Source organism: Benincasa hispida, chromosome 8 (genome assembly GCF_027475165.1).
Source record: "Benincasa hispida cultivar pf3 chromosome 8, pf3_genome.v1.1, whole genome shotgun sequence".
Classification (NCBI taxonomy): Eukaryota; Viridiplantae; Streptophyta; class Magnoliopsida; order Cucurbitales; family Cucurbitaceae; genus Benincasa; species Benincasa hispida.
The window spans coordinates 54,141,985-54,214,073 of NC_143485.1; the positions used below are offsets into that span (position 1 = coordinate 54,141,985).

Below are 72,089 nucleotides of genomic sequence, written 5' to 3' on the forward strand. Positions count from 1 at the left end.
ATTGAGTAGAGTCTATGCGTTGCTTATGGATTAGGCGTTGAGAAACCAAGAGTTGGACGCATACAAGGATGAAATCATTAGGATAACATCATCAAAACCATGTGTCTTCTTGGGAGGAAAGCCTTAAGCCTTAAGAATTTAAGGTGGTGGCATCAGATTGGAGGCCTATGCATTGGCAACGTGGGAAGAAGACACTTAGCTTGCGATGACCACAACATTGCATTGATGGGATGGGAAGGAGACATTTGGCCATGCAGCCAAGTAGGTGGTGTCAACTCCGGACAAGGTTTGGACACCTATAAATAGAGCTAAGAGACTTCATTTTGTTAGATCACAACTCAGAAATACCGTAAAAGAGTAGGAGCGTGGAGCAAACCTTGCGTTGGAGCCAAATCCATGCGTTAGACATAGAGGACGCATTGGACAGTGAGGTTTGAGGAGGATGTGTCAACTTAGGACGAGGATTTCTCCCAATTTACTCGTGCGTTTGGAGCGATTTTAAAGCCACCTGAAAGCTCTAAAAGTCTAGTTTTCAGATTAGGGCTGCTGGAAGAAAATCTTGAAGGGATCGGTCTGGAAACTGAAAAGAAGACAGAAGAGTCAGACTGTCAGATCAATTTGCCCGGTTTTGAAGATTCTGTGATTCCGGCCAAACCACGAAGATTTCTGAGCTCAAAGTTTAGGCTAAGATTCCTGAGACATTTTAGAACATGTTTGTAGAAGGAAGTATCTCAAAATAAGGTCTAAAACTATGAGTAATCTAAGCTGTATTTTGAATTTGGATTCTAGGGGTGAAAAGGGAGCCCGAGGTAGAAAAGGGAGCTACTAGAATGAAAAGCTCCTAAGCAATCAAGGTGAGTGGCTAAAACGTTTTGACTAAAACATTTGCTTAAAATGTTTGATTACAACGTATTATAGAAAGCATGTTTTAAAGAAGATTATTCTCATGCTAGCTAGTTTTACAAAGTGATTTCTAAGCAAACCATGAGTTATGTTTTTAAACGCATGCATGTGTGAGAAATTGTTGAAAAGCAATTTATATGTGTCAAATATACTCAGCATGCGTTAGTACCTTTAAAGCCATTTTTTTATATGTGTTATACTTTAAATGCTTTAAAGAGAAAGTCATTTATGACTAGTTTTACTTAAAACACGATACCAAAGGACATTTGAGAAGGTATCCGCCCAACTAGATACTGAAAGACATTTGAGAAGGTATCTATTGGTACTAAAGAACATTTAAGAAGGTATCAAACCAACCAGATACTAAAGGACGTTTGAGACGGTATCTAAGCAAAAGTACCCATGGTATGACGGTACTTAGTATGGCCACGTGCACGTAGGTAGAGTCAGAGATGAGCAAAAGGGTTCTCTCTTAACTAGTAGTTAGTGTTAGGATTGTTTTTACCCACAATAGGGTTATCCTCAATTGAGAAATAGTTTTACTATTTTATGATTAAAACAACTTTATATGTTCTATACTTGGAAAATGTTTATATTGCAGTACAAGTACTGTAGAAGCTTATATTTCAGTCAAACTCTTTATTGAGATTTTTCATGAGAATCAATTTTGTTTCTTAAGTCACTCACTGGTCGCAAGCTCACCCCGTTTTCAAATATTTTCTTTCCCCCCCCCCCCTCCAGGTAACGGTCAAATCCTCTGAAGATAGCTCTGCATCTGCTCTGCCACTAAAGGATAACGAGATTTGTAAACCGTTTGTTAGGTGGTTACTATTAATATAGTACACATGTTACTGTTGTTCATATAGGGACTAGGGTTTGTGGGTTTTGGGACTTGTGAATCTAGTGTTGTAATGACTCTAAATGTGTTATGCTTCTAACTTAATAAATGTTGGCCTAAAGATATTATGCTGTATATGAGTTATATATTGGTATAAGAGTTATTTCGCAACAGTTAGTAGGCAGTAAGTGTCAACCACAGGGTTGATAACTACTGCAGTCACACCCTTTCCTAGGCTAAGAGGGTGGTCTGGGGCGGGGTGTGACAAAAAACAACTCCAATGTCTGGCAAAGGTTAAACTTTGCTAAGATAAGAGTTGAGTTGAACTTGGCATACAACCGTAGTTGGATGTTCGCATGACACCCATGGGGGCAAGTCAAAACGAAGGGCATAATCAAGTTCAATGCTCTGCTTACAAATTTGAATAAGTAACCACAAGTTTTTAAAACTTTCTTAAACAAATGCATTACAGAAAAGGGAAACAAAAAAATGTTTCAAATGCGTAAAAGGTTTTGAGTTGATGCTTGTCGGATTTAAACTTAGAAAATATTTCTTAGAATAAGTGACTAAGCTTAAGAAAGTAGTATTGCTTGAGAAAGGAGCCAAATGTGCAATATTATGAGAAGCTAGTCAGCACAACTTAGATGTGTAGAATAAGTTTGAATTTCCTTAGTAAAAATTATGCTTTAGGGTAAGCATTATTCTAAATTTGGGGGTGTGATAACTTGTATAAATACAGATTATTGTAGCCTTTTACTTAGAATAAGGAGGTTAGATAGGCTGAATATGTGTTGATAATACTAAGAATTCATGCTTAAAACTATATTTGCACTGAAGTACATTTGAAATCTTTGCTGACCGCATATCATGAGTTAACCTACATCGAAGTGTTATATTTTGTAGCTAATTGTAAGATATGTCCGCATGTGCCGAGTTCTTATCTGATGAAGGAACATTTGACCACATTCGTCGGTATCTCTGATACAATCCCAATGGATCTTCTGCCACAGCTTTAGAATGTTGACCATGATAGCAGTGCTGAAGTTCTCACTAACCAAGTTAGAGATGGTGACTAATCAGAGCGAAAGACCCAAAGCTATCAGCGCACGACTCTATAAATAGAGCCTTGACACCCATATGGAGGAGTTCAGCTTAGTCCAGTTGGGCAAAGAGAGAGATGAATCCTTAGCCAAAAATCTTTGGTCCACGAGTAAGAGCACATTTGAGAACATCCTAGAGTATTCTCCCACTTCCAAATGACCCTGACCCTCCGATTTACCACAAGAAAAACTCGTCGAAGCAAGTGCTTAAGAGAGTCTTCTTCATATCACTGTCATCAACCTCACCAGCTGTTAGGTCTTTAAAGGACGTATATTTTTTGTGTTAATTCCCCTAAAATCGTGCTGATTATTCACTCTTAATGCTAATTTTGTAGGTCAAACGATCCCGGAGACGATTAAAAGACATTTTGAGAAAGTTGGGCCAAAATGATAAAAGAAAATGACCAAGAAAGTCAACAAAGTTGAAGAGAATAAACAAAATTACCCTAATTCAATCAAGCTCAACCGTCACGACCCTAAGAGAAGCACCAAGCAACACTTGAAGACAGAAAGTTCACTTTTGTTGCAAAACAGGGCAAAGTTGCAACGCTCCAGATTTGGACGCGATTCATCCCTCGTGCGCCCTATGCAACGCAATGTTAAGCACCCGCGTCATGTTTCAGGCACAACGCTTCTTGGCCTTTTTTGCGATTTAGCATTACAACGCTAGCCTCAGCGTCGCGACTCTACCTTGCAAGTATAAATAATTTTTCTTTCACTTTTGCTCAGAAAAGGAAGCACGATTTCGATGGAGGATGAAATTTCTCTCTGTATCAATTAGTCTCTATGGTAATTTTGTTTCCTACTTAGTTTAGATTTTGATTTCTTTTTGGATTGTATAAATAACTTGTAATTCTTCATGAATTTGTCTATGGATTTGTGACATAATTGAATCTTGTTTCTATTTCAAGAGTTCTTGCAAATTCTTTTGAGTTTTCTACTTGTCTTTATCATTAGCAATTTGATTTGAGCATTCTTGAATCCGTTTTTAATTCTTGAAGCATGTTGAATGATCTATATCTTGAACATGTTTAGCCTAGATGCTTGCTTTTGTCACACTTATGATTGAATGTGTTGCTTTTAATGTGTTCGATAGAATGTCTAGCCAAGATCTATAAGAGGCAATAGTAATGATGTGTTTAATGCCTATCCTAGGATGCACTAATTACTAGATTTGAAGAAAAATCAGTTAATTGAGTAAGCTATCTTAATAGTTAATCGATGCAACTGAATCATAGAACTTAATGCACGTGTTTTCTCTTCTATATGGCTGCTATTAAACCCAATAGAGGTAGAAGCATGTAGATTGATTAGGGTTAGGGCTATCCTACCTTAATTGTTGATTAGGACACTTTGTTGACTAGGTTAATGCTAAGGTTAGAGCAATTTATTATATGTTTTAGTTTGTTCTTATTTATTTGCTAAAATTTGATAGAATTAAATTATCACATTTTGTCATCTTATTTGTTGCATAAATTGAATTTTTATTATTATTTATAAAAAGTGTATTAATTAGTTTAATTGGTTTAATTTAGAAAAAAAAAAAAGATTAATTAAACCCTATTTACCCCCTGTAGGGTTGCCATATCGATCCAACAATTGGTATCAGAGCGAGTTGCTCTTCTTGAAATATTTATTTCTTGATAAACTTAATTGTTTTTTAGCTATGGCAACTTTAGGTTTTATCCCTTTTACCGATAGTCAATCTATTACAAAGCCTCCTTTCTTTAATGGTACTAATTATAGTTATTGGAAAAATAGAATGAGATTTTTCTTGCTTTCTATTGATTATGATTTATGGGATATTGTTGAGAAATGTTTTAAAATTCCAACAAAAGATGTTGATGGTGTTAGCACTATAAAACCTAAGGAAGAATGGTCAATAAATGAAAAGAAAACATGCTCTTTAAATGCCAAAGCTATTAATTGCTTATTTTGTGCTTTGAATGAAGTTGAGTATAATAGAGTGTCTATTTGCAAAACCGCTAAAGAGATATAGGATAAATTAGAAATTCTCATGAAGGAACTAGTCAAGTAAAAGAAACAAATATTGACATGTTAGTTTATCAAAATGAAATGTTTAAAATTGATGAAAATGAAGCTATTTCTGATATATTTATTAAATTTACTAGCATTGTCAATACTTTAGAAGGACTTGGGAAAAAGTACTCAAATCTTGAGAAGATAAAGAAGCTATTGCGGTCTTTGCCTAAACAATGGAAGCCTAAAGTCACCGCCATTCAAAAGGCAAAGGATCTCAAATCTCTTTCCATTGATGAACTCATGGGCTCATTGTTGACGCATGAGATAAAGATCAAGAAAAACATAGAGGATGAGAAGAAAAAGAAAGAAAAGAATATAGCTTTAAAGACCATCTCTTTAGAAGTTGACTCCCAAGATGAAGATGACCTTGATGAAGATGATGTTGCCTATCTTTCACGTAAGTATAAGAACTTCATCAAGAGAAAGAAGCAATTCAAGAAGCATCTCTCCAACCAAAAAGAGTCAAAATGTGAAAAGAGCAAAAAGATGAGGTAATATGCTATGAATGCAAGAAGCCGGGTCATATTAGAACCGATTCTCTTTTTCTCAAATAATCCAAGAAATCCAAGAAGAAAGCAATGAAACCTACTTGGGATGATAGCGATGAAAGCAAAAGTGGGAGTGATAATGAAGAAGTGGCCAATTTTTGCTTCATGGCTCATAGTGACAAAGAAGATAAACAAAATGATGAGGTAACTCTAGAACCTCTTTCTTATAATGAATTGTTCGAAGCTTTTGAAAATATGCAAAATGATTTAGAAAAAAACTTAGTTCTAAGTATGTTGTGCTTAAAAAGAAATACAATGTTTTATCTAGTAAAAGTAAGTCGTTACTTGAAGAAATTGTTTGCTTAAAAGAGAATGAGCATGATGTTATGCATATTGATGAAATGAATATCTCTTGTGACAAGCATGCTTTTGATTGTGATGAGAAAAATGCCTTGCTTGAAAAAGTTAAATTTCTTGAGCATGATAGTTGTGAAAAAGATAATTTGATTAAATTACTCAAAGAAAAGGAATTTAGTGCTTTGAAAGAACTTGATAAGGCTAAAGAATCTATTAAAAAGTTGACAATAGGTGCTCAAAGATTAGACAAGATAATTGAAGTAGGCAAGCCTTTTGGTGATAAAAGAGGTTTAGGCTATATTGATGAATGTTCTACTCCTTCAAGTTCTAAAACTATCTTTGTTAAAGCATCTCATAATATGCCTAAAGTTGTGTCTAAGCATTTTAAATCTAACTTTGTGCCTATATGTCATTATTGTGGTGTTGAAGGCCATATTATACCTAAGTGTTTTAAATTGAAATATGCTCATACTACTTCTCCAAGAAGAAATTTTTCTCAAAGGGAAAAGTTTCACAATGCTCCAAGGAATAATTTTTCCAAGAAAAGTAGAGTGCATAAATTTGTTGTAAGAGATAAATCTTTGCATAATGTTGTTTGTTTCTCATGTGGCAAGTTTGGACATACAACTTATTCTTGTTACTTGTCTAAATCCAATGCCTTAAATGTCTATACAAAAATGAAATGGATTCCCAAGTTTGTCGATACTAACCATCTAGGACCCAAACAAGTGTGGGTACCAAAGAATCAATCTTGAACATTTGTGTTTGTAGGTTTGTTTGAAAGCCTCTAAGAAAAATAAGTGGTACTTGGATAGTGGTTGCTCGAGGCACATGACGGGAGACCCATCAAAGTTTGTCTCTCTCTTCAAAAAGGATGGAGGTCTTGTAACCTTTGGTGACAACAAGAAAGGTAAAATAATTGGTAAAGGTAGTATAGGTAATGAATCTTCTATTTTAATTGAAAATGTACTTTTGATTGATGGTTTGAAGCATGATTTACTTAGTATTAGTCAATTGTGTGATAAAGGCTTTAGAGTTGTGTTTGATAAAAAGAATTGCATCATTGAAAATGCTAGTGATAGAAAAGTTATATTTGTTGGAAATAGAGATGAAAATGTTTATACTATTGATTTGAATGATTGTCCTATTAATGATAAATGTTTATCAACTTTGTATAATGATTCTTGGTTATGGCATAGAAGACTAGGACATGCTAGCATGCACTTAATTTCAAATATTTCCAAGAATTCTTTGGTTAGAGGTCTTCCCAAATTTAAATTTGAAAAAGACAAAGTTTGTGATGCGTGTCAAATGGGTAAGCAAACTAAGTCCTCTTTCAAATCTAAAAATGTAATCTCTACAACTAGACCCCTTCAACTATTACACATGGACTTATTTGGCCCTTGTAGAATTGCTAGTTTTGGAGGGAACTATTATGTCTTTGTGATAGTTGATGATTTTTCAAGATTTACTTGGGTTTTGATGCTAAAACATAAGGATGATGCTTTGAAAAGATTTTCTAGTTTTGCAAAAAGAGTTCAAAATGAAAAAGGTTTTTTGATTTCTAAAATTAGGAGTGATCATGGAGGAGAATTTGATAGCAATGCTTTTGAAACTTCTCATAATTTCTCCACTCCAAGAACTCCTCAACAAAACGGTGTAGTTGAAAGAAAAAATCGTACTTTGTAAGAATTTGCTAGATCAATGTTGCATGAGTATGGTTTACCTACATACTTTTAGGCGGAAGCCGTTCACACCGCTTGTTATGTTTTAATAGAGTTTTAATTAGACCTTCTTTGGATAAAAATCCTTATGAACTTTGGCATAACAAAATTCCAAATATTGGGTATTTCAAAGTTTTTGGTTGCAAATGTTTTATTTTGAATAACAAAGAAAAACTTGGAAAATTTGATTCTAAGACAGATGTTGGTATTTTCATTGGCTATTCCTCTACTAGTAAAGCTTATAGAGTTTTCAATAATAGAACTTTAGTAATTGAGGAATCTATGCATGTAGTATTTGATGAATCTTGCAATGTTATTTCTAATGAGCCTATTTATAGTGATGTTTTAGAAGGAAATTTTGGAGATTGACTTGTTAGTGACAAAGACAAGGAAATTGTTTCAAGTAAGTAAGAGGTGAGCTTAATCGAAAAGAACGAAGTTGGTTCTTTATCCATGCCTAAAGAGTGGAGGTATGCTCCTTCCCATCCCAAAGAATTAATTCTTGGTGATCCCGAACAAGGTGTGAAAACTCGTTGCTCTCTTAATATGTTTAATAATCTTGCTTTTGTTTCTCAAATTGAATCAAAAAGTTTTAAAGATGCCGAAAATGATGAATTTTGGATTTTAGCTATGCAAGAAGAATTAAATCAATTTGAAAGGAATAAAGTTTGGGAGTTAGTCCTTAGGCACTCTCATACTTCTATAATTGGAACTAAATGGATCTTTAGAAATAAAATGGATGAAAATGGAAATATCAATATAAATAAAGCTAGACTTGTAGCTCAAGGTTATTGTCAAGGGGAAGGAATAGATTATGAAGAAACTTTTGCACCCATTGCTAGATTAGAAGCTATTAGAATGTTGCTTGCTTTTGCTTCTTATAATAATTTCATTTTGTATCAAATGGATGTGAAAAGTGCATTTTTAAATGGTTATATCATGGAGGAAGTTTATGTAGAACAACCTCCGGGGTTTGAAAGTTTTGATTTTACTAATCATGTCTATAAGTTGAAAAAGGCTCTTTATGGCTTAAAAAAAACTCCAAGAGCTTGGTATGATAGACTTAGTATTTTATTGCTTGAGAATGGATTTAAAATGGGTAAAATTGATACTATTCTTTTTATTAAGACTAAAGAAAATGATATGCTTTTAGTACAAATATATGTGGATGATATTATTTTTGGTTCTACTAATCCATCTTTATGTGAAGAATTTTCTAAGTGTATGCATAGTGAATTTGAGATGAGTATGATGCGAGAACTTAGCTTCTTCCTTGGACTCCAAATCAAACAACTCAAGGATGGTATTTTCATAAGTCAAGAAAAATACACAAGGGATTTGCTCAAAAGGTTCAAATTCAATGACGGTAAAATTGCAAAAACCCCTATGAGCACATCCACTAAGCTTGACAAGGATGAAAAAGATAAGTCTGTGGATATAAAAACTTATAGAGGTATGATTGGATCTTTACTTTATTTAACCGCTAGTAGACTCGATATTATGTTTAGTGTATGTCTTTATGCTAGATTTCAATCTTGTCCTAAGGAATCACATTTATATGCCGTTAAAAGAATTTTTAAATATTTGCTTGGTACTATTGATTTAGGCTTATGGTATCCTAGAAATGTTGAATTTAATTTGCTAGGATATTCCAATGTGGATTTTGCGGGTAGTTTACTTGACCGTAAGAGTACTAGTAGGACTTGTCAATTTCTTGGTAGTTTCTTAGTTTCTTGGTTTAGTAAAAAGCAAAATTTGGTTGCCTTATCCACTATCGAAGCGGAATATATTGCAGTTGCTAGTTGTTTTGCTCAAATTCTTCGGATGAAACAAACTCTTTGTGATTTTGGATTAAAGTTTGATAATGTGCCTATATTTTGTGATAATACTAGTGCTATTAATTTGACTAAAAATCCTATATATCATTCTAAGATTAAGCATATTGATATTAGGCATCACTTTATTAGAGAGCATGTGCAAAATGATAATATTACTCTTGAATTTGTAGGCTCTAATAATCAATTAGCGGATATTTTTACCAAGCCTTTGAATGAAGAAAACTTTTGCAAAAATAGGCTTGAGCTCGGTATTATTCGTTGTGATGCCTCTTGATTTTATAATTTTACTTGTTAAATCTTTTAGAAGGCATTTTGATAGGGGGAGATATGGAAAGCATGTGTTAATATTCTTAGGAGGAGTTGTGCTAAATTTGTGTTCATGTTTTTAAGGGAAACATGTATGTAGTTCTAAATTTTTCTTGATTATTCTTTTTTATGATTCCAAAGGGGGAGAAATTTAAGAAAAATATGCTATAAATTTGTTATGATTTTGATTATATTAATTAGGGGGAGAATTTATTTTTTTGAGTGAATTTCAAGAATGATCTTTATGGTGATATGTTGAATTTTATTATGTGCTACATATGGTTTACATGTATTTCAAGCTATTTTTCTTAAATGGTTTGTCATTATCAAAAAGGGGGAGATTGTTGGCTTTTTGGCCCTTAATCTCAAATTAATTAATTAATCAATATTTTGATAATAACAAACTCAATTTTTAATTACTGAAAATCTTAGTGTTTTAACATGTCCATAGCGTAGAGACAACGATTCGAACAACTCTTGAATCACTCAAATCGAAGCTAAAACGAAGACGATATGACAAAAACAAGTCAATAGAGAAAATACCGTGGTGGATGACGTGGCATAACCAAACCATTTGTATGTAGACATGTGGCAGCATATTGGTTGAATGGTGGATCATTAAGAGATTAACATATGATGGACTTTTGATTTTTGGATTGATTTAAAATTTAAAAAAAAATTAAAATTAAAAAAAAATTAAAAGAAAAAAAAAATTAATATTATTTTATGTTTGTATCTAACGGCTAGTTTTTTACATATGGTATGTTTTTTTTTTTATTTTTGAATTGACTTTAAAGAGAACGAATTTAAAAAGAAAATGAATTAAAAGGAAAATGAATTTAATATTAGTTTATGTTTGTGTCTAACGGCTAGTTTTTTTACACATGGTATGTTTTTTTTATTTTTTGGATTAATTTAAAAAAAATGAATTTCAAAAGAAAAGGAATTTAATATTATATTTTGTTTGTATCTATCGACTACTTTAGTTTAAAATCTCCACCATTGATTTTCTTTTCCAAAATCCAATGGTCCAAATTAATTGTGGTTTCTAAAAATTTTTCCATCTCTATATAAACCATCTCCCTCTCCAATTTTTAAACCAACAAATTTTACATTTCATAATCCTCCAAAACTCAGAAGTTCCATTGTTTCTCTCTCTAAGTTCCCAATTTTTTTTTCTTTTCATCTTATTCTTGAGAGAGTGTTATTGTATTGTGAGGATAAACTTGTTGAGTTCTTAAACTTGTAAATCCACTCTAGTGAGAGTTGTATTGTGTTCTTCAAAAATTCCAACATTTGTAACTGTTTGATCCTAAACCGTGGAAAGGATCAGGTTTGCTCTTGAACCCGTAAAAGGAGCGGTGGTGTAACGATTGGGCTCTAATCCATGGAAAGAGTCAAAAAGATTTTATTCAAATTCCCAAGAGGCGTTTGGGGAGTGGAGTAGGTCGAGTTTGACCGAATCACTATAAAAATTACGGTGTCTTCTTCTCTAACTCTTTCCTTTTTATTTTTGCAATTAATTTAAGCAATTTATTGTATGTTTTAGTTTGTTCTTATTTATTTGCTAAAATTTGATAGAATTAAATTATCACATTTTTGTCATCTTATTTGTTGCATAAATTGAATTTTTCTTATTATTTATAAAAAGTGTATTAATTAGTTTAATTGAGTTAATTTAGAAAAAATGTTTAATTAAACCCTATTCCTCCCCCCCTCCCCCCCCCCCCCCCCCCCCCCAAGGTTTCCATATCGATCCAACACTATGTAAATATTTGTCTATGATCACTCATAAAGTCGAGTAGCTATAAATAACTGCCCGAGAGGGTAAATAGTTGTGGAACTCACTAAGTAAAATAAGAAGTGTTTCTAGAAATAGAAATAACCTTAGGCTCAATGCAACATCATTCATGCGTCATAGAGATATGACAAATGTAGCTAGTCGTTGAGAAGTATGCGATGAACGGATGTTAGAGAGCCTGGATTACGCTTGATGTTAGATTTAGGAACTTGGAATTAACTTCCCCCAACCCTACTTTCTCCATTTATTTTCCGCTACAAGCTAAAGCTGCTGCTTTCTTAGAATTCTCATGATCATTCTTAAGTTGCTCATCACTTGCTTAGTTAATTTCATAGCATAGGTTCATGTTTGCATGTCTTTAATTTATTTTCCTCCGTTTTAATTTAATTAGCTCTCGTTGCAAACACATTAACTACACAAACATTTCAGTAAATGAGTCCCTGTGTTCAACCTCGATTCTACCCGTGAAACTTATATCCTATTTATAGTTGAACTTCATATAAGAAAACTTTGACAAATGCATAGCTGAATGCATTACATAGCTACAAGTCGGAGCATAATTTTTCTCATCACAGCATTATTCCTAACACAATCCAAGGACTCAATAATGCGCATGAAGGAAGGTCAATTAGTTGAAGAACATGTTCTCAATCTGATGGCCTACTTCAATGTCACCGAGATGAACGATGCAGTCATCGACAAGTAGAATCATGTGTCTTTTATTTTAGGATCTCTTTCGAAGAATTTTCTCCAATTCCACAGCAATGCGACAATGAATAAAATAAAGTACACCATGACTACCCTCCTAAATGAGTTATAGACTTATCAGACTCTTATGAAATGTAAGGGACTGATAGAAGGAGAGTCAAATGTTGCCCACTCCAAGAAGTTCCACAAGGGTTCATTCTCTTGAACTAAGTTTGTTCCCTCATCTTCTGGTTCTAAGAAGATCCAGAAAAAAAAAAAAAAAAAAAAAAAAAAAAAAAAAAAGGAAGGAAGGGAAAGGCTCCCGCTGTTGGGAAAGGCAAGGCCAAGGAAAAGGTGCCCAACAAGGATAAGTGCTTCCATTACAACGTGGATGGCAACTGAAAACACAATTTCCCCAAGTACCTCGTCGAGAAGAAGAAAGAAAAGGAAGGTAAATATGATTTACTGGTTTTAAAAACTTATTTAGTGAAAAATGACCATAATGCCTGAATACTTGATTCAGGAGCCACTAATCACGTTTGTTCTTCTTTACAGAAATTTCCAACAGCTCGAAGAGGGTGAAATGATGCTCAATGTTGGAATGGGAGATGCCATTTCATCTCATGTAGTGGGAGCTACTAAGTTGCTTTTTAGGAATGGATACTTAATTTTGGACAATTTGTATATAGTTCCCAAAAGTAAAAGGAATCTTATATCTATTTCTTGTCTAATTGAACAATCATATTCCATTTCTTTTTCATTTAATGAAGTGTTCATTATGAAAAATGGTGTGACTATTTGTTCAGCTAAACTAGAAAACAACTTATATATGTTAAGACCATTTGAATCAAAAGAGTTTTTAAATCATGAGATGTTTAAAACTACAAATACTCAAACTAAAAGGCAAAGAATTTCTCCAAGTAATAATAATATGTATCTTTAGCATTTGAGATTAGGTCACATAAATCTCGATAGGATCGGGATACTGGTAAAGAATGGACTTCTAAGTGAGTTAGAAGATGATTCATTACCGCCATGTGAATCCAAACTTGAAGGAAAAATAACTAAATGACCTTTTAGTGGAAAATGTCATAGAGCCAAAGAGTCCTTAGAACTCATATATTCAGATCTTTGTGGTCCAATGAATGTAAAAGCTAGAGGAGAGAACGAATACTTCATCTCTTCATAGATGATTATTCGAGGTATGGTTACTTATACCTAATGGAACGTAAGTCTGAAGCTCTTGAAAAGTTCAAAGAGTATTAGGCTGAAGTTGAAAACCTGTTAGGTAAAACGATTAAAACACTTCGATCAGATCGGGATGAAGAGTACACGGATTTAGCATTCCAAGACTATATGATAGAACATGGAATCCAATCCCAACTTTCAACACTTGGTACACCTCAACAAAATGGTGTATCAGAAAGGAGAATAAAACCTTATTAGATATGGTTCATTCTATGATGAGCTATGCTCAATTGCCTAGCTCATTGTGGGGCTATGCAATAGAGACTTCAGTTTACATCTTGAATAATGTTCCCTCGAAGAGTGTTTCTGAATCACCATTCAAGTTATGAAGAGGGCGTAGTTTACATTACTTCAGAATCTAGGGTTGTTCTGCATATGTGCTAGGGACAAATCCTAAGAAGTTGGAAACTCGTTCAAGGTTATGCCAATTTATTGGTTACCTTAAGGAAATGAGAGGTGGTTTATTCTACAACCCTCAAGGAAAAAAACATGTTTGTATCGACAAAAACTACATTCTTGGAGGAAGATTACATCAGAGATCATAAACCACGGAGCAAATCAGTATTAAATGAAGCTATTGAAGAATCAAGAAGGGGGGTTAATGCAACTGGTTCTTCATCAAGAGTTAATGAAGAAGCTAACACTTTTGGTCAATCTCGTTCTTCTCAATTGTTAAGGTGCCTCAATGTAGTGAGGGGGTTATATCACAACCTGGCCATTACTTGGGTTTAACTGAAACTCAGTTTGCCATATCAAATGATTGCATTGAGGATTCATTGTTCTATAAACAGACAATGAATGACGTAGACAAGGACCAATAGGTCAAAGCCATGGACCTTGAAATGGAGTCTATGTACTTCAATTCAATATGGGAAGTTGTAGATCTACCTGAAGAAGTTAAACCCATACGGTGTAGATGGATCTATAAAAGAAAAAGAGATATAGCTGGGAAGGTACAAACCTTCAAAGCTAGACTTATAGCAAAGGGTTATACCCAGAGGGAAGGGATTAACTATGAGGAAACTTTTTCCTCTGTTTCTATGCTTAAGTCTATATGAATTCTCTTATCCATAGCCACATATTATGACTATGAGATATGGCAAATGGATGTCAAGACTGTCTTTCTGAATGACAATCTTGAAGAGAACATCTTTATGTCTCAGCTTGAAGGGTTGGTAGACCAAGGTCAGGAGCAAAAAGTTTGCAAGTTGAACTGATCCATTTATAGGTTGAAGTATGTGTCTAGATCTTGGAACATTAGATTTGATACTACGATCAAATATTTTTATTTTGATTAAAACGTTGATGAACCTTATGTCTACAAGAAAATTATCAACAGTAAAGTAACTTTCTTGGTACTTTATGTGGACGATATCCTACTCATTGGGAATGATGTAGGGTACCTTACTGATATAAAAAAAAGTGGTTGGTAGCCCAATTCGAAATGAAATATTTAGGAGAGGCGTAGTATGTATTTGGGATCTAAATTATTAGGGATCACAAGAATAGAACACTGGCTCTATCTCAAGCAACTTATATCGACAAAATGTTGACTCTATATTTGATGTAGAACTCTAAGAAGGGTTTATAACCTTTCAGCACGAGGTTCACTTTTCTAAGGAACAGTGTCCTAAGACACCTTAATAAGTTGAGGATATGAGACATATTCCCTATGCCTCAGTTGTGCGCAATTTAATGTATGCTATGCTCTACACTAGGCTAGAAATTTGTTATGCAGTGGGAATAGTCAGTATATACCAGAACAATCTAGGGTTAGACCACTGGACTGCGGTTAAGAATATCTTCAAGTATCTTAAGAGAATAAGAGACAATAAGTTGGTGTATAGGTCTAAGAATTTGATTCTTATAGGATACATGACTCTAATTTTCAAACTGATAAGGATTCTAGGAAATCCTCGTCACGATCAATGTTTATCCTGAATGGGGGAGTTGTAGTATAGTGTAGCATCAAGCAAGGATGCATTGCAAACTTCACTATGGAGGCTGAATATGTAGCTACTTGTGAAGCAACAAAGGAAACAGTTTAGCTCAGGAAGTTCCTAAGTGATTTGGAAGTGGTTTCAAACATGGACTTACCTATCACCTTATACTGTGACAACAATGGGGCAGTAGCCAACTTTAAAAAGCCTCGTAGCCACAAACAAGGAAAACATATTGAAAGGAAGTATCACTTGATACGGGAGATTGTGCAACGAGGAGATGTGATCATCACAAAGATCACTTCGAAGCAGAAGATTGTTGATCCTTTTACGAAGGCTTTCTCGACTAAAGTGCTCGAGAGTCATCTAGAGAATCTAGGTCTGTAAGATGTGTAATGGGTATATGGATGCTCTATATTGTATTTATTTACCATTCCCGTTTTCTTGGATAGTGATATTATGTACATCCCACCGACTAGAGTTTTAGTTCAAGTGGGATTTTATTGGGTTTTATGCCCTAAAACTCATAGATAATAAATGTTATTAATTGACCATTTTCAATAAAGAGTTATTGATGTTATTTCGATAAATGTTATTGATTGTGTTATATTCTATTTTGTCTTAATAACCCTAAATCCAATAAATTAATATCTTAGGTTGTCTGATGAGTCTTGAATTGTATGTGGAGACATAAAGAGATCAATGTTCAAGATACAACATAAAGGATCTATAGTATAAGGATAAGGTTGGGTACCTTATCTTAGTGACATTAAGGATACGATCCACTTTGTATTTGATACAAATGCAATGATCCAACGTGTTCGTGTAGGTGACATGCAAGTCAGGTATCCTATGTAATAAGTTTGCATAAGATCGAACTGTGAAATAGTGACTACTAGATATAACATTGTTGACTAGTTAGGTTTCTATTTCAATAGGATGACCTAGGAAACTTAGTCTTAATCCTGAGTGTATTATGAATTCCTATTGATGAGAGATTGTCCTTTTATTTGTATGGGTGAGAGTGGCTAGTTCGTCGACTTAAAAAGCCTACCATTTTGAGGACAAGACCGAGTGGGGAGCTGGGAACATAATAATACAAGATGAATTTTACTCCTTCCCAACTTTAGGGTAAATAGATGAGTGTTCTCTCAAGTGGTGTCTCCGAGACTTAAACAAAAGGCCCTACCCTCTCACTGGCTGGAGAGGGGTTTCTATTTAATGGTTGGACCATAAACAGGTTGTTCATAAGTGGAGATCGTTGTGTTCGTGGTTGCTGTTGATCATTCAGTGTTGCAGTCATTGTGTTCTAGAATTCGTGTGTTGCAGTCTTGAAGATTGAACTAGTGTTCATGATCGAGGGAGTTTGAAGATGAGTCTTCAAAGGTATGATGTTTTATCCCTTGATCTTATTGAAAAGCATGCTGTAATTTTGTATGTTGCATGACCAATTAGTTTCCGTTTGTTGACTGTAATTGTGTGTGTTCAAATACGAATGTTATTTGGAACGATCATTCCATTGCTCATCAAAATCCTCATGTCAAATTTCCTTCAGTTTAGAGAAACTAGAGAAAACAAAATATGAATTGAGGTTATCTTAGTCATAGAGGAGAAGGTGTCAAAGAAATCTATGTTTTCTTTTTATTTGAAACCCTTAGCTACAAGTCTGGTTTTAAACTAGTCAAAGGTTTGAGTTTCTTCCTTAGGATCAATTTGCATCCTATTGCTTTATAACCAGGGGGTCGGTCTACCAAATGCCAAGTCCCATTTGACTCAAGAGAGTCTATTTCATCATTTATAACTTCTTGTCATAAATTGGCATCAACTGAGGATAGTGAATCTTTTAGGTTCTTAGGATCTACTTCTATGTTGAAGGTTTGGAAGCCATCCCTAAAGTCCTTGACAGTGCGAGTTCTTTTGCTTCTCTTCTAGGGGTAAAACGATGATTTGACCCAACTGGTGTTACAAACACTTGTGAAGAACTAACTTGTTGTCATTGGTCTATATCCATGGATACAGAAATACATCTACAGTGAGAAGAGTGCAATTGCGGGTCTTTAGTGGAGTGTACCCACAATTAATGAATATTGATTAATTTAGTTAATGAGTTTAACTAATCAATTTCATATCATTGGGCTTTTGATCTGTAGGTCCATGAGGTCCCATTCCTAGCTCGTAAAGGTAATTGAGATAACTATGTCTTGAATTAAATTTGAAATGTTCACATTCACTTACGGAAATAATATAATGTATAATGATACATTATAATATAAAGTTTATATTTCATTTCAACTTTATAATATAAATTTAATTTTGGATATGATTCAAAATTAACTTATTGGAGAATTAAATATTTGAAGACCTTCAAATACTAATTATATGTGAATTGGATTCATATTAAAACTATAGGTTAAAAATTGATGTGTATTTGATGCACATTAAAACTATAAGTTATGAGAGAAATACAATTGAATAAGATTCAAGTATGGACTAAATTAAATATTTGATATTTAATTTGGTAATTAATTCATTAGAGAATTAATTAATTAGTTTAATTTTATTAATTAAATTAATTGAATTAAAACTATAGGTTATGTGAGAGATGTTACATTTAATATGATTTAAATGAAATCATTTATTAAATTAGATTTAATTAATGATTAATTTAATTATCTTAATTAATTAAATTTATTAATCAGATAACTCCCACATTAGGGAGTTATCTAAAACGTGGTTGAACCCATGTTTTTCACTCTCTCTGATGATAAAAAAAAAAAAAAAAATACTATTTTTTTTAGTTGATTACAAAAGAATTCTTGTCTTTTTTTCTCAATTTTTCCCTCCCCCTCCAATCCCAATTCAATTGGTTCCCACAAACCAAAGTCCTCAAATCTCAAACAATAGCATTGTAACCTCTTGGTGTTGTTCGTGAAATCAATTGGGGAATTGATTCCTGTTTGATTCTACAAAGGTAAATTCTTTTTTTTAGGTAGTTTTATTTTCTATGCATGTTTAACCTTTTTTTTTTTTTACAGTAGGCAATTCTGATTAGTCTCTGTCATTTTCTAGAATTGCCAGTGTATGGGTATTTCAGAGATTCCAAATTAATAATGATTGAGGTTCTGTGATTTCCGCTTTGTTAGTGCTTTTACCCCTACACAAATCGACATCTGGATAACTTAGTGAGCACTATTGCATTGAATTTTTTGTTCTTCTTACCCGTTCTAAGGATGATGAGACAGTGTAAGTGTGGTTTTAGAGTAAACATTGTGCTTTTAGTGATTTCTATGAGTTGTTGTAGAATTATTTATGAAGAGAGCATATACGATGTTCTTTATAGGAATCACCTATATGGTGTGAAGGGACCGCTTCTATGAGAAATATAAGGCGAATTCTCTAAAACACTCATGAGATCAGGCGGTGTTCAAGGCCAAAATGAACATAGTTATGAGAATAAACTTTGTTATAATGAAAAGTTGTGTGACTTCAATTGTCTTAGTTTACTCAAGAACGACTGACAGTTCAAGGCATCAAGTCCATTGATTAGCTAAATAAACTTGATTGATGTCCATTAGGGAAAGTTCAAAGTTCTAATGCTTATCCCGATGTAGATTCTTGATTTGGAAATATTGAATGTTTTCCTTTTTCTTTGATCTTAATTGTCAACATTATAGGGGGATTATTGGAATAAATGGTAAATGACCATTTGTATAGAGTTGCATTCTTTCATGAATGAATATATCTTTTAAAAATAACCAATTTGAAGAAGAGAAACGACTATTCAAATGACCATGAATGTTCTATAAGTATGTCTTTTCTTGAAATTGGATTTCAAAACTAAATTTTCACAAGCACTTTTCTTTCATAAATCTTTCCCCATTTTTATTAATTTGTTCAAGTTCGGTTTATTTCCATAAAATATGGTTCGTTAGATCTTGTGAACGAAGTGTTGCTTCTATAAGAAAGTTAATATTTCCTATCCTAAGAGACAATTACTTAAGAAACTCAAATATTAGGATGAGTAAAATGTTGGGTTATTTACTTTGTGAAGCCCAAGGCTCATTAGGGCCAAATCAGTTTTTTTTTTTTTTTTAAATAACCAATGTAGTTGCCAGTAATTGGCAGTATAAGAACACAAGCCGAGAGTGATTAAAACGACGGTGAAGAAAATTTAGAAGAAATTGGTCTTCCATTCAACATCATTTTTTAGTCGTTTGAGGGTCAATTCGTGGTCTGATCGAGCAGAAATTTTGATAGCATGTTCTTGACACGAGGGTCTTCAATCTAGACGATGGAGATTTCGTTTGGAGCTACCTATAGTTAGATGCCATGGGTAATTGGTTTCCACTTCAAGTAAGATGTTTCTAACTTTATTCTTCTCAATTTGTTGCCATTTGTTGCCAAGATTATTAATCTTGAGATATTTACTGTGTATGCCTCTAGGTGTGACTAGGGAGAACTTGTTGTAACCCATGATTAATTATAGTGGAGATTTTGACTTCGGTCCATGGTTTTTTACTCTTTACATTGAGGGGGGTTTTCGATGTTAAAATTGATTGTCCTTACTTGATTATTATCGTTGTTTCTAGTTGATTAGTATTCTATTTTATTCACACAAGAGTGAGATAATTGATCCAAAAAAACATAGTGTTTATCCTAACAAAGTGGTATTAGAGCGTCAGTTAAGTTAATTGGTTTTTCCTTGTATTGAATATGGATACTAGTTCAGCTAAGATGGTTACCTTTAATGGGTCAAATTATCAAGTTTGGAAAAGAAAGATGGAGGATATTCTATATGTGAATGATTTGCATCTTTCAGTTTTTTTGAAGACAAGTCTGATGATAAAACTGATAAAGAATGAGAATTATGTCATAGAAAAGTGTGTGGGATTATGAGACTATGGGTAGAAGAAAATTTTCAAAGCCATATTGGTGAAGAAACTCATGCACGAACTACATGGAACAAGCTTAAGTTGCTATGTGCCCCTAATAGTAATAATAAAATGTTTATGATCAAAGAAATGATGGTGTTGAAGTATCAAGATGGAATACCCATGTTAGGTCACTTGAATACATTCCAAGGTATCAATCAGTTATCTAGGATGAATATCAAGTTTGAGGATGAGATACATGGTTATGGGTCATTGGTACATTATCGGACTCAAGGGACACATTTAGAACTTCTTTATTGAACTCAGCCCCAAATAGTGTGCTAAGTATGGACTTAGTAGAAAGTAGCGTATTGAACAAGGAGATGAGAAGAAAGTCACACGGCTCTTCTTCACAATTACATTTTCTTGTTACTGAAAGAAGAGGAAGGAGTAAGGATAAAGGTCCAACAGATAAAGACAAAAAAAAAAAAGTAAGAGCGGTCAGTTGGCAAATGTTGAGAGCCATTATTGTCATATGAAAGGGCATATAAAGAAGCATTGTTAGAAATTTAAAATGGACAATAAAAATGATAAAGGCAAGGAAAAGAAGAATGATGACGACAGTGATGTAGACACAATTACTGTAGCCAACAAAGATTCTTACATCTTATTCGATGCTATAAATCTTGCTACACAATAGAGTAGTTGGGTGATTGACATTGGTGCCTCAGTTCATGCTACATCAAAAAGGGATTTCTTTGCATTTTATACACCTGGTGATTTCGGTAGTGTTAGGATGGGTAGTGATGTATCAGCAAAAGTAGTTGCCATTGGAGATGTACACTTAGAGAACAAGAATGGTTCTAAGTTGATTTTGAAGAATGTGAAGCACATTCCTGATATTTGTGTGAATTTGATTTCTATAGGTAAGCTTGATGATGAAGGTTTCTGCAATACCTTCAATAGTGGTAAATGGAGGTTTACTAAAGGTTCTATGGTGGTAGATAAGGGATAGAAGTATTCCTCACTATATTATATAGAGGCTAAGATCATTGATTGTGATATAAATATAGTGAATGATGAAGCGAGTGTTGAGCTTTGGCATAAAAGACTCAGTCACATGAGTGAGAAGGATTTAAAGATATTAGCCAAGAAAAATTATCTTCCTGATAAAAAGAGTGCATCCTTAAAAAGATGTCCTCATTGTTTGGTAAGAAAGTAGACTAGAATTACTTTTAAGTCATCTCAACATTTAAGAAAACCAAATGTACTAGACTTGGTACATTCTGATGTGTGTGGTCCTATGAAAATAAAAATACTTGGAGGTGTGTCATATTTTGTGACCTTTATTAATGATCATTCAAGGAAAATGTAGATCTATACCTTGAAAACTAAAGATCAGGTGCTATAGGTGTTTAAACAGTTTCATGCCTTTATTGAGAGAGAAATTGGTAAAAAGTTGAAGTTTATTAGGATTGATAATGGAGACCTTTTGATGAGTATTGTAGAAATCATGATATTCGACATCAAAAGACACCTCCTAAGACTTCTCAGTTAAATGGGATGACTGAGAAAATAAACAGAACACTAGTTGAAAGAATGAGATGCTTGCTTTCAGAGTCACAATTATCACAATCATTCTACGGTGAAGCATTGAATATAGTTGTACATGTTTTGAATCTCACACCATGTGATCCTTTAGGAACAGAAGTTCTAAATAGAATATGGTCAAATAAGGATATATCTTATGATCACCTATGTGTCTTTGGTTGTAAAGCTTTTGTTCATGTTCCTAAAGATGAGATATCGAAGCTTGATGCAAAGACTAGACCATGTGTATTTTTTGGCTATAGCCAAGATGAGTTCGGTTATAGATTGTATGATCCAGCACAGAAGAAGCTTATAAGAAGTCGAGATGTTGTGTTTGTCGAAGACCAAACAAAACTAGATATTGAGAAGACAGATAAAATAGAGTCTAAGCACAATGATGATCTGATTGATTTGGGTTCAGTTTCTTTGACACAACCTTCTACACAGATAGAAAATGAGGTCCAGAATGATCAGTTTGTAGATACATATGAGAGTTCTGAACAGGTTTAGGTAGATAACAGTGTTTAGGAACAGTTGTCAAAAACAGAAGTTCCTATAGATGTTTCACTCAAGAGATCTGTCAGAGATCAACTTTCGCCAACAAGATATTCAGCTAATAAATATTTGTTATTGATTGATAGGGGAGAGCCTAAGAGTTAAGAAAAGTCCATAGAAGAGCACAGAAGAGATTGGATTGATGCCATGAAAGATGAGATGAAGTCTTTACATGAAAACCACACTTTTGAGCTTGTTAAATTGCCTAAAAGAAAATCTACACTGAAAAATAAGTGGCTTTATAGAGTGAAATAGGAAGAACATACCTCAAATCTGCGTTACAAAGCAAGAGTGGTTGTTAAAGGGTTCAGTCAGAAGAAAGGTGTCAAATTTTTTATGAAATTTTTTCTCCAGTTGTCAAGATGTCTTCTATACGTGTAGTTATGGGTTTGGCAACTAGTCTTAACTTAGAGGTTGAGCAGATGGATGTTAAGACTGCATTTCTTTATGGGAACTTAGATAAAGAAATCTACATAGAACAACCAAAGGGTTTTGAGCAGAAAGGCAAAGAGCATCTGGTGTGTAAATTGAAGAAAAATCTTTATGGCTTGAAATAGGCATCGAGGTGTTGGGGTTAATGCCCTAAATCTCGTAGGGTCCAGTAGTTTGTAAACAAACGTATGAACAAACATTTTGTGATGTAATAATATGAGATATTTTATTCACTATAATCTTTAAAATACGAGATATTTTAGTTGCATTAATCACAAACCAATAAACTAAGATCCCTAGTTATCGTTGTAACTTAAGAATGTATGTGATGACATACAAGTGGATTGTGCTTTAAGTGATAACCTAAATGGTGTGTAGTATATGGATAAATGAGGATAGCCTTATCCTGATGATACTACGAGTGTGGCCCGCTTTATAGATGTTACAAGTGTTGTAAAATGCTATAAATAGTTTGATCCTGACCATTCATGTATTAGACATGCAAGTGAGGATGCTCTATACAAGAGAGTTTGTATAAGACCAAACCACAAAATGTTTAGTCTCGTTATATAACTTCGTTCATGATAGAGACTTTCATTTCACTAAGATGATCATAGGTAACATGACCTTAATCCTGAGTAAGTTGAGAACTCCTGCCTATGAGGGCAGTCCTTTGATTTTTATGGGGCCAAATCGCCGATCAAATCTACTATTTTAGGGATTCGTCTGATTGGGGAGCTGGGAACTCAGCTACACAAGACGAAATTCACTCCTTCCCCGATTTAGAGGTAAGTAGATAAATTGCTCCCTTAAAGGTTGACTTTGGCTTGAACAATGTGGTGCCACACTTTCTCTTGGCCTGAGAAGTATTTAGTCATGGTGGGACTATGATCTATTGTTCATTAGAGGAATCGGTGGCACTTAAGAAGTTAGACGTAACTACAGGGGCAAAACGGTAATTTGGCTCAGTTGTACTTACAAGCGATTTATGAAGGGTCATCATACTATTGATTGGTTACATCCAATGGACACAGGAATATATCTGTAGCGCGGAGACTGCAATTGTCAGTTTTTAGTGGAATGCCCGACAATTAACGAATGGTGGATATCTTGATTAAAGTGTTTAGTCAGTTATTCATGTACCGTTGGAGTTTCAAGCTATAGGTCCATAGGGTCCCTTTGGTAGCTCAATGGATTCATGTTGAGAATCAGTTTTTGGGTTAGTTTGAAGTATTCAAATTAACAAGAGGAAATTTGATTATATATGATATAATTAAATTACAGCAATTATATGAGATATAATTGACTTAATGTATTAGGTACATTAATTGGAGAAATTATTATTAAATGTTATAAAGGAGAAAAATAACTATGGTTTATATATTGCATGAGATATGATATTAAAACTTTATTTTATGAATATATTATTTATTTGTAATTAAATCAATTATGGGATAATTGGTTTTGGTTTTTTCTCCCTATAACCAACTTAGTGGGAAGTTCTGATCAGTTATGGTAGCTGATGGATAAAATAAAAATCGTTTTCATTTTTTCACTATGCGATCAATAAGCGATTAATAATAAAACACACAAAAGAAATAGCTATACGATAGCTTGAGAGCATAAACGATCGTGCAACGAGTTTGCTATACGATAGACAATTGTTTTCTAAACGATCGAGTACTCAGTCTATACAATAGACTTTAGTCATCTCCCATTTACTCAATCGTCTATACGATCTGTTCAATTCCTCCTACCCTCTACCAAATCCATACAAAGCCCACAACTCCTGGATTCTCACACCGAGAATACCAAAGTAACCTTCTAGTGGTGTCTGCTTATTGTTCGAGGGTTAAGTGTTATTTGTTCTTGTTCGAGGAGATTGTTGTGGCATGACGTTCATGCTGGTGAAGCTCGTGCAGTTAGATTGAGGGAACGAGAAGAAAAATTCTTCAAGGGTAAGTTCTCTTGATCCTTAATATTTTCCTTTTGAGTTTAGAGTTTATACATAACTAGAGTTTAGATTGAGGGAACATGTTGTAATTTAGAGCTTATGCATAACTATTACTGTTTGATTGTAAATGTGTATGTTCTGTCACAATGGGGTTTGGAACGATCTCACTTTCGCTCACTGGTCTCTTTGATAAGTGTTCCTTCACGAGGCAGTGGTATAAGAAGTTTGAGTCAACTATGGAGGAGCAAGGCTACAAAAAGACTACTTCTGATCATTACATTTTTGTTAAAAAAAATTTATGATGATGATTTTATTATATTACTACTTTATGTTGATGACATTTTGATTGTTGGCTAGAATGTTTCGAGAATTAACAGGTTGAAGAAATAATTGAGAAAATCCTTTACCATGAAGAATTTGGGACCAGCAAAGAAAATTCTTGGAATTTGAATAGTTCGAGACAGAGCTTCCAAGAAGTCATATATATCACAGGAGCAATATTTGGAGAAGGTGCTTGAGCGTTTCAACATGAGTAAATCGAAACCGGTTAGTTCTCCTTTTGTTGGGTTTTATACCCTAAAACTCGTAGATAGTAAATGTAACTTTTGACTGTTCATTAATAAATTACTATTGATGTTTTTACAATAAAACATTATTGTTTATATTAAGTTAATCATGCCTAAATAACTATAATCCAATAAACTAACATCTTGGGTTGTTGTATGAGTCTTGAGCTATATGTGGAGACATACGAGATCACTGTTCAAGATACAACCTAAAGTGTTTATAATATAGGGATAAGGTTGGGTACCTTATCCTATAACACTATGGATTCGGCCTACTTTGTATTTGATACAAACACAATGATTCAATGTGTTCGTGTAGGAGACATGTGAGTGGAGGTATCCCATGCAATGTGTTTGTATGAGACCGGACTGCAAAATAGTAACCCCTAGCTGTAACGTCGTTGACTAGTTAGGTTTCTATTTCACTAGGATGGCTTAAGTAACTTAATCTCAATCCTGAGTGAGTTATGAACTCTTGTTCATAAGGAATTGTCCTTTGATTTATATGGGTGAGAGTGGCTAGCTAGCCGACTCAATATACCTACCATTTTGGGGACAAAATCGACTAGACAGCTGGGAACGTAATTTCATAAGATGAAATTCACTCCTTTCCTACTCTAGAAAAGTAGATGAGTGTTCCCTTAAGTGGTGTCTTCGGGTCTTGAACAAAGTAAAGGATCTCTTATAAAAGAGTGTCTCTAAGCGGAAGCGAGATCGTTCCAAACACATTGTGACAGAATTAGCACTTTCATAATCAAACAGAATAGATATGCATTTAACAACAAATTACCACCATGCTTTGAAACTTAAGCGGAAAATAGAACAAGAAATGTACCAGTTGAAGAACCCTTCTTCATAGAAAAATCATTCTCTCCAAATGAACTGATCCTCTCGCTCTCGCTGAGAACAGCAAGAAGGACACCACCACTTAGAACCCTCGGTATTCTCAGTGTGAGAATCCAGGAGGTGTGGACTCTGTTAGATTTGGTAGAGGGAAGAAGGAAAAGAAGATCATATACCACGACCAAGCAAGTGGGAGAAGGTTGATGTCTATCGTATAGACAATGTTTGATCGTTTAGGAAGAGGTACACGATCATTTAGTATCACGATCGTATAGACAATTGATTAGTAAACGCTCGGGCGCGCGATCGTTCAAGAAAAAGCTAGACGATCGTTTAGCAAATCCTATGTGATCGTTTAGTAAGAAGTGCACATGTATACGATCGTTTAGAAACATTGAGCTATCATGTAGGCTCTCAGTTTGCTATGCAATAGGCAGTATACACTAACGTGAGCGAATGACTGATCTCTTGCAAAATGAAAATGATTTTCATTTTATTCTTCAGTTACGAAAACTGAAAGCAACCTCCCACTATCACACAGTTATGGAGAAAATGTTGGACAATTATAGAATATAATCATATTATATTCATTAACCTATGGTTTAATATCACATCAAAATGCAACATATGAACCATAGTCTTTTCTCCTCCACTAGATATAAATAATATTTATATCCATTTTCCTCCAAATAATGTATCTCATACATAATGTCAATCATCATATATAATTAACCAGTTCAATCATATCATATATAATTGAACTCCCTCTTATCAATTTGAACTCTTCAAACTGACCCAAAAACTAATTCTTAACTTGAATCCATTGAGCTACCAAGGGGACCTTATGGGCCTATGGCTCAAAGCTCTAACGGTACGTGAATAGTTGACTAAACCTTTTAACCACGATATCCACCATCCGTTAACTGTCAGGCATTCCACTAAAGACAAACAACTGCACTCTTCTCACCACAGATATATTTTTGTGTCCATCGGATATAACCAATCAACAGTACGATAACCCTTCACAAATGCTTGTAAGTACAGCTGGGCCAATTTACCATTTTGCCTCTATAGTTACATCTAACTCCTTAAGTACCACTGATCCCTCTAAGAAAAATACAATGTAGTCCTACTATGTGTGGACACATCTTGGGCCATGAGAAAGTGTGTGGCGCTACATCGTTTAAGCCCCAGAATCAACCCTTAAAGGAGCAATCTATCTACTTACCCCTGCTTCGAGGAAGGGGTTAATTCCATCTTGTGTAGCTGAGTTCCCAACTTCCAAATCAGATAATTCCCAAAATGGTAGGTTTGAGTCGGCGATCTGGCCACTCACACCCATGCAAATCAAAGGACCGCCCTCAAAAGCAGGAGTTCCCAACTCACTCAAGATTGAGGTCATGTTACCTATGGTCATCCTAGTGAAGTAAAGTCTCTGTCCTGAATGTCGTTATATAACGAGACTATAACGCTTCGTGGTCCGGTCTTATACAAACTCCTTTGTATAGGATGCCTCCACTCGCATGTCCCCACATGAATGATCAGGATCAGACCATCTATAGCAAGTTACAACACTGGTAACTATTCTACAAAGCGGACTGCATCCATAGCGTTACCAGGATAAGGTTTTCCTCCTATATTCATATACTACAGACCATTTTGGGTATCACTTAAGACATGATCCACTTGTATGTCTCTACATACATGCTTAAATTACAAATGAAAACCAGGGATCTTAGTTTATTGGTTTGTGGCAAAGCAAGTAAAACATCCAATGTTCATAAACAAAAATGAATACAATATCATATATTATACATCATAAGCGTTTGTTCAAAACTATGTTTACAAACTACATGACACGAGAGTTTAGGGCATCATCCCCAATACAAAGAGTCATGCCCTCTCATTGGCTCGAGAGGGATTTTTGTTTGTTGGTTAAACCACAAACAGGTTGTTCATTAGATGAATACTGGTACTTAAAGATGTAGAAGTAACCTAGGGGTAAAACGGTAATTTGACCAAGCTGGTGTTACGAACACTCGTGAAGGACTAACTTGCTGTTATTGGTCTATATCAATGGACACAGTAATATATCTACAGTGAGAAGAGCGTAACTGTGAGTCTATAGTGGGGTGTACCCACAGTTAATGAATATTGATTAACTCGGATAATGAGTTTAACCAATTAATCTCATATCGTTGGAGCTTCTAATCTGTAGGTCCATTAGGTCCCATTGGTAGCTCATTCAAGAGTATTAAGGAAATTAAATAATTTGAATTGTTCAAATAAAATAAGGAAAAATAATATAATGTATGTTGATACATTATAATATAAAGTTTATAATTTAATTAAACTTTATGATATAAATTTATTTTTGAATTTGATTTAAAAATTAATTTATGGGAGAATTAAATATTTGAAGAATTTCAAATATTAATTGTAATATGAATTAATTTCATATTAAGACTATAGGTTAAAAGTAATGTGTATCAGATGCACATTAAAACTATAGATTATATAGAAAGATGATTGAATATGATTCAATTATAAGATTAAATTTAATATGTAATATTTAATTTAAAAAATGGGAAAATAAATTGTTTTAATTCAATTATATTTAATCAAATATGATTTGATTAAATTAATTGAATTGAAACTATAAATTATATGAGAGAAAGATAATTGAATATGATTTAATTATAAGATTAAATTTAATATGTGATATCTAATTTAATTAATTGGAGAATAAATTATTTTAATTCAATTATATTTAATCAAATATGATTTGGTTAAATTAATTGAATTAAAGCTATAGATTATATGAGAGGAATGTATTAGAACATGATTCTAATACACATTTAATTAAATATAGGAGATATTTAATTATTATTAATTAATTTGATTAATTAATAATTATTTAATTTAATATTTTATAAATTAAATTCGATTTAATTTATTTAGCTAAATTAAATATATATTTATTATTATTTAATAAATTAAAATTAGATTTGTTTATTTTAATTAATAATTATAATAATCATAAATTAAAAAAAAAAATTGTAACTCCCCACATTGGGGAGTTACGTTTTTTTTGGGGAGGGGGAGTTTTCTCTCGAATAACTCTCCCTCTCCCTTTGAATCTCTCAAAACAGAAAAAAAAATTCTCAGATCTCGGGATCATAGGGTAAGTGATTGAAAAAAAAATTGTCATCTTCCTCTCTCAAATTTTTTTTTTCTCCCGGTATTCTCCCTTATCCCAAGATCAAGAAGAGGGGATCCCACCATCTCGCCTCATCAAATCCTTGAGAATACTAGTGAAGGCTTTTTGGGAGTGTCGCTTTTCAGTCAGAGAATTTGATCAAGACGAATCAAGGTAAGAAATTCTCTCATTCTTTATTTCGTTGAAAATGTATGTTTAACCTATGTTTCTTTTACAATGCCAATTTTATTTGATATTAAAATTAGAGTTAGATCTGTTGTCTTCCGCTACGTGGGGCTTTAATCCCTGCACCTTTATCTAGCCACTTCAAACTAAGTAGCAAACAGAGTCCTACATATAAAGAGAAGGAAAATATGAGCAAGATCCCTTATACTTCTGCAGTTGGGAGCTTGATGTATGTCATGGTATATACTAGGTCTGATATTGCTCAAGTTGTTGGTGTTGTTAGCCGTTTTATGTCCAATCCAAGAAAATAACATTGGGAGATAGTCAAGTGCATCATGAGATATTTGAAAGGCACTTCCAGTTTGAAGCACACATTTGGAGGTGGGAAGCCACTACTTGCTGAGTACGATATGACAAGAGATCTAGACAACAAAAAGTTTGCTTCCAGTTACTTAATGACATTTGTAGGTGGTGTAGTGTCTTGGCAGTCAAGGTTTTAAAAGTGTGTTGCACTTTCTACAACTAAAGCGGAGTATATTACAGTAGTATAGACTTGCAAAGAGATGTTATGGATGAAGCACTTTATACAGGAGCTTAGCTTCAAGCAACAAAGATATGTGATATACTGCGATAATTAGAGTGTTATTCATCTTGGTAAGAATGTTACATTTCATTCCAGAATAAAGCATATAGATGTGAGGTATCATTGGATGAGAGATGCTTTGAATGATGAATTGTTTGGGCTTGAGAACATACATACTGATCATAATGGATTCAATATGTTGACGAAGAATCTACCGAGAGAGAAGCTTGAGTTTTGTTGTTCCGCCATGAGAATGACAAGTTCCTCCACAAAGTGAAATATGGAGAAATTTGTTGGGTTATTTACTTTGTGAAGGCCCAAGGCCCATTAGGGCTAAATTAGTTTTTTTTTTTTTTAAATACCAATGCAGCCGTCAGTAATTGGCAGTATAAGCACGCAAGTCAAGAGTGATTAAAACGGTAGTGAAGAAAATTTAGAAGAAATTGGTCTTCCATTCAGCATCATTTTTCAGCCATTTGAGGGTCGATCCGTGGTTCGATCGAGCTGAAATTTTGACAGTGTGTTTTTAACACGAGGATCTTCTATTGGGGTTGATGCCCTAAAGTCTCGTGTTCTGTAGTTTGTAAACAGTTTGTACGAACGCTTGTGTTGTATAATATATTATATTTACTTCACATCTTGTATTTTGCTTAGTTGTGTGGTTTATTTACTTTACCACAAACCAATAAATATAAAATCACTGGTTATCAGTATGTAACTTAAGCATGTATGTGGTGATATACAAGTGGATCATGTTTTGAGTGATAACCAAAATGGTCTGTAGTATATGGATATATGAGGGAAACCTTATCCTGGTAATGCTACGGATGCGACCCGCTTTGTGGAATGGTCACAAGTGTTGGGACTTGTCACAGATGGTCTGATCCGGATTATTCATGTAGGGGACATGCGAGCGAGGGCGTTCTTTTCAAAGAGTTTGTAAAAGACCTGACCACAAAGTGTTAACATCTCGTTATATAACATTGTTCATGACAGAGACTTCACTTCACTAGGATGACCAAGGATAACATGACCTCAATCCTGAGTGAGTTGGGAACTCCTGCCATTGAGGGTGGTCCTTTGATTTATATGGGTGCGAGTGGCCAGGTCGCCGATTCAAACCTACCATTTTAGGGATTCGTCTGATTTGGGAGCTAAGAACTCAGCTACACAAGATGGAATTCACTCCTTCCTTGAAGCTGGGGTAAGTAGATAGATAACTCCTTTAAGGACTGATTCTAGGGCTTGAACGATGTGGCGTCACACACCTTCTCTTGGCCCGAGAGGTGTTCACACATAGTTGGACTATGTTGTATTGTTCATTAGAGGAATCAGTGGTACTTAAGGAGTGAGATGTAACTACAAGGGCAAAACGGTAAATTGGCACAACTGTACTTACGAGCATCTGTGAAGGGTCATCGTACTCATGATTGGTTATATCCGATGGACACAGAAATATATCTGTGGTAAGAAGAGTTCAGCTGTTGGTCTTTAGTGGAATGCCTGACAGTTAACGGATGGTGGATCACATGGCTAAAGAGTTTAGTCAGTTATTCACATACCGTTGGAGCTTCGAGCCATAGGTCCATTAGGTCCCCTAGGTAGTTTGGATAAAGTCGAGAATTAGTATTTGGGTCAGTTTGAAATGTTCAAATTGACAAGAGGGAGTTCAATTATATATGATATAATTGATATAATTATATGATATAATTGAACTAGTTGATTATATATATGATATAATTGACTAAATGTATGAGATACATTATTTTGGAGGAAATTAGATATAAATATGATTTATATCAAGTAGAGGAGAAATTAATATAGTACATATGTGATATCAAACTATAGGGTAAGAATATAATATGATTATATTCTTTAATTATTAAATTGGTTAATTATATGATAATTAGCCTAAAACTTATCTCGGTCGTGCGTTAGTGGGAGTAACCGTGTTCGGTTATGGTAATTGAAGAATAAAATGAAAATTTGTTTCATTTTGCAAAGTTCGAAAAAAATTGGCATCGGTGTGAAAACGTAACGATCGCATAGTTTGAGAGCCTATACGATAGTCGCTCATCACCTAAATGATTGCACACCTGAAGCCTAAACGATCGCACGCTAGTCCCTAAACGATCGCTTAGTTTTCCTAAACAATCGCATAGTATGCCGCGTTTTCTAAACGATCGTCCACCATTTACTAAACGATCGCTTAGTAAAACCTACACGATCGTGTAGTATCTTCTAAACGATAAGCACTTAGTTATACAATAGCTCATTTTCTCTCCCATTTGCTTATCATCTACGCAATTAGTTCTTTCTCCAACCTCTACCAAATTCACCAAAGACCACACTTTGGATTCTCACTCCGAGAATACCAAGAGCTCTATTTTGGTGGTGTCTTCCCCGCTGCGTTCACTTATTCGTGATTGTTCGTGTAGACGATCATGCTGCTGCAGCCAACGCGTTTGTTGGGCGATAGAGTACGGGTGGAGGTTCTTCTGTTGCATCTAAGTTCTAAAGCTTGAAGAGGGTCTTTAACTTGTATGAGAACTCTTTCCTTTATTTTTTATTGTTCGAAGCATGTCTTTAATTAGTGTGAATTTGCATAACTGTTTGTTAGAATGTTTATATTGTATTTTGGTCATAATGAAATGGAAAAGATCCGAATGCGCTCATGGATGCTCTTCGTTAAGAGATCCTTCATCTTCAATCTGAACGATGGAGATTTCATTTGGAGCTACCTACAATCAGACATCGTGGGTAATTGGTTGTCACTTCAAGTGAGACGTTTCTAACTTTTTTTCTTCTCAATTTGTTGTTATTTGTTGCCAAGATTATTAATCTTGAGATATTTACTGTGTATGCCTCTAGCTGTGACTAAGGAGAACTCGTTGTAACCCATTATTGATTATAGTGAAGATTTTGACTTCGGTCCATAGTTTTTTACTCTTCACATTAAAGGGAGTTTTCCACATTAAAATTGATTGTGTCCTTACTTGATTATTATTATTGTTGCTAGTTAATTAATATTTTATTAGATTCACACAAGAGTGGGATAATTGATCTGAAAAATATAGTGGTTATCCCAATATAAAATTGTCTTGAAGAGACAATATGAAGTCGTTGGACTCATATTCTTTAATATTCTATGTGATATTATTCATATAACAAAAATTCGGTAATGGTAACAATTGAATAAATTAAATAAGGAGCTAAATAAGATAAAACAAAATACAACAATCAAATTGGGTGTATGCAATTACATTCATGACACGGAGCGAAGCTAAAAAGAAATCAAAATGGTACGAGTTCTCAAATCTCAATCCCATGGACTCAATGAACACTCCCAAGGCAAAGTGGGGAACCTTTCCGTATCCTTGCAATAATCATAAATTACAAGGTTCCTCTGAACCCAAGCATAATCCAGTTTCTGAGATTCCGATAGATGCCAAGCCTCATATTGATCCCACCAGTTATCTGTCGTTGTCGATACGCATTTCGGATATGGATCTTCCCATTGACAAGCATCTACATTGAAATCCTTATACGAGGATACAAATGGCCCCTTTGTCCAGTTCGTCTTCTCCAATCCGCCTCTTGTAGCCCAATCATCTGCGTTCCAAATGCTCGAGAACAGGTACATAGGCTTCTCATTAGGGAAGAAGTTGTTTGGTTTATCTGAGTTCATGTACACTCTTATTGGTACTCTGTCCACATAAAACCTGTTTCAAGATTTCAATAGAAGAGTAGTTAATCATCTGGGTTGTTGTTCTACTTGAGGATTTCGAAACTGGGAGTCATTTATGACAATTTATCTGAAACTATGAATAAGGGGAGACGTTCTACATAAGTTTCATTCGCTCCACCCACCAGGTGTTCGAGTAAATGATTGTGAGATCGAATGGCCCACATCAGTGTATTTCTTGTCCTCAAATTGTGCTATTTGTTGCCATGGAGGACGATGACTAACTTAGGCTTTTAATAGGACTTGAGTTTACAGTAGAACTTACACGATTCTGTGGTCGTTCCAGAGAATGGAGTACGTATGGAAGTCTTTTGTGGGGTCAAACCACAGCATGTGCCTCATCTCACGGTTCCCAGTCCCGTTCTTGTAAACATTCGTCTGAATCAGATATGGTTGCCCACTTCTATTCCCCAAGAACTCGAAATCTAGCTCATCTCTCTCTGGTCCAGCCCCATTCTCCGTGCACATCTGCAAAAGCCTTTCAATCTTAGTCACAAACCGGAAAGAAAGATCAAGTTAAGCGCTTGAAGTTTATGCTCGTTGAGGAATATTTAAAAACCTACGTAATAAGCTGTGACAACACCGGCAGAGTCACCTCCGACCAACTTCAGTTTCATGCTGAACCAACCAAATCTATATCGCTCCTTTGTCTGAAACCCACAGCCTGTTTTCATCAATGGAAACAGAAAAAGGGATGAGAAGATTACTTCATTAGAAGAAAAAAGATAGCTTTGATAGGAAAAGCAACTTGGACTCCTTTTGCCATTCACCAAGTACCTGCATCTTTGTCCAAAGACAAATGCCAGATCTGGCCATCTTCGGAGGTTTTAAAATGGTCATCAGGGCAAGACATTTCGAACATATCTGCGAAAGTTCCTTTGGAATCATCTGCAGATGAAGAAGAAGAGGAAGAAACGGCCACGAATGCAGCTATGAAAACAAGGATTCGCATTGGAGAAACCCTGTTCATCTCCATCTTGAACAGAGAACTCTTGAAACTGAGAAATGAGAAATGGAGTTTCTCCAGAAGAAATGAGTACTAAATAATTGAAATTGTTGATCTGGGGTTGATATTTGGTAATTAAACTGTAAGAAATCGACAAGCTTTTGTACGCCCATATAAGTTACAGGACATTTCCCTTGCAATTTCCAGCGAATTTAGTTTTGGTCCGTTGAACTTTGGTTGGTCTGAGGAGATGGTTATTTGACCAAAATGTCCAAAAGAAGCTTATTATAAAAGAAGGCAGAGGCAAAGCCGACATGGGTATTCATGGAAATTAGAGGAATTGATGCAGCTTAGTAAATTAAAGCTTAGGGAACAGGGAGGTGCAGCCAGGCTGCCATCCAATGGGGTGTCTTCAAGTACATGACCAGTTATTTTCACAATCATTGAAGTTTTTTTTTTTCTTTTTTTTCTCAAATGGGTTTTATGATTTATTAGATCTAATCTAATCTACTTGCTGGTTTTATTATGGAGATCACATGCGGAAGAGAAATGAATGAATATTGTATTGGGGTTATGAAGTCAAAAAGATTAATTATGGGGAAAGGGTCTCCACAATATAAAGCTTTATTGGTAAAAGAAACTTTCCTAACCTGCTAAGAACACGGTTGCCAATGGATTGATATGCCATCAAAAGAATAGATTAAAGTGAATGAATGTCCCCAATAAATTGGCTTGGCTCTTAATTGGTTTAATAATATGGTTTAAGTTGAGCCTAATTAGACGGTGTATGGCGTTATGAAAGCGGTGGAGCCTTCAGCTTTTTAAAGTCTCTTTCAATGAACTTTTTTTTTCTCCCTCTCTTTTCAGTTTTAGCAATATTGTCCTTATTCCTCCTTTTCAGACCTTTTTCTTTAATAGATCAAAGCTATCAGAGAATTTGATTCCTTGATAACAAGTTCAAATTTTAACATAATTAGGGGTTAAAAACATATATTTCATGAAATTGGAGGTTTGATCTATCTCATTGTACTAATGAGGATGTGATAACAATGAATTTCCTTTTTTCCGTTTTTTGACAAAAGGAAAAAGAAAAAGATGGGTATTTTTGTTTTGTTTTCTAAATAATTGAATAAATATTAATGAAGTTGAATTAATGGGTTACATCTATTTTCTGAGTACCCTACAAAACTGAACAGCAAATAGAGAAGGAAATTGGGTGGCAAAAGAAGCAGGAGTCATGTGCAAAGCACAGGAGGTTGTCGGTGAAAGATTGAGATACTATGTGGTATTCTTATCTTGATTCGACTGTCTTTCCCTCTATTTTAATCTCGGAGGTTAGAAAACCAACTTCTAGGGGTTGTAATGGAAAATTGGGCCTAATGTTTTTCCATGCATAATTGGGCCTAACCAAGCATCCAAGTTATCTATAAAATTATCGACTATCTTCCAATCTCTTTCGTTACTTTTTCGGTCAGATGGGATCTGTCAAAAAATAGATCTATCCTAAATTTGTATTAGGGGAGAAATCAGTAAACTTGTATTGCGAGAGAAAATAGTCCAAGTGCTTGTAAGACAAAAGAAATTGAGTATCGATATGGTTAAGTCACACACACTCCAATGCTCAAGTCAGTTTCGAGTTTGTCAGTAATTTGATAGTAGAAAATAATAGAGTATTTTTTGCCTACCTTTGACCAATGGTTTTGGTCGTTCATATAGAATAGGAGTTTGTGAGTAACTTGATAGTAGAAAATAATAGGGTATTTTTGGCCTATCTTTGACCAATGGTTTTGGTCGTTTGTATAGAATAGTAAAGTATAGCTAATGCTTGGACTCATAATGCCCTTCTTAATTCTTGAATTGTTGAGTTAATCGTCGGGTAGTTACACCATCATTTAACTTGCTTTAGTGCACTACCCACTAAATTTCTCGTGGTTTCCCTTATAGCCCATCTATTGAGAATCTGAACGGTTTTAAACTCTACTATTCTGAAGTCCTGTAGAGGTCTTTCATGAGTTCACCAAGATCCCTCATGTGACTCATAGGCTTCCTCTAGGCTCCCCATGGGTCCTCTAAGCTTCCCTTGAGCTCCCCATAGATCATTTGAGCTCATTTTAGGTTCTACCTATAGGTCCTCTGAGCTCGCTCTTAATTCCTCATAGGTCATTTGAGCTCCATTTAGACTCTCTCCATGGGTTCTCTGAGCTCTTATAGGTTCTTCTCGTGGGTTCTTTAAACTCTTCTAGGCTTCTTTGAGTTGCAATAAATTCTCTCCTAGGCTTTTCTAAGCTCTTCTAGGATCATTCTTAGGCTCTTTTGAGCTCTCTTAGGCTCTCTCCATGGGTCCTTTGTGTTCTCTTAGGGTGGATTCTCTTGAGTTCTCTTAGGCTTCTCTGAGTTCCACTAGGCTCTTCTTATGGGTCCTCTGAACTCTACCAAGCTCTTCCATGGGTTTTCTGAGCTCTTGACCTCCTATTTCTCTAGCCTTTTGAAGTCAGCTTATATCATTAAATCTACTCATAATAGTATGGATTCAAATTTCGCTATCTATATTATATGGTTATATAAGGTTAATATATATACTTTTTATTATTTTGTCATGTATTGCATCGGCCTATTGTGTTGGACCAAATTACAAACACAACATAATTCCAGGTTAAGAGTTTCATATGAAATATCTTCACTCATTTTTCGCTTAGCTCAATGGTCACTTGATGAATTTAGAGATGGCAACATACACTTCTTAATAACTATCTCAATATTATAGGACAATTGAATGTGTTAGATATTATACAAGTAAATAAGTGAAGTCATAACATGTCTCATGGTCAATAATTAGGTGCAACTTAGGCTACACTTAATAATATATTTCTTTTCGTTTTACACATTTTTTTAAAATGTCACATAACAATTTTTTATTAGACAATTATCTGAGCTGCATAAAGATAGGTACAGCTGAGGCAACACGTAAATATTTCTCTATTATTTATATACTACATCTTGCAAATATATCGACCTATTTAGCAAGAGGGTCATGCTTTCAATGAAAAGTTGAATAGTATGGTGTAAATAAGTGGAAAAAATGTACATTAAATTAAGTTGACCAATCGCTTTTAATAAAAATTCTTTAATTTTTTATTTCTTCCTAAATCATATTTTCTGAATCTTAAAAAATAAACGAGCAATAGTTCAAGCTTGGATTGTCCTATTTTTTTTTAGTCCAAAAAGTAGTATTTTTTAAAAGAAAATAAAAGTTTCACATGAAGAATTGGGGTAGAATCACTCGCGGGTTCCTATATGCGCATAATTTTCTAAGTACATCTCAATACCAAATGTACAACACAAGGAAATTTTCAAAATAGTTAGGATCCCAAAGTGAAGGGATAAGCATAATTTTACAGCTTTCTTTTTTTTTTTTTTTTCTCTCTTATCAAGTCTTGAAGGATCACTTCGCCAATCTATTTGAAGATGGATAACGACGAAATCAAATTAAACATATTATATTCTTTTATGGTGATAGCGAAAAAGTAGAGTATTGGTGAGTTGGGTTGAATTATGTTGAATTTTTTAGGTTCATCTCAATTGTTTGGATTGTAAATTTATTCAACCCAAATAACTCTTATTAAAAAATGAACTCAACTCAACCCAACCATGAAATGTTTTGGTTGAGTTGGTTCAAGTTGCTCAGGTCATTTATTTGACTTTTTATTCTAAAAATAAGTAAAATATTAATATGTAGAAATTTGATATGTAAAATAAGTAAAATATTAATATGTAGAAATTTGATATGTAAAATAAGTAAAATATTAATATGTAGAAATTTGATATGTAAAATAAGTAAAATATTAATATGTAGAAATTTGATTAAATTATTTTTATATATTGAATTCAGATTAACAACTCCATTTCAATTTATATAATGCAAATTTTCTTTCCAAAGTGCTAAAAAAACTATTTTTATAAGTGATTAGAGAATAAGTTATCTAAAAAGTAATGAAATTAAATCAAACAAAAATAAATATATATGTATATATAATGTATCATAAGTAAAAAATATATATATACATTTTTAAGTAAATAATAAGTTCAGATTGATTCGGGTTGTTTCAGGTTACTTTAGGTGAATCCTTGAACCAACCCAACCCAAAAAATTTTCATTTATTTGAACCCAACCCAACCTAAATAAGTTGATAATCGAATCCAAACTATACGGGTTGGATTGGGTTGATCAATTTTTTTAAACACCGCTACGAGGAAGCTTTTGTCCTTCAAGTGGCATTCCCACCTTCTACATCATCGATAAATATATAATACAATCTACTTTGTGGGTCCAAACAAAGAATTTCTTATCATGATATAATGTTAAATAGAAATTCATCCATTCAAAAGCCTAAACGGATGGTTTAAGGTTTAAATTATATCGATATTTTAATATAATTTTTTTCATTATTATTATTTTTATCACTGTCTATGTATATGTATTGACCTATATTTGAATTACGAAATAAGACCACATCTACCCTTGGAGAATGAAAAATGGTGTAATTTTGGTTGATTCCAATTACACCATCAATTGGAATCAGCTTGAATAGTAAACCGGTGTGATTGTGATTATTTGTGTTTACTCATCTAATTTTTCAAAAGCAGTATAATTGTGATCGACTCTGTTTACTTAAAATCATTAATTGAAAGGTAGAACGAAAATGACTAAACTACCCTCATAACATGATTTTTCGTAGACAACATCGAACACGCCCATTCACAACCATTTCAAACAATCCGTCGACTATTTGAGACCACTCTTCTTCACTTCTTTATGATTCAACTTCCGATTTCCATTTTCTATTTCTTCAATCATTTGTTCGGTCATCCATTTGTAAGTGTAACATATTCTGCCATTCCCTTGCATTTTTTACTTTGTTTCTTATTGCAATCATCTTTGTTTACCTGTTCATATATCTACAGTTAAGACTTTGCTGTCTGTATATGTGTCAATGATTTATTTGAAACTCGAACTTGAATGTTTGTTGCCGTTACTATTCAAGTATTAATGATTTGCCATTAATTTGGTCACATTAGTTTATTTAGTATTCCATTCGTTTATCGTCACTAATATCATCATCACTATTCAATTTTACTATATGATCTGATAAACCTATCGACAAAGAAATCGACCTTGTTATCGTTTATCGATATGAATATGTGCTTCACTGACGGTCGTGTCAATTAGGTCAAATTGAAGTAAGTCAGTAGATGGAAGTCAATATGTTGATAAATTGATATCAGTTTATCGGTAGCAGTAAAATAATGTTGTAGTTGATAGCGGTAAATGAACTGACACTTGTGAACTGCGTTGTTTGCTTCCATGAAAACTAAAATTTCCAGATGACTGGTTTGAGTACATAGATGATTATCCCAATTCTGACTCAGCAAGCAAGAACACACCACCAACGAAGAAGTCGTCTGGGGAGGATGACAACTCCTCTGAAGCTCGCTTATCGGACTACCCTTTCGATGTTTAGACTTGGAGTTTTGACCATTCTAGCATTGACATTCATCTCACTTGGTCGGAGCTCCAAATGACTGGTGAATACGATGAATTAGTAGATGGGGTAGAAGGGAAGGTGAGCACCATAGAAAGACCGGCAGATTCCCCAAAATCCTCCACCAACAACTCTCAATCTAACAGTGAAAATTGATTCAGTTGGTTTACAATCTAGTGTGAACCAGCCCTTCCCTCATGAAGCATTGCTGGTACTAGTCAACTGCCCTTCAGACCAAAAAAGGAAGAGGAAGGTGAAGGAGGTGGGGAGTAAGCATCGTGTCGTCGAAGGACTAAATTGCACGAAGGTCCAGAAGAAGAACTCTCGATACACACTGGTGGTCATATCCAGTGACTTTGAGTAGGGTTCTTCTTTATATGGTTAGGCTAGGGGGTTGAGATTTGTATATTTCTTTTTTTTTTTTTTTTTTTTTTGGGGGTTTGGTGGATATCAAACCCTGACCCCATTTTCTTTTGTATGATCTTATAATAATTTTGTATTTTATTTAATTTGGTAATGAAAAAAATATTTCTACGATTGATCGTCAACTATTTTTTTAAAATTTTTGTTGATCTATGTTTGCTTTGTGGGGTTGCATAGAGTAAATTGTAATTTTATATGCATGCAATAAATAGAGTGATTGAAGCCTTAATCAACGTAACATGATAGTCGTAGATTAATAAGCGTAGCAAGAATGTGATTATAAGAAAATTCAAAAAATCAATGATCGGACCGATCAAATAAACACAAATTGATAAAACTATCGGTATTGTTATTGTTATCGATAGATCAGTAAGACTATTGTATGGAGTTATAAAATTGTTAAATTATCCTCAACTGCTGCCGATGGATGCATTTGTAAATCTGTATCTCCGAAGTTTCAAGGCAAAAGATGAAAATTTGACAAAAAGTATTCTTACAAAATGTGTGGGTCCCACTGCTCTACAATTAGAGTCAGAACCTTCTCTAACTCAATCGATTTACACCATTTGATTATGGATGGTACGGTGAACCTCACGTTTCATTGCAATTATAGATGAACGTGAAGTAATCAAATGGGACCCCACTTACCAAATTGAGTAAAAGTGGACTAAATTATTCGTAGTTACATATATATTATACACAGAGTCCATAAATATACTTCAATATTGTCCCCTATATTTCCTTACAACAAGAATCGAAGCAGAGAAGCAAAACAATGTATGAAACACAAAATTAATAGAGAAAATGAGTAAATTTAGAATGTGATTTAATTGGTGAAAGCAAAAGAATATATATAAAAAAATTATAAAGCCGAAGAAAGAGGTGGAAAAGTGATGCCTTCATTTTGATATACTCTTTAGTCTCCTCTTTTACCATATCTCCTTTATTCCTCTCTCTTTGCGTACATATACAGCGACTTCAATTATTCCCTATTTTCATCCACTGGCCCAAATGACTCCTCTACCCTTCTTCCCCTTCATTAGTCAAGCTGATATCCCAAGGGCAGCCCAGTAATTACATCCCCTCCCATTCACATGAGAAAGAAAACAACATTATATTACATACTCACTACAAAGTCTACACATTATATTGTTTGGTTGTAGAGAAAGAGATGGAAGAAGAGGCTGATATAATTGGGAAGGCGTTTGTGGAACATTATTACCAATTGTTTGATAATGAAAGAGCTTCGCTTTCCTCTTTGTACCAACCCGACTCCATGCTCACTTTTGAGGGTCAGCAAATTTTAGGTGTTGATGACATCTCCTCAAAGCTTCAACAATTGCCATTTGAACGTTCTCGACATATCGTCAGCACCATAGATACGCAGCCCTCCTCCGTCCTCGGCTCCTTCCTCATCTTCGTCAGCGGTAGCCTCGAGCTGCCCGAAGAAGAACACCAACTCAGATTCAGCCAGGTTTATGATTACCTATCCATTTATACTCTTAATAAAAAGTTTAAGATGATTGCTCTAAATTTCAGCCAATAAACATTTACTCCTCTCTATCTCTTGCTTTTTGATTCGCTTTTTATTGATGGTTTCAAAATTCAAGTTAAATTTTTTTAAAAAAATTAAAACCTTATTTTTGTTTTTTTTTTTTTTTTTAATTTGACTAAAAATTTAACTCTTGTATTTAGTTCATCTATGTATTTTGTAGATTTGTGAACTTGTAAAATTCAGTAACTAAATTTTAGTTTTGAAAGTTCACGTAACAAAAAGTCTAAATTTTCAATTTAACAAATTAAGGTTCCGTTTGAAATGAAGAGAGAAAAAGATATTTTTTTTTTTAAGTTCATTATTATTTAAACTCTTTTGATAAAAATCATTTACTTTGAAAATGTTTCAAAAGTTATTTTAAGTGGTTGCTAAATATTTCAAATTTTTTTCAAAATATATTTTTTTTTTCAGAATTAAACCTAGAAAGTTAAACCAAATACACTCTTATGGTACGTTTGGAGAACATTTTCAAGTGTTTAACTTAAAAAATAAGTCATTTTGAAAAAATATGTAGTGTTTGACTACCACTCAAAATAAAAATTTTAAGTGTATCTTAATCAATTTTTATAAAAATATTTAAACAAAAATAAGTTTTTTGAAAAAAAAAATTATCAAATCAATCCAAACATGCCTATGAATTTAATTGGCAAGCTCTTGCTTAGATATTATTGTAACTTGATAACTAAAATGAATTTAATTTTGGTAAAAATATTGTTTATGTGGTCTTCATGTATTTTCAAATATTCAAATTAGTCCATTGTATTAGTTTTTTATTATATATTTTAACCTTTTTTATTAACATTAGATATCAAATAAAAATATGTTCACATTGGATACAATTATTTAATCAATTTCAATGAAAATGAATTTCAAATTTATAGTAAATATTAATTCTAAAATTTATTGAAAATACCGAAACTAATTTAAAGTATATTAATTAAAATAGAAGGAAACTTTTAATATTTTATTCACGTTTTTAACAAAATTAAGAAAAATATTTGGTTGCAGATGTTTCACTTAGTACCTTCGCCACAGGGCAATCTTTTCGTTCAGAACGACATTTTTCGCCTCAATTACGGTTAGTTCGTTCAGGCTTCAGGGCTTCTTCCTGCCTACATTTCAATACATAAAAACGCTGTCGTTTCAATGGATGTGATTTGATTTGTATTCTGCTTCTATTCTAAATATACGAAATTTCTGATTTGTTTTTCTGTTGTTATAATAATATATGTCGATGTTCTGTTTCGATCTCTTTTCTTTCATTTTTGGGCTTGGGATTTCGGCCCAATAATCTAGCTAGGCAATCGACTTGCCCGGCCCAATATCTCGACTTAAACAGGCCCCTGGTCGTAAATGGGCTAGCTTTATCAAATTTAATAATATTTTTTGTCACTGCCGAATGAATATCATTGCGTAAAGCATTAATGAAGTGTAAACTGAGGGGCATCATCATAGTTTATAAATTCATGTCGTAAATATTATATTATGATTTTTCAACTTTTTAGGTTCTTTTCATAAACTATGTAATAAAGTGTGAAATTATCCGAACATACTTTGAATGAAGAGTCATTTCATTTCTTTTACCTCGTCTAATTTAAGAGACAACTAATAGAATTCAACAATATTTGAGTGTAAAAAAAACTCGTAGAATGTTAAGTCATAGGTGAATGGAGACGACATATTGAACTCATTCGCTCTATACTATTTGTTAAAGTCATATCCTTTATTTACCATTAGGCCAACACATGAGGGGTTGTTGTAAGGATTAAAAAATTGCAAAAATTATTTTTAGTACAACAAATGAAGATAGGAAGATTTGAAAACCTTCGACCAGAACAAGTGTAACCCCTATAAATTACCCTTGAGTTAATTTAAGGGAAGATGAGAGAAAACAATCAAATTAAATTATCACTATATTCTTCCCACACTTATTTTATTTAATATATGTGCATTTTAGTTGTTGAGTAAATCCAACTGTCCAAGATTATATGAAGACGATTTATTTATGAAAAGTCAATCCTTAAATCCATGAATATTAGAAATTATAGAGAAGAAAACAACTCGAGGCATTTTCTAATGATAAGTACAAACATTCAAGAATATAAAAACATTCATACTAGAAAAATTATTTTGTAAAATGATCTTTGATAAACTTATGGCAATAATAATAAGAAAAAGAAAAAGAATTTAATTATAATTAGTTCAAGATATTAATTCATAAGGTCCTATTTGGTAATCATTTGATTTTTTTATTTTTGTTTTTTAAAATTAAGTCTATTTCATTCACATTTCTTACAACGGTTTGTATCTTTCTTAACTATAATGGTTGAATTTTTAACCAAATTAAAAAAAAACTTTTTGAAAGCAAATTTTTTTAGTTCTCAAAATTTGCTTTCGTTTTTAGTTATTGGTGAAAAGTAGATAACAAAAGAAGAAATTTATATGTGAAAGTAACATCTATAGGCTTAGTTTTCAAAAAAATTAAATTAAAATAAAATGGTTAAAAATTTGTGATCAAAGCAAGTTTAGTTCGACGGTAATTGACATACATTCTCCAAATTCCGATTTTTATTTTCGTTGTTATTATACTTTAAAAAAAAAAAAAAAAAACAAAAAACTTGTGAGAGTTGGGAAAAGGAAAACGGTATAGATTGAAATGAAAAGAGGAAATGGGTTTGTTTGATAAAAAGAGACCACATTGTTGAAGGAAAGGCCAAGACGTGCCTCCAACAACCATCAAAACCACACCTAAGCATTAAAAGCAGCTGTCAAATGGTATGCCCAAATGCTCCCATTAACCCATTTCACTTCACCAAATTCAAAAGGCCCCATTTTTATTTTTATTTATTTATTTATTTTTAAAAAAAGCCATCGACGTTTTATTTTGTTAATTACAATAAATAATGAAAACATAACAGAATATTGTCTTATTTTAGAATTCAAAAATCCCCTCGTTATCCTTGTGGGGTGCACGAAAGTGGAAAAAAAAACCTTATTTAAAATTAGATTCAATATTATAAAATTGTATTCTATAAATTTCGAAGATGGTGTCTTTTCAACGATATACTACACATTAAAATTGAAAATTTTCTATGGTAGATTTGAAATTTTCACCTAATGGTTAGAAATATATGGATTATACTCGTTGAATTAGACTTATATTGACAGTGAAATTCAAAGTTTATGATTATATTAACTAAATCATTCAATTCTATATCTATTTGTTTTTAATAAAAAATTTCATATATAAAAAAATTATTAAACATAAAATTGAAAATTTAGATTCTTATTAGACATTTTTAAAGTTTAAAAAATTATTAGATATAAAATTGAAAACTATCAACCTATTAAACATTTTAAATTTTCAAGTGTTTTTTAGTCATAAAACTAAAGTAGCTATTACACACTTTTTTAAGTCTTTGAAACATTTTAGATACAAATTTTTTTGAAAATTAAGCCTATAAACATCATTTCGTCTATAAATTATTTGATTTGTCATCTACTTTCTATTGATATTTTAAAAAACGAAACAAAGGTTTGAAAATTTTTAAAAAATAGTTTTTAAAATTTGGTTAAAAGATTTAACTCTTTCGTTTAAGAAAGATAAAAATCATTGTAAAAAAAAATTGAGATGAAGTTAATTTTCAAAAACAAAAAACTAAGCCTCTATTTGGTAACCATTTTATTTTTGAAAATTATGCTTATGAACCCTACTTCCACCTTCAAATGTGTTTCTTTATTATCTACTTGTCACCAATAGTTTAAAAAACCAAGACAAACTTTGAGAATTAAAAAAAGTAGCTTTCAAAAAGTTGTTTTTGTTTTTGGAATTTTGCTAAAAATTCAACCATTCTACAAATCATGGTAAGAAATGTGGATGAAATAAACTTAATTTTCAAAAATAAAAATAAAAAACTAAATGATTATCTAACTGGGTCTAAATAATTACCCAACGAGATTTAAATTCATAGTTTAATATTTCAATTTATTATTGAGGGAGGGAAAATATTTAACATATTAAAAAAAAAAGAAAAGAAAAAGGAAAAAAACTTTTTCTTGGTTAACCCAATCAACTATTTATTTGGAGTATGATTTTCCAAAATGAAAAGTTAGGGAGAAATATGGAAAACAGCTAGAGAAGAGGGGGGGGAAAATATAATAATAATAATAAGGACCAGCTGGAAATGAAAAAACCCATTAAGCCAGTTGGTTTAGGCAGTCAAATTGGTTCATTTTTGGCCTTAATCAAAGCATACCATTTTCCTCACTTACAGCTTTTCCCAAAAGTGACCTCAAAAATAAAAACTCACCTAACCTCAACTTGAATCTTGATGATGTTGTTTTTAAAAATTATGGAGACTTTTTTTTTCTTTCTTTTTTTTTTTTTGGAGGGTAAGAAAATGACCTTTATATTAACTGTCCCACAACCATATCTTTTCCCTTTTTTTTTTTTTTATTATTTTTTATTTTTTTATTTCCAATCTTATGGAAATTATTATACGAAATACTAATACAATCTGCCACTTAATCATTTTTTTCTTTTATAAATACTTAATCATCTTTCTTCATTATCATATTATGATGGTAAAACATATTTTTTTATGTTGGGATGATATTATCGAGGGTGATTTTCAAATATAAAAAAAATGAGCTGACTTATATATAAATATAACAAAATGTCACTATTTATCAATAATAGATAGTGATATTTTACTATATTTAAAAATATTTTCAACAGTTTTGTCATTTAAAACAATCAGTCTATTATTTAAAATAAGGTTCAATCTTTAAAATTAGGGTAAACACTAGATCATTTTATCTATGTATACATCATTATAACTATATAAGGGTAAATTTATTTTTGAGACACTCTTGAAACTTTGATCTAATTTGAGTATTGAAGTTTATATGACAAACACTACACGAGTGTACAATTTCTCTTTATTTTGTAAGTCACCTATTCTCCATATTAAAAACTTTATCATTGAGGCACGTGCAATTTTCCTTGACTAATTGTGTATTAATAACTTTTTAGGATTAAATTAAAACTTTTTAATATTCATGCGATTGTAATTTAACAAAGCTATTAGTTTGTTGGTGTGTTTAGAATACATTTTCAAGTATTTTATTTAAAAAATAAGTCATTTTGGAAGAAATTTGAGTGTTTGACAACCACTCAAAATAGTTTTTTAAACATATTTTAATAAGTTCTTATCAAAAGTGTTTAAATAAAAATGAGTTTTTTGAAAAATACTTTTTTGTCATGTCAATCCAAACGGGGTTTATATTTTTAGGTTTAAATTTCATTTTGACATACGAATTTTTAGCATTATTTTATGTTTTTTCTTAGAGCTTCAATTTGTTTTATTTTGATAATTAAACATTCTAAATATCAATTTTAATCGTTTAGACTTTGTTTGTTAACAATTTCAACTTTTTGTTTTATGTTATTTAAAATTATATTTGTTTCTTCGCATTATGTTTTTCACATTTCTAAAAGAAATGTTTGGTTTTTTAACCAAATTAAAAATAAAATAACTATTTTTTTTGTTTTAAATTTTCAAACTTTGGCTTAGATTCCCTAAATATTTTTTAAAATAGATAACATAAGAAAGAAACTCTTAGTCTTAGGTACAATATTAAATTTTCGTCAACATGTTGATATTTTCATTAGTATTTCCATGTTTCTATGGAGTTCGATATCGTGTGAATTGATATTTCCATTATATCGTAAAAATCAATGAAGTAAAAAAAAAAAAAAACATAAAAATGCTACTAATATAAATATAATATAAATAATAGACCTGTTAACTTTATTGAAATTTATAAAATGTTAATCTACTAATTTAAATTTATTTTTCTTGAAATATTGTTTCTATAATTTTTTTTTAGAAATATCCATCAAAATCGACATTTTATCAATGTTTCCATCGAATTTTTCATAAAATCAAGATCTCGCTATTTTCATCAATATGGATATTTTAAATCACCGTATTAGGTGAAAATAGTGGTTATCAACTTGATATTAAAAAACAAAAAAACCAACAGGATTTTTTTCCCTCCTAAAAGACATGAATTTAAATCTTTCATCTTTATTTGGTTTTTAGCAAACTCATAACATGATCCATCCACACATAATTGAATATATAAAAGCAGATGATTTGATTTTTTTTGCTCGTACAATTATGCTGAACTCAAAAGGAAAAAATGATAATGAATTCAAATATTAAATATGCACATATCTTCAGTCCAGGTAGATTGGGCATTCCAAGTGACAATATAACACAATTAGTTATTCTTTGAAATTTCTTTTTAAAATTCATTTTTAAAAAAGAGAATAAAATAAACTAAAAAATGGAGGACTAAAATGAAATGCAAACAAATTTTCTATTGACCCACAAAACAGCATCTGCTTAGCAATATAGACTCATACATGTACATGAACAGAATACTTTACTTATCACTGACCCAATACCTAATCTTATTTGTATTAAGTTCCTTGCCTTGTCCTTAAAAGTCTCTCAGTTACCCTTCATTTTGGAGGGCTTTCATAGTCAATTTACCGCTTCTCCTCTTCTAAGGCCATCCATTTCTTTGTCCCTCTCTATAATGAACATCTTCCACACTAAAATCTTCCTCACTCTTTGGATTTTACTCATTTCATCTCATCGTTCCTTTGTTCTTTCTTGTTTTTCCTTAATGGGTTTTCACTTTTAAGCTTTTTGAACACCCAAATGAATGTTTTGGATCATTCTGCTCCCATTCAAAGGAATCGAACCTAACTGCAGAAAGAAGCTCCAGCTCTCCCATTTGCAGGAGGAGGAGGAGAAGAAGAAGACGTTGCTTTTCTTTAGGTATTGTATCTTTTTAATTTGAGCTTTTACTCGCTTTTCTGTTTAATTTTCTGTATTTTGAACTGTTGTATTAAGGGAAAGAAATGTGGGTTTTGAAACCCTTCAATGAATCTACAAGTCATATCTTCCTCATTAATGAAATGTATCTTCTTTTGTTTTAATTATTAGATACCATTCTTCATCCACCGGAAAAAAGGGAACTAAGGGGAAAAAAAAAGTTGGGTTCGAAATCACATGCACTCAGCCTTCTCTGATACTCTAGGCATTGTTTGATTTCAATATGCTTAAAATATACACGCAAAGCTTTGTTTAAGCTGAGCATGTCTACTTTTTTGACAGGTCTGAAGGAGAAAAGCAAAACCATTGATCTCCAACTTCTTTGGGGATTTTTGCTTGTCGATTTGCAATCTTATTGTTTAAAGGGGTTGGTTGTATCGTATCAGCTGTTGTATTGGTCTCTTTAGTTTCAAAATCATGTCAAACAAATTGAAAGGGATCTACAAAAGTTTCAAGTACATTTCCCAAATCTTTGGTAATGTTCTGTTTCTTCTCATTCTTCTCTGTTTTACACAATTTCCCTCTTAACTTTTCATTTGGTTTTTGATTATTTGGGACTGATGTGAAAACAAAATTGGGGCTATTTTAGTGGTGAAAGAACGAGAGATGGAGATTGGGTATCCTACAGATGTGAAACATGTGGCACATATTGGATGGGATGGCCCTTCTGGTACAGCTCCCAGTTGGGTACGTTATCACCTTCACCATCATCTGGTCTCAATATTTTCACTTTCTTTTAGATTTTCAATAGTGTTTGCACAATTTTGCTATCTGGGTGTTTGAAAATGTTCCCCTCGTTTTGGTAGATGAGTGAATTCAAAACAGCACCAGAGCATTTCTCGGCCGCGTCGTTTGGTGATATTAGTGATAGAAGAGATTCAAGTTCTACTGCTGTAACAGCTCCTACAACATGGTCTTCTCTTGGTACTTTTTGCTACTCTCCATTGTGGATTTTCTTTTTCATTGTAGGATCATTTCTTTTTTTAAGAAAACACAAGTGTAGGATTAGAAATGAAACTGCAGTAGATGGAAAGTTGGAATGGAGAAATGGCACTGAGAACATGTGCAATTGGATGGAAGGTATTTTCTGTTAGTGGACAAGTGAAAACAGGGGCTTTTCACGGGTTAACCTGTTGAAGACAACAAATAAATTTAATATCTCTTTCATAATTTATTGAATAGCTCCATGATATGAATGAATTTTGAAGATTCTTTACCCCCATAGAGAGATATTTTGGCTTTTATGTCACGAGACCACCACTCCTCTCTCTGGGGTAATATTGGTGCTTATTAGCCTTAGAAAGAAACAAATGTATTTTTTATTTTAAGTGTGGTCCACAATATGATGACAGATTGATTACTTATATCAAAAACCATGTGGTAAGTTCAATTGAAAAATGCAATTATCATGAACCATTTCCATCTTTTGATGGTTGAATCTGCCAACCTTTGTTGATAAGCCGATCCACTCCCCATTTTTGTCTGGTTGATCCCGAATTGCAGTCTAGATATGAAGTTATTGGCTTACTACATTAGAAAACTGTTGGTTCTTGTTGAAATGACAGTATTATATTTGGGATTTACTATTCTATTTCACTTTGTACAATTGACTGTCTACATTTCTTGTCAGAGTTTCATCCTAGGCGTCGTTCTCGACGTTCTTGGATTTTTGTTGACACTTGAACTAAATGCTAAATTTGGATAGTCTGTCATCCCAGTTCTGAACAGTCTTTGTGACATTTACTCAGACCTTTTCTTCTTTTTTGGGTCTCCCTGCTCGACATTGATAGGCAGTTTATAATTTTCTGTGAACGATTGATGGAAGTTGCACTTGCACATGGTCTGTGATTGTTTGGTTGATGTGGTGTGTCTACATTATGTTCTGGACAAAGTAAAATGAATGGTGAATCATTGCTTATCAAGGATTTTTATACTTTTCATATCTTTTAACAGATTTTGATCAGGCAATGCTACGCCAACAATCATCAGACTTCTTTGGCGAACTTCCACGAACAGAAATTCCCAACCTTCCTACAAAACCAAAGAAAAAGAGCAGAAACTTCTCTCCAAAATCTTCGTCTTCCTCAAAATCATCTCGAGTATCAAAGACAAAGCCATCGTCCTTCGGCGAAATCAAGATAGTATCCAATTTGCAAGTTTAGAACTGCCATCATAACTCTCATACTTGTGCAAAGGAATAGAAAAATCAGTCTGCCTTTTTTTATCATATCAGGAATGGTGTAATTGTTTCGACTGGAGTGTACATCAGACGAACAATAAAATGTAGTAGTATCCGGGTTCTTTTCGCCCCGAGAATGAAATCTAGATAGGCATCAGAAGATGTGTAAAAAAAAAACGATACTTGATGCAATATCTAAGATGGGTGAAAAGAGATCATTTTGTTTTCATTTCAAGAAGAAAAAGTCATGCTGGAAATGTCAAGTGTGCTACTACTTTGAATGAATGCTGTAAGAAAAAGAAAAAACTGACGTTTTTTTTTCAAAAGAAATTTGTTTTGTTAGTTCATTGTCCTTTTCCTCCATTCAACAGATGATTATAAACATTTATTTAATGGGTCTGGAAAATTTATTATTCAATGCGCCATGTTTGGTTCTCTGTAAACTGCCGCTGCAACGTTGTTATAAATCTATGAGATAATGACATCAGGCATTGCTTCCGCCAAACTCAGCAACTTCATCGGTTGTGACGTTGCTATCTTCCGACCACTTACATTAATTCATTTAATGAAGAAGCGACACTGCCTCAGAAATTTCCAGCGCTTTGTTCTGATGATGGTTGCTTTTGTTTTTACTTTCCTGGCCCATTTATTTACATTGTCTTCAACATCATCTTGGCCTTTGGAGAAAGGCTGTCTTGGGAGGGTTTCAAGTATTTAGGATAGTGTGAAGCTAATGAAATAAATTAATTGATCACTTATTCAGTAGTATATGTATTGTGATAGAAAAATAGTGTATCACCTTTAAATGCTTATGTCTCCACCAATCAAAATTGATAATGTAATCTGTATTGGCTATTAACGCAAATTTCAATGCTTCTCATGCGAGAATTTGGCTCATTTGTAAAATATCTTTTTGCGAGAATTTGGCTCATTTGTAAAATATCTTTTCTTGTGCCTAGTGAAAACTTGCGAACTTATTGATATGAAAGTTGATGAAACTAGGAATTCTTGTATAGATAGACCTAAAGAATAGTGCTCAAATGTGACTTTTTCAAAATAAGTTTTTATAACCCTTCACTAGTGTTAGTAAACATTTTTTTTTTCTAATTTTATTCTCACTCCTTTTGCTTATTCTTTTTTCCCTCTCGGTATTTGCTGTAGTCATTTTCTTTGCACGTTTTGAAAAATGTTTCACGTTATTGCCGACTGTCGTATATTACCAATCATCATGTTTGTTGCTGGTGGGTCACACATTGTGCATTGCCGAAAGACAATAGTGAGAGGAAGATGATGTTGAAGTTGGAGCAATCGTCACTCTGACTAGTGACATGTAGCTCTATGTATCTAAAAAAACTAAAATGGATCTAATACGAAATACATAAAACTCGACGTTGCAACATGATTACTAACAAAAAGAATAACTTGATATCAAACAATAACAACAGAGATAGTGAGACATAGAGATTAATAACACAGTTTGGTGTAATATCATCTATGTCTGGGGATTGTGTGCCTGGTGGAAATAAACTTCACTACATAAAAAATTAGCAATTACATTGAAGTACTTATTTGATAGACTCCCTCTTCAGTGTCTCGTGTACATCTTACTCTTCAATTTCAATTTAGGCTCCTCTGAAATTTCAGCTCCCTTCACTTTCACAATAATGCTTCTCCAAACTTTGTAATGTGATCCCCTTAATACAACGTACTTAGGCTCCCCTAAATGTGAGATCCTATCTTCATAAGCAAGCTTTTTTCAAGTTTTTGATTGAGCTCCTCTCAATATAACATCAAAAACTCATCCTAAGTTCTCACTTACTCATTCAGTGATTCACTACACTCACAATAATTCAACTAAGCCTAATTTACTGTTGAAACAAAACCATTGCAGTGAAAAATATATATTTTTAATCACAGTACATGAAAGTTGAAGTTTAGATAATCTCTAAGCTCAAAACTCTCAGTGCACAGATTTTTCTAATAAAGGAGCTAACCCTAAAATTAAACAAAACCACAATATATATAGCTAGTCATGATAAAATATTTAAGGAAGAAAGAAATAATCTATGCATGAAAAAAGGAAGGTAAGATGTGAAACTTGCAAATCACGCTGACAGATAAGGAAAAAATATTATGTAGAATTTTGCTACCCATCACGTAATATTGTGCTTGACATCATACATGACATATTACAAAATATATCGCGGAAGAGGGAAAAGCAAACCGATTGGCAAATATGCACTACACATATCAAAATATAAGAAAAATCACTAGACAAAATTTGCACGACATGAAATACGTTGCTGACATAATACAAGATGTATTGAAAATTATGTTGTTCAAGTTTCATCGATAATAAAATCAACCAATCATACTGCAATAACATTATCAAAAGTTTAAAGACGTAAAATAGAGAATAAGAAAAGAGAGAGGGAGAATAGGAGAAGAAAGTGATAGAAGAAAAACTAAAAGAAGTTTAAAAATAATTAAATTTATGGGGTGTTTGGGTGCCACACCCTGCCTTAGGTTACTCTACCAAATCTAAGATATGACATGCTGATAATAGATCCCAATGAAACTATGAAATCTATTTTCGATCTTAAAAAACTAAATATGTTTTAGAAAAACTGCTCTACATTCTTCCTTTGAATATTGTTTTTGCAAGATGGTGAACACTCGAAACAAGGCTTACCTCCCTAAATAAAAAATGGTAAGATACAAACAAAAAGCTAATCGAAAGAAGTTTGTTGAAAAAGATGTTCCTGCAACAACAGCAAACGCCTACGATGTTCGCATACTAGAGTTTCATTCACCTTCCTAGGACAAAGTCATAAAGTCATTGCTTCTCGCTCTGTTAAACTAAAAAAGTCAAATGCCATTACTTTTATCGCTGTTTAGAGAAAAATCGACTTGTTGTTTACAATGGTCAATGTGGAATGCAGACAAGCACATGTGGTCAAGCTATATTAAAGTAAAAAGACCAAGGGACCGAATATCGTCCTCAGCGAATCAAGTAATCATATTATGCTTTGCTACTAAAAAATTGTGTCGATTTTATCTAAGGATTGAACTTGGGATGATGATTTTTAATTTTTTAAATAAAAAAGCAAATAAGATGAGATCGAAACTCAAGAGAAAAAGGCGTTTTAGGGTACTGAATTCCTTAACTACTTCATTCAATCATGCAAAAGGTTCCTAAGGATTGTTATACCATTGATATGCTTAAATCTAGAAACTATTTTCAAGATTATTTCCTTTCAAATAACAACCTATTCTCATACAAGCATAATTGATAACTACTTCCTTGAAATCAAATTAAGAAGCATGACATTAAGAATAGTCATGATCAACTTTCGTTAATAACCTAACAATTTTCATGAGAAGTTTAGCAAACGATTCAACATTATAGATCTGGTTAAACATGCAATCATTTTCAATTGACATTCAACCTAACATACATCTATGATTAATCGATATGATAAAGCACAATAATATTGAAAAGTATTCAAAGACAAACATCCATAGAAAATGTTATTGCATTAACATAAATTCATAAATAAGTTCATCAATATGCTAGAACTAGAACGTTTAACCACACATCATTGCTACAAATGCATTCTCGTACATTGTTACAATCATAATCAATAAAAAATAAAATAAAATAAAGGGAACAAAGAAAACCCCCTTCCGAAGCAATCTCCATAGTTTAAGCCCGCCAATTTCACCTCCATTCACGCCTCGAGATCTCAAACGGCCTCCAAATGACCCTCTAATTTTTCTCTAGACTAAAAAATCTCTCTAAGGTCAAAATTTCCTGGTGTGATTGATTCCCATCTGCACCAAAACCCTAAGGGATTATATAGCAAAATTTTTCCAAAAATACAACTTTCTTTCCTAAAATAGCCTGACGTCGTGACACTAGTCTTTCCTATCAAAGCGCTAGCCGACACAGATGGAGGACTGTTAGAATCTTTAAATGATGACTCTTTCACCTTTCCATGACATACAAACAATGATGGAGGATTGTTAAAAGATTTTATTGATGCACCAAATATGTCGGATGACAAAAAATCTGTACAAAAACTGTAAACCCTAGAACTTGAATTCCTAAACATCTTTAATTTGAAGCTAAATTTGATGCTTGTATGCTCTAAGATAATTAGTTAATTTAACATATGTTGTGCAGGTATAAAGTTGAGTAAAGGGAGGTAATGAAAGAAGGATTTTTCTAAGTGTTAAGCTTGAAAAACTTAAGTGAAACTATGTGTAGGATGGTTTCAGAGGTTAAGTGTTTCCAACACTTAGAAAACTTTAAGGACGATTGGGAAAGGAAGATTAGAAAAACGGGAGATTTTAGCTAAGTGTTAGAAAAGAGATCAACCTATGCGATTTGAGAACATAGAACAAGGACTTGGCATTGAGAGGTTGGTCAAGCCAGGCATTGAGACATGAGGCGATGAAGTAGGGTTGAAGCACGAGGTGATGAAGCATGGTTGAAGCATGAGATGATGGAGAGTGGTTTGGCTTGATGCGATGGAGTATGAGTTTGTTGGTCGAGAGAGGTACTTGAGGTGAAAGGCATCCCCATCAGAGTTATTTGTTAAGAATTAGGATTTTTTTTTAATCTTAATTAGTGGGCTAAGTGGCAGAATGTTAGGCTTAAGACAATGGTTCGTGACATGAGCTATCACTTAATTATGCAAGGAAAACATGCAAAGGAAAGTATAAATAGGGGTGAAGAAAATGAAGATGGTTTGGCAATTTTACTCATGAAAAGGGAGAGATTTTGCAACCAACTTGAAGCTTAAGCCCGGGCGGAGCGGCCGTCGATGCAGAAGCGGTGAAGAAGAAGACCTAGGGCTGCCATGGAGAAATTTAGCCAGAAAGATGCTGGAGATTGAAGAAATCTGGAGGTTGGTCTGAGTTCTTAGCTAAGTAGAGTGATATGTGAAGTTTGAAGAATTTTGGGCTTTCAAGGAAGAATTAGAAGATCCAATTTGAAGGCAAGTAAGCTTAAAGGTGTAAGATGTTTAGAAAAGAAAATTGGAATTAAATAGGCTGGAACTAGCATTTTGAATGCTGAAAGTGGAAACTGGAAATAGATGTTTGGAGGGTAACTGTTGGCTGAAGGTTGAAGAAGGCACGGGGGAATTGATTTGTTAGTGGGGTGCCTCGTGCATGCTAGTCACATGCAACACGCCCTTTGTGTGTGCAATAACGCCCAACTGAGCAATGGTGACTACGCTTCCTCATCCATGTTCAACACCCAGTGGCTTGCCCACTTGATGCCCAGTCCGTGCACCCTCGATGTCTAGTGCGCACGTGTGTGCTGATGGCCTTGCCACCCATCTGAAGGCCCTGTGTGCATGCCTAAGCACCTTTGTATTTGTCCTAGCACCCACATCTAGCCTAATCATGCGTCTAGCTACTGGCCTCATTTTGAGAGTTTGAAGTTGATAATCAATATTTGAGGCCATCAAGGAGTACTATGGATTTTGAAGTCTTAAAATGACTAAGTATGGATTCACATAGGGATTTCATGAATAAATAGGAATTTTCAGAGTATGTTTAAATGGTTAAATTTTCTAAGTGTTTAAGATGCCTAAGGAGTTAACCAAGAGGTGTTAACTTATGTTTCAGACCAAGTTGAGATTGGAAAATCCTACAAGCTATTGGGAGCTAATTAAGTATCTATGAGTGATAATGTGTTTTTAAAATTGAAGACTTTGAATGTTCGAAGCATAGTTTTCTTGAAGTTGTTTTCAAAGCGTACTTTTCTTAAAATGAGTTACTTAATAAATGTCATAAGTTAAGTATGATTTCTTAAAATTGAGATTTCCTAGCATGGCTCGAGACTAATGTTCTATGAAAGATTAATGAGCTTTTACCTAAGCATGATTCTCTCTAAAATGCATTGTTACACTTAAAGCCATGTTAAGAATGATTTACTTAATATGAAGCTTATATGCTATCCTCAAATGATATGTTTCAAGCATGATTTTATGGGATGAGTTTTACAAACATGAGTTTAAGCATGATGTTTTCTCTTTAAAGATACTTATTATCATGTTTGTATTTATGGAATGAGAATGGACATGTATTAAATAATGGCTTTGCAAAGTATGTTTTATATACCCTAGTTTTAAGAATCTTGTTTTATATACCCTAGTTTTAAGACTCTCGATACTCAAGGAGATGAGGGTATCTAAGACCTTGATACTCAAGGAGATAAAGGTGTTCGGGAAGTTCAGTAAATATCTGTTATATAGATCTTTGGGACCCGCCTTAGCACACCTATAGGCTTTGGGTCGTGTGCACGGGTGCTTAGCCTTTTGGGAGTATTTCTACATGCACATATGAGAGTTAAAGATGTTGAGTGTATTGAGCTTACTTTACCTCAACCAAGCTTCAAGAGTACTAGTTATGAAGCTAAGTATGATGAGATTTATGTAAATTATGTTATGTTTTTTAGGTTTTATGTCCTAAAACTCGTGGTTTTGTAAACATTAGAACTTATTCTGAGAATTCGGTAAAGCTGTTATTGAAAATATTGTATTTTAGAAATCCAATAAACCCAAGTCCCTTGACTATTATATGAGTACTTGAACTTTATGTGGAGACATACAAGTGGATTATGTTCGAGTAAATAGTCAAAATGATCTATAGTATATGAATAAGGTTGGGTACCTTATTTTGGTAACGCTATTGGATACGGCCTACTCTGTAGTCGTTACAAAGAGTTGTAAAGTGCTACATATGAAGTGATTCTAGTTCGTGCATGTTGAGACATGAGGAGTGGGGGTTTCTTGTGCAAATGAATTTTGTGTAAGATCGGACCACGAAACCTGTCACTCTTACTTTATAACGCTGTTTACTGTTTAAGACTGACTATTTCAAAGTGATGACCTAGGTAACTTAACCTTAATCTTGAGCTAACTATGAACTCCTGTTTGTTCGAGATTATCCTTTGATTTACAAACGGTGAGAGTAGACCAATTGCCTCTGCTCAATAAGCTTACTGAAGGAAATCGGATTCACGATTTTCATGAGCAGTGGAAGAAAGATTATTCCAAATCACAATCATGAATGAATAATGCTTTTACAGTTGACTTTAAAAAAATAGTTATACAATTCATATAGAAAATACATCATGAATAACTACAAATGCTTAAAGGAAAACTGTACGAACATTTGCAGATGCATTTCTATGCTTCGATGCGCAAGACTGCTCGAACTACAACAACTTCGAACATTCGATCTACACGACCGCAACACCACAACACGAACACCACGCTCGTTCTTAACGAACACCTCGGCTACGAACTCCTCAGTAACAGCACGAACGGCCTCCAGAAACCCTCGATGGTGTCGAGTTGAGTCTAACACCACCAACAAGGCTACCTTGGTATTCTTGGTGTGAGAATCCAGAGGGTGGGCTCTGTTCGGACTTGGAATGAGGTAGACGAAGGAGGAAACACCGATCACATACACGACTGGGCAAGTGGGAGATGGCGGAGACCTATCGTATAGGTCGATGCCCAATCATTTAGATAAAGCTAAACGATTGTCTAGCAAAATCTATGCGATCGTTTAGCTTGGTCTATCACCTACAGACTCTATACGATCGTTTAATTTGGGCAAGCGATCGTCTAGCAAAACTATGTGATCGTTTAGTAAATACTGCATGATCGTTTTAGCTCGCCACTACACGATCGTTTAGCTCGCTCAGCCGTCATTTAGTAAATCTGTATTTAGTTGACGACTACCGTGAGATCCCTTTTTCGCCAAAAGAGAAATTTAAATTTTTTTTATCAACCTTTTTGTGAAAACTTCTTTTCAAAATAGGAAAACCACTTTCCTTTTAAACTCACGGTTACCATGAATTCAATAACCACCCATTCACTTGGTTATTAAAGAAAAATAATTAATTATCCAATAATTAATATTATTATAAATATAAATGATAACCAACTTATCATACTAAATTTATAACCTATAGTGTTAATATTTCATCTAATGAAACATATAAACTATAGTTCTTTTTCTATTGCATGGTACTTAATGTAAATCTCATTTACATCAATCCTCCACTAGATGTATCTCATACATAATTTTGATAATATCATATATAATCAAAATACCTCTTGTCAATTTGAAAATTTCAAATCAACACCAAGAACTGATCCTCAACTGAATCCATTAAGCTATCAAGGGGACCTCATGGACCTGTAGCTTAAAGCTCCAACGGTACGTGAATAACTGACTAAACTATTTAGTCATGGGATCCACCATCTGTTAACTACCAGACACTCCACTAAAGACCGGCAACTGAACTCTCTTTACCACAGATATATTATGTGTCCATCTTAACCAATGAGCAGTGCGACAACCCTTTACAGATCACTCGTAAGTACAGCTGGGCTAATAACCATTATGCCCCTGTAGTTACATCTGTCTCCTTAAGTACCACTAATCCCTCTAATGAACATAAGTCATAGTCTTACTATGACCGAGTCTTCTCTTCTAAAGATAAGCTGTGGCCACTATGTTCAAGCCCTAAAATCAACCCTTCAGGGAGCAATCTCTCTACTTATCTCTACTTCGGGAAAGAAGTGAATTCCATTTTGTGGATTGAGTTCCCAGCTCCCAGTTGACAATTTGGCCACTCTCACCCATACTAATCAAAGGACCATCCTCAAAGGTAGGAGTTCCAAAAACACTCAGGATTGAGGTTGTGTCACCTATGGTCGTTTAAATGAGATGCAAGTCTCTAGTATCAACGTCGTTATATACAGAGTCTAGTCATCTCGTGGTCTAGGTCTTATACAAACTCTTTGTATAGGACACCCCCACTCGCATGTCTCCACATGAATGGTTAGGATCTACCATCTGTAGTAGTTTTGCAAACTTCTACAAAGTGGGTCGTATCCATAGTGTCACAAGGATCAGGTATCCCACCTTAATCCTTATACTACAGACCTATTTAGGTTATCGCTTAAGGCATGATCCACTTGTATATCACATATACATGCTTAAGTTTACATAAGATAACCAAGGAGCTTTATTTATTGGATATGAGTAAATTCCAGAATTAAATAACACTTATTTTATTCATTAAACAATGTGTATCTTTACAAAACAACGAGACTTCGAGAGAATTAGGACACTGAGAACGGGCAGAAATGCACGTTATTACATTGCTAAGTTATTAAACAATGAGGGTTTGCGCTGATAAAATATGTTAGATTGCGTCCAAAAAGCATTAAGTTCATAACATTGTGGTCGTATGCGTCCATCGCATAGAAACAGTTAATTTTTGTATTTTTATGCAGAATATGCATTGAAACAAGGCGAAAAGCGCGATCACAAGAAATCAACGATCGAACGCAGCATTACCGCAAGGCTTTGTAGTGATTTATGCTCGCAAACATCTGCTCAAGAAGGATTGCCGCATAGAGTCGCCGTAACTTGGTGGGCGCATCTGGGTGAAAGGCATAATTAGTCATGATGGGACAGAAAGCTGGTGGCGTTCGAATCCGAATTAAGTTAACAGCCGTTAACAAGTACACTCAACTTTTTGGTGACAAATATTCGGCGCATCAGTCAGAGAATTAAAGCCATCCCATCTGTGCAATCATAAGAGGGAAGCCGCCTTTCACCCAAGAAGCTCTATAAATACCGAAGGCAGCCTTCAGAAAATGAGTTCGAAAAGTTAGAGAATTTTTCCTTAGATTGTTTAGCCTTGTTCTTAGATTTTCTTTTGTTTTAAGGCGGAAGCGAGAGAAGAAGGTTGTGTCAACAGATCGTTCCGGTAAGCTTGGGAAAACGCTGGAAGCTTCAAGATTAGAGAGAGGGCCAACTCCATCAGAAGCAGGAATATCTTTCGAACCGAATAGAGTTTGCCAATGTAAAAGCCTTAGTCAGCAAGGGATTGCTACCAGGCTCTCTACCTTTACCTTCCATTATTATTTTGTATTCAAACTCATTTATAGAAATGGAATTTACTTCTTTATATCTGTTCACTATCTGTTTATCAAGCATGAGTAGCTAAATCTGTTGAATGGGTTGAGAAGCATTTAGCTAGCACAACTAGGGATCGTCATTCTATGCGTTTATCTTGTATTATGTATGCATCATTCGTCCTTTAGAGATATTCGGGAGGGTAGTCTAAGGATAAGATCTAGGCTTGAAAAAGTCAGGTTAGAATCTAGGCTCGAGAGAGTCAGATTAGAACGCATAATCAAGAGATAGGAGCTTAGGAATAAGCACTGTTTGTTATGACCGCGTCACATGCATCCTAGAGATAGGGTATGATTGTATGCGGTCATCTTGTCTTTGCGTGCATCTTGCATCATCTCATAGGAAAAGAGTAGAGACTTAGGGATAAGCTCTATGGACACTTTTGCACTCAACATATGCGTCTTAGACTTAGGAGCATCGTATTTGCATTGGAAAATGACTTGCTATCCATGGGTGTAGCATGAACGCATAGTCTGACACATTCCCAGGTAACGCTAAATAAAGACTTTCTCAACCCATTCATCCACATACTCAGTGCATCTATCGCATAATTAAAATTTTCTCAAATCCGCCGCATTTGTTTATTTTTCATCACCGCAATCAACAAAACCAAACAACTATTTGAGTTACTGATTACAGCAAAGCCTTCTGAGAAATTACCACTGCATACTGTTTTCCAAGTCCCTGAGTTCGACCCTGAACTTACCAGAAAACTCAGTGGGGTTTACACTTGGATTCCACTGAGAAAACTCGATTACTCAATGCAATTCCATCACCACATTTCATCCATAATTTCACATCATAAAAGAACGCATCAAGTTTTTGGCGTCGTTGCCGGGGACTTGGTCAAAATAGTGTGATAACGGTAATTTTTCTGATTTCTTTGCAGAATCTCAATCTCTGGCGAATTACGACCCAGAGATTGAGAGGACATTCAGACAACGATTAAGAGACCGCTAACAACAACAACCAGATAAAGAAGATATGGCGGAGCAGCCTAGAAACAGAGCACCAAATGAAAACAACTTTACGGCGAATCCAATCCTTCTGGCAAATGATCGTAATAGGCCTATTAGGGACTATGCATCGCCAAACCTCTATGATTTCTCTCCAGGAATATGAGGCTTGCCCTCGACGAAAGCCGATTCGAAATGAAGCCGGTGATGCTGTAGATGTTCCAGACTACAGGACAATTCGGAGGATGGCGTGGTGAGGACCCACACGCCTACTGATGCTTGATTTTATGAAGTGGAAATGTGGATGATATGCGTTGATGAAATTGCATTGTGCACTCAAGTTTCCCTAGTGGAATCCAAGTGTAAATTCCTCTGAGTTTCCTGGTAAGTCCAGGGTCGAACACAGGGACTTGTGAAAACAGATTGCGTAGGTAATTTTTATGAAAACCTTGTGGTAACCAAGTAAATAAATTGTTGGTTTGTTGTTGATTGCATTAATGAGAAAATAAAAAAATGCTGCGGATTTGAGAAAAGGCAGTTGTCTGATAAATGCAATGAGTATGGGATGAACGAGTTGAGAAAATCTTTAGCTAGCGTTACTTGAGAATGCGTCAGACTATGCAATCATGTTACAACCATACACAGCAGGTCATTTCTCAATGTAAATGCGATGCTCCTAAGTCTAGGATGCATGTGTTGAATGCAAAATTGTCCATAAAGCTTATTCCTAAGTCTCTACTCTTGTCCTGTGCGATGATGCAAAATGCATGAAAGCAAGGTGACCGCATACAATCATATCCTATCTCTAGGATGTATATGATGCATTAATAACAAATAGTGCTCATTCCTAAGCGCCTATCTCTTGTATTATGTGTTCCAATCTGACTCTCCCAAGCCTAGATTCTAACCTGACCTTCCCAAGTCTTGATCCTATCATTGACTACCCTCCCGAGTATCTCTAATGGACTAACGAAGCATACATAATACAAGACAATTGCAAAGAATGAAGATTCTCTAGTTGTGCTAGCTAAATGCTTCTCAACCCATTCAACTGATTTAGCTACTCATGTGTGAATAATAGAGAGTGAACAAATATAGAGAAGAAAATTCCATTTTTATAAATGAGTTGAGTACAAAATGACAATGAAAGTTAAAGGTAGAGAATCTGGTAGCAATTCCTTGCTGACCAAGGCTTTTACACTGAAATCTCTATTCTGTTCTAAAAATGTTCTCGCTCCCACAGGCATCGGCCCTCTCTCTGCCCTTGAAGCTTCTGGTGCTCTCCCAAGCTTACCGGAACAATCTGTCGGCACAACCTCCTTCCTCGCTTCCGACTTAAAATGAAAGAAAACTAAAAATAAAGACGTTTGAACTAAGGAATGGTGAACTGATCTACTCGTCAACCCCTTCTCTGAAGAATGCCCTTGGTATTTATAGAGCATCCCTGGTGAAAGGCGGCTTCTCTTTCTTGGTTGTACAGATGGGACAACTTCAATTCCTGATTGATGCGCTGAATAATTGTCACCGAAAAGCTAAATGTACTTTGTGACTGTTATCGACAGTCAACTTAATTCGGATTCGACTGCCATCAGCTTTCTGTCCCATCGCGATTGATTAACCTTTCACCCAGATGCGCCCAACATGTTGCACTGACCAAGTTGTGGTGATCCTTCTCGGGCGAATGTTTGTGAACACAATCATCGTAAAGCCTTGCGGTGAAGTTATGCTCGACCAGTGATTTCCTATGATCGCAATTTTTGCATTGCGTTAACGCATATTCTACACAAAAATAGAAAAATCAACTGTTCTAATGCTTTGAACGCATACAATCGCAATATTATGAAATTGATGCTTAATGGACACAAATTAACACATTTCATCAATACAATCCAACATTGTTTAAGAACTTAGCACTATGATAACGTCATTTCTGTTCGTTATCACCCACCTCCGTAGCTTTATGAAATTTGCAATACTTTATGTTCCCGAACATCTCTGCCAAAGAAGTTCGACTAACTTTTTTCCCATTTTCTCTTTGTGATCAAGCAAGGAAATTGGCGTATTCCCTCGAGTTGGGAGAGATCACTTCATGGGAACAGGTCATAGAGAAATTTATGAAGAAATATTTTCCACCTACTGAGAGTACTAGACGAAGGAAACTAATCACGAATTTTGAACAAGACATGGACGAATTGCTCAGCGATGCCTGGGCGAGGTTTAAGAGGTTGGTCAGGGACTGTCCACCCAGGATTGCCAGACTTCCTTCAGATGAAAATCTTTTATCATGGTTTAAATCCCGCTTCGCAGATTGCTGCCAATGTGGTAGCCGCTACTGGTCTGCTTGACAAAACGTATGACGAGGCTAAGAACATCTTGGAGCACATCTCTAAGAACCACGAGGATTGGAGAAAAAGTGATCAGAAACTGAGAATCAAGGATAACGATGCAAGTAATGGTGCTATTACTTTACTGCAGAATCAGATGATCGTAATGATGAACTTAATTCAGGGAATTGCGATCAACAATCTAACACCGCAAAATGGGCAAATCAACGCAATTAGTCAAAACACCGTAAGGTGTGCGACTTGCGGTGATGTGCACGCAATGGAAGAATGCCCACAGAATCCACAGTCTATTTACTTTGTGAAAGATAATCCATTTTCGAATGCCTACAACCCTGGGTGGAAAAACCACCCCTATTTTACATGGAAGAATCAACAGCAGAATTTCCAACTTGTGGCGTAGAAAGAAGGGCCACTTGGATTCTTCCCGCGTAATAACGGTCAGACAAGCAATTAAGCTAGTAGCTCGCAACCGTCGCAATCTTCCTCCCTGGAAAGCCTATTGAAGCAATATACAGAGAAAAACGAAACTGTGCTTTAAAGTCAGGCTACGTCCATCCGTAATCTAGAATTACAGATAGGCCAGATTGTAAGTGAGCTAAAGAACAGGTTGCAAGGGGCTCTGCCGAGTTCAATAGAACTCCCATACAATCCGGGGGATCAGGTAAAGGGAAATGTCAGGTTGTGACATTGCGGAGTGAAAAAACTGTGGAGGGAGAAAGAAAGGAGCCGAGCGGGACTGCTCCCATTGCGTTGGAACCTGTTGCGATGACACAAGAAGAAGAAGGAGAAAAAGAAGCAAAAAAGCCAGATGTTACGCCCACCTCAAAGCCAAAAGAGAAGGGGACCGTGAGAGTGCAGTTACCACCTTTCCTGTAGAGACTAAGAAAGAAAAAGAATGAAGAGGTACTGTACCAACGCTTCTTGTCTATGTTAAAATAATTACATATTAATATTCCATTCAGTGAAGCGATTGAGGAGATGCCTGCCTATGCAAAGTTTCTGAAGGATATGGTAACCAAGAAGAGAGGAGCTGGTAAGTTTGCCACGGTGGCTTTAACGCAAAGTTCGAAATCAATAATTCCACCAAAGATGAGCGATCCTAGGAGCTTTACTATACCCTTCTCCATAGGAAGACTGTACATCGGGAAGGCCTTGTGTGACCTTGGAGCCAACATCAACTTGATGCCTCTGTCGATCTTTAAGCAGTTGAATGTGGGGCAACTTGCACCCACGACCGTGACTCTTCAACTTGTAGATAGATCTCTGGTGCATCCAAAGGGGAGGGTGAAGGACGTGCTGATCACTATCGACAAATTTATCCTACCAGCCGACTTCATCATCTTAGATTACGAGGCTGAGAAAAATGTGCCCATCATCTTGGGGCGACCATTTTTATCAACAGGCCGTGTCCAGATTGATGTTCATAAAGGGGAGATCACTTTGAGCATCAATGAACAGAAGCTCAAGTTCAAGATAATCCATGCCATGAAGTTTCCTGACGAAGAAGACCTGCATGACTCAGACGACGACCATAATTTGATTGAAGAAGAAAAGCTTGACGAAAAGAATGAAGAAGAGGATGCAAACACATCCATTGCTGCCTGTAATACGATCATAACAAAAACAAGCAAGGAAGAAGAGATGATCGCAAGCCAAGAAGAAGAGCCAATAGCAAAAGGAGAAAGAAAAACAACGCAACCGTTCCTAGTAGAACCACAACAATGGAATTAAAAACCCTGCCGAACCACCTAAAGTATGCATTTTTTGGGGCAGAATGAGAAGCTGCCAATAATTATTTCCTCCGAACTTAACGAAGACCAGAAGAATGCGTTGATGAGCATTCTGCGGAAACATGTGCGAGCAATTGGCTGGATGCTCACCGAAATTTGAGGAATCAGCCCAGCTACTATATACACCGAATTCATCTCGAAGAAGACCACGAAGAAACAATCGAACATCAGCGCATACTTAATCCTACGATGAAAGAGGTCATTAAAAAGGAGATCATTAAATGGATGGATGCAGGCATTATTTATCCGATAGCAGATAGCACGTGGGTCAACCTCGTGCAGTGTGTGCCTAAAAAGGGTGGCATGACGGTAGTCCTGAATGAAAATAATGAACTAATACCGCAAAGAACCGTCACTGGGTGGCACATTTGCATTGACTACCGCAAGCTGAATACGACCACAAAGAAAGGTCATTTCCCTCTACTGTTCATTGATAAAATGCTAGACCGTCTAGCTGGAAATGACTTTTACTGCTTTCTAGATGGCTATGTCGGGTATAACCAAATTATGATTGCTCCAGAAGACTAGGACAAGACTATATTCACCTGCCCATATGGGATCTTTTCTTTTCACCGCATGCCATTTGTCCTCTGTAATGCACCAAGCACGTTCCAAAGGTGCATGGTGGCCATCTTTTCAAACTATCTTGAGGACTCTGTTGAAATCTTCATGGATGACTTCTCTGTCTATAAGCACACCTATGAAGTCTGTCTAGCCAACCTTGAGAAGATACTGAAAAGATGCGAAGAGGAAAATCTCGTTCTTAATTAGGAAAAATGCCATTTTATGGTTAAGAAGGGCATCGTGTTAGGTCACAAGGTTTCCCAGGACGGGTTGGAGGTGGATAAAGCAAAAATAGAAGCAATTGAAAAACTTCCACCTCTAACTAGTGTGAAGGCTGTACGAAGTTTCTTGGGGCATGATGGATTCTACAAATGCTTTGTCAAAGACATTTCGAAAATAGCACAACCATTGAATGCGTTGGCTGACCGAAAATTTTGATTTTAACGACAATTGCCTCAACGCATTCAGAATTTTGAAGAATGTACTGATTACCGCACCCGTGTTAATTGCACCTGACTGGACACTTCCTTTTGAGATAATGTGTGATGCAAGCGGGTATGCGATGGGAGCAACTTTGTCACAGAAGAGAAAAATAATCTTACATCCCATCGCATATGCGAGTAAGACGTTAAATCCTGCTCAGACCAATTATACCACCATAGAGAAAAAGCTACTTGCGGTAATTTTTGCGTTGGAAAAATTTAGAGTATATCTGCTGGGAACAATGGTACTCATCCATACTGATCATTCGGGAATAAAGTATTTAATGACAAAAAAGGATGCGAAACCAAGGTTGATCAGATGGGTTCTTCTCCTTCAAAAATTTGACATAAAAATAATTGATCGACTTCATCTTGGAGCTTGAGTTGTTTGACATAGGGGGTATCGACTTCATGGGACCATTCCCTCCCTCGAATGGTAAAAATTATATTTTGCTGGCCGTTGAGTATGTATTCAAGTGGGTAGAGGCAGTGGCGTGCGCCGCAAGCGATGCAACGGTACTCTCTCAATTCCTGAAGAAAAACATTTTCACTCGTTTTAGCACCCCACGTGCCATAATAAAGATGAGTGGTCTCATTTTGTCAACTATACTGTCAAGAAACTACTACACAAATATAACATTCTCCATAAAGTGGCCACTGCATACCATCCGCAGACGAATGGTCAGGCCTAGGTGTCCAATCGGGAGATTAAGCTGATACTTGAGAAGGTGGTAAGGCCTTCACGAAAAGATTGGACAGGGAAGCTAGATGATGCGTAATGGGCGTACCGAACTACATTTAAAACACCCATAGGTATGTCCCCATATGCGTTGGTATTTGGTAAGGCGTGTCATTTGCCTCTGGAGTTGGAATACAAGGCATTGTGGGCGGTGAAAAAATTAAACTTTGATATGAAGAAAGCAGAAGAAGTGAGAAAACTTCAATTGGTCGAGCTAGAAGAATGGAGGGTTAACGCATATGAGAACACAAAGATTTACAAGGAGCGCACAAAGCGCTGGCACGACAAACAAATATGCGGTAAGAACCTCCAAATCGGGCAAAGGGTCTCACTATTCAACTCACGACTACGGCTTTTCCCTGGAAAATTAAAATCGCGTTGGTCTAGACCCTTCATCATTAAAGAAATATTCCAACATGGTGCGGTGGAGCTGATCAATGAGGATGGAAGCTGCATATTTAAGGTTAATGGACAACGAGTTAAGGCATATTGCGGGGTGATTTTCAGCCAGAAAAGATCTCTGTGGATCTGAAACCTCGAAATAGAGAAAAATGGAGTGGCCCCTAGTCTAGCAAGCAACATCATCTGGGGCACAAGCCTTCTGAAGTATCCTTTGTTTGGTTCTTGAAATCTCATTTCTTCGATACTTTAATCATCATTTATCTATCTGCATTTTACTTATCACTACTTCATTCTAAAAAAAAAAAAAACAAGCGGTAAAAGAATGTTATTTTGTTTAAAATTATTTGACTCTCACTGTTTTTCTTGCAACGATTGAGGCACAAGATTGCGGAGGTGTTGCACGAAGCAATAACTTATCTTGCTCCGTCACCGCAATCCAAAGAAGATAGATCGCCATAAAGAAGGATGCATCAATACATAATGCGGGCGACAATGCAAATTTGTATTCTTCTTTCATTTTATTTCAAATTTTGCACTATTGCATCGCATTTTAGTTTTTAAAAGTTTTATCATCGTATCCTCTTTGATCACCACAATCATTTAATATTGATAAATTTAGTAAGTTACGCATGCTGTCTCTTTGCCAATTATGATTTCAATGATGAAAAACATGCTTCTATTTCTTTCATATATACTAAAGTCAACTTAATATTAAGATAGTCACCTCATGAAATATTTCTAGAAGTTAGGGGTCAGCTAGCTTTCTTTCAAACTCTCTTTACATAGCTTCCTAAGAACATCGCATGACTTTTTTCAACCTTTTGGCAATGGGGACATTGACGCATTTTAAATATGGGATTGGTGTATTTATTTTCCACCTTGCTATTTTTACTTCTCTAATATATATATATATTTGAGAATAACAACTCCATTGTCAACGTAATGGGGAAACCCATGTTGATAAGAGATAAGTTGTGAAGGGCACTTACCCGTAGTTGGATGTCCACATGACACACGTGGAGGCAAGCCAAAACGGAGGCAAGTCGTCAGGATCAATGCATAAATAAATGACTGCAACTTTGCTGCCAAGTAGGTATGAGTTTAATTTGAGAAAGAGCGCATTGCTCGTGGTTGGATGTCCACATGACACACGTGGGGGCAAGCCAAAACGAAGGCAAGACATTTGGATCAGCGCAATGTCAGAAAAAATAATAATGTCAAGAAATATGCAAGGATAAAAATCAATTGACACCCCAGTGGAAAAGTTTTCTTTTTGAAATAAATCATGCGATATTTCGAAATTTAGTAAAGTTATTTTGAAGGTTAAACTTGCGGTCCCTAGGTTTTAGAAATATTTTTAGAGAAGACTTGAATAAAACTTAAGGAAATTTTGGTGTATAGGATTTGAATAAAGTATCCTTGAGAAATCTAGGAAAAGAGAATTGCGGTCGACTTGTTAAAGGAAATCTTTAGCTTATGCTTGAAGACAAGCATTGTTTAAATTTGGGGGTGTGATAATGGACAGAAATGCACGTTATTACATTGCTAAGTTATTAAACAATGAGGGTTTGCATTGATGAAATATGTTAGATTGCATCCAAAAAGCATTAAGTTCATAACATTGCGGTCGCATGCGTCCATCGCATAGAAATAGTTAATTTTTGTATTTTTATGCAGAATATGCGTTGACGCAAGGCGAAAAGCGCGATCACAAGAAATCAACAGTCGAGCGTAGCATTACCACAAGGCTTTGCGGTGATTTGTGCTCGTAAACATTTTCTCAAGAAGGATTGCCGCCTAAAGTCGCCGCAACTTGGTGGGTGCATCTGGGTGAATGACATAATTAATCACGATAGGACAGAAAGCTGATGACGGTCGAATCTGAATTAAGTTGATAGCCGCTAACGATAACAAGTACACTCAACTTTTTGGTGACAAATATTCGGTGCACCAGTTAGAGAATTAAAGCCATCCCATCTATACAATCATAAGAGAGAAGCTGCCTTTCACCCTAGAAGCTCTATAAATACTGAAGGCAGCCATCAGAAAAGGAGTTCGAAAAGTTAGAGAATTTTTCCTTAGATAGTTTAGCATTATTCTTAGATTTTCTTTTGTTTTACGGGGGAAGCGAGAGAAGAAGATTGTATCGACCTCAACAACTCTTGTTGATATGTCGGCCTGTTCAACTTGTTGAACCCTTAGTAGTCTCGGTCTCACTTGAGATCTCACGTAAAATGAGCTTACTTCATGGCTTATGATCTCTTATGTGATCTTCTTCTAAGAAGATAGCATTAGTGGAAACAAACACTTTGTTTTCAATCAGATCATAGAAGTATCCACCTCTCGTTTCCTTGGGGTAGCCTACAAAGAGGCAAACCTTCGAACGCGGTTCCAACTTCTTTGGGTTAGTCGCTAGCACATGTGCTGGAAGCCCCAACTCCTGAAGTGGCATAAACTACCTTTACGGCCTCTCCATAAATCAAAAGGTGTTTCAGAAACATTTTTCGAGGGAATGTTGTTCAGGATATAACATGCAGTCTGCACTGCATAACCCCAAAACAAGTCTGTAAGATGTGCATAACTCATTATAGACCGAACCATATCCAACAAGATTCTGTTTCTCCTTTCAGATACACCATTCTGCTGAGGTGTACCAAGGGCCGGGAGTTGGGACGAAATCCCATGTTCTATCATATAGTTCCGGAATTGGAGATCCATATACTCTCCACTATGATCAGATCGTAGTGTTTTTATCTTCTTACCTAATAAGTTTTCAACTTCAACTTTATACTCCTTGAACTTATCAAGGCCTTCAGACTTATGTTGCATTAGGAAGAGATACCCAAACCTTGAATAATCATCTATGAAAGAGATGAAATATTCATACCCACCTCGAGCTCTAACATTCATCGGACCACAGAGGTCTGAATGCACTACCTCCAAGGCTTCCTTGGCTCTGTAACCTTTTCCAGTAAAAGGTCGTTTGGTCATCTTGCCTTCGAGACATGATTCACATACCAGCCAGGAGTTTTCTTCTAAACTCTTTAGAAGCCCACTTTGCACTAACTTCTCAATCCTATTGAGGTTGATGTGATCTAACCTAAGATGCCAAAGATGGGCATTTTCCTTTGGAGAAACCTTTGGTTTTTTAGCTGTTGTTGCCGTATTGAATATTTTAGTGTTAAACAAGGCTTTTATGAATAACAACCTTAGTATATATAAGTTATATTCCATTGAACCATAACTAATCTCCATTCCATTCTCGAAAATAAACATTTTATTCTCAGAAAAGGAGACGATGTAGCCTTGTTCAATGAGACAAGAAACCGAGATTTAGTTCCTCTTAATATAAGGAACTATAAAAACATTATCCAATACCAGATAACGTGTCTTATCAACAAATAACTTCAGCCTGTATATAGCAATAGCTGAAACAACCT

At 34.6% G+C, this 72,089-nt stretch overlaps 3 protein-coding genes across 4 annotated transcripts; 2 read left to right on the forward strand and 1 right to left on the reverse strand.

Moving 5' to 3' along the window:
* Window positions 1-33,231: 33,231 nt before the first annotated feature.
* XTH8 (xyloglucan endotransglucosylase/hydrolase 8) lies at window positions 33,232-35,067 on the reverse strand. Its single transcript, XM_039038044.2, has 4 exons — window positions 34,575-35,067; window positions 34,361-34,461; window positions 34,063-34,265; window positions 33,232-33,774 (listed from the first exon to the last, which is right to left on the reverse strand). The coding sequence occupies exons 1-4, from the start codon at window positions 34,771-34,773 to the stop codon at window positions 33,372-33,374; spliced, it is 906 nt and encodes a 301-aa protein (XP_038893972.2). The 5' UTR covers window positions 34,774-35,067; the 3' UTR covers window positions 33,232-33,371.
* A 6,713-nt stretch (window positions 35,068-41,780) lies between these two features.
* Window positions 41,781-43,507, forward strand: NTL (NTF2-like protein). Its single transcript, XM_039039076.2, has 2 exons — window positions 41,781-42,180; window positions 43,270-43,507. Exons 1-2 carry the CDS (start codon window positions 41,878-41,880, stop codon window positions 43,342-43,344), a joined length of 378 nt encoding a protein of 125 aa, XP_038895004.2. The 5' UTR covers window positions 41,781-41,877; the 3' UTR covers window positions 43,345-43,507.
* Window positions 43,508-48,653: 5,146 nt separating this feature from the next.
* On the forward strand, window positions 48,654-51,693 carry LOC120082642 (CRIB domain-containing protein RIC10-like). Of its 2 annotated transcripts, none has more exons than XM_039037894.2 (5): window positions 48,654-49,115; window positions 49,455-49,647; window positions 49,762-49,859; window positions 49,979-50,096; window positions 51,126-51,693. In XM_039037894.2, the coding sequence occupies exons 2-5, from the start codon at window positions 49,590-49,592 to the stop codon at window positions 51,332-51,334; spliced, it is 483 nt and encodes a 160-aa protein (XP_038893822.2). In that variant the 5' UTR covers window positions 48,654-49,115; window positions 49,455-49,589; the 3' UTR covers window positions 51,335-51,693. The 2 variants fall into 2 exon arrangements, with proteins under 2 accessions (XP_038893822.2, XP_090172109.1); XM_090315983.1 differs by having other exon boundaries at window positions 48,801-49,115; window positions 49,284-49,647.
* Window positions 51,694-72,089: the final 20,396 nt, after the last annotated feature.

Bases quoted from the DNA above. Each gene is read 5' to 3' on its own strand.
- NTL (XM_039039076.2), top strand. From the start codon at position 41,878: ATGGAAGAAGAGGCTGATATAATTGGGAAGGCGTTTGTGGAACATTAT. The intron at 42,181-43,269 runs GTTTATGATTAC...ATTTGGTTGCAG, and splicing joins ACCAACTCAGATTCAGCCAG to ATGTTTCACTTAGTACCTTC.
- XTH8 (XM_039038044.2), bottom strand. From the start codon at position 34,773: ATGGAGATGAACAGGGTTTCTCCAATGCGAATCCTTGTTTTCATAGCT. The intron at 34,462-34,574 runs GTACTTGGTGAA...TGATGAAAACAG, and splicing joins GTCTTTGGACAAAGATGCAG to GCTGTGGGTTTCAGACAAAG. The intron at 33,775-34,062 runs GTAAGTTCTACT...ATCTTGAAACAG, and splicing joins TGGAACGACCACAGAATCGT to GTTTTATGTGGACAGAGTAC.
- LOC120082642 (XM_039037894.2), top strand. From the start codon at position 49,590: ATGTCAAACAAATTGAAAGGGATCTACAAAAGTTTCAAGTACATTTCC. The intron at 49,648-49,761 runs GTAATGTTCTGT...GGGCTATTTTAG, and splicing joins GTACATTTCCCAAATCTTTG to TGGTGAAAGAACGAGAGATG. The intron at 49,860-49,978 runs GTACGTTATCAC...TCGTTTTGGTAG, and splicing joins CTGGTACAGCTCCCAGTTGG to ATGAGTGAATTCAAAACAGC.